Here is a 72,089-nt window from a genome sequence, read left to right on the forward strand (position 1 = left end):
GCACACGCAAGATCATGGTGATGCATAGCAACGAGAGGGGAGAGTGTTGTCTATGTACCCTCGTAGACCAGCAACGGAAGCATTGACACAACATAGAGGAAGTAGTCGTACGTCTTCTCGATCCGACCGATCCAAGTACCGAACGTACGGCACCTCCGAGTTCTGCACACGTTCAACTCGATGACGTCCCTCGAGCTCCGATCCAGCCGAGTGTTGAGGGAGAGTTTCGTCAGCATGACGGCGTGATGACGGTGATGATGTTCTACCGACGCAGGGCTTCGCCTAAGCACCGCTACGATATGACCGAGGTGGAATCTGGTGGAAGGGGGCACCGCACACGGCTAAGGAACGATCATGAAGATCAACTTGTGTGTCATGGGGTGCCCCCTACCCCCGTATATAAAGGAGGGAGGGGGAGGTGTGGCCGGCCCCTAGGGGTGCGCCTGGAGGAGTCCTACTCCCACCGGGAGTAGGATTCCCCCCTCTTGCCTTGTTGGAAAAGGAAAGGGGAAGGGGGAAAGAGGAAAGGGGGGTGCCCCCCCCTTCCTTGTCCTATTCGGACTAGGGGGGTGGGGGCACGCGGACTGCCCTAGCCGGCCCTCCTCTTCTCCCTAAGGGCCCATGTAGGCCCATTAACCCCCGGGGGGGTTCCGGTAACCCCCCGATACTCCGGTAAAATCCCGATTTCACCCGGAACGATTCCGATATCCAAATATAGGCTTCCAATATATCAATCTTTATGTCTTGACCATTTCGAGACTCCTCGTCATGTACGTGATCACATCCGGGACTCCGAACAACCTTCGGTACATCAAAACACAAAAACCCTAATTACGATCGTCACTGAACTTTAAGCGTGCGGACCCTACGGGTTCGAGAACTATGTAGACATGACCAAAGACACGTCTCCGGTCAATAACCAATAGCGGAACTTGGATGCTCATATTGGTTCCTACATATTCTATGAAGATCTTTATCGGTCAAACCGCATAACAACATACGTTGTTCCCTTTGTCATCGGTATGTTACTTGCCCGAGATTCGATCGTCGGTATTCCAATACCTAGTTCAATCTCGTTACCGGCAAGTTTCTTTACTCGTTCCGTAATACATCATTCCACAACTAACTCATTACTTGCAATGCTTGCAAGACTTAAGTGATGTGCATTAATGAGTGGGCCCAGAGATACCTCTCCGACAATCGGAGTGACAAATCCTAATCTCAAAATACGCCAACCCAACAAGTACCTTCGGAGACACTTGTAGAGCACCTTTATAATCACCCAGTTACGTTGTGACGTTTGGTAGCACACAAAGTGTTCCTCCGATAAACGGGAGTTGCATAATCTCATAGTCATAGGAACATGTATAAGTTATGAAGAAAGCAATAGCAACAAACTAAACGATCAAGTGCTAAGCTAACGGAAAGGGTCAAGTCAATCACATCATTCTCCTAATGATGTGATCCCGTTAATCAAATGACAACTCATGTCTATGGTTAGGAAACATAACCATCTTCGATCAACGAGCTAGTCAAGTAGAGGCATACTAGTGACACTTTGTTTGTCTATGTATTCACACATGTATTATGTTTCCGGTTAATACAATTCTAGCATGAATAATAAACATTTATCATGATATAAGGAAATAAATAATAACTTTATTATTGCCTCTAGGGCATATTTCCTTCAAATTGCACCAGTATTGTCACAAAAGATTTTCATTGGACCCGATGCACTAGGTATGACACCTAGATCGGATATGAACTCCTTCATCCAGACTCCTTCATTTGCTGCTTCTGAAGCAGCTATGTACTCTGCTTCACACGTAGATCCTGCCACGACGCTTTGTTTAGAACTACTCCAACTGACAGCTCCACCATTCAATATAAACACATATCCGGTTTGCGATTTAGAATCATCCGGAGTCAAAGCTTGCATCGACGTAACCATTTACGATGAGCTCTTTGTCACCTCCATAAACGAGAAACATATCCTTAGTCCTTTTCAGGTATTTCAAGATGTTCTTGACCACTGTCCAGTGATCCACTCCTGCATTACTTTGGTACCTCCCTGCTAAACTAATAGCAAGGCACACATCAGGTCCCGTGCACAGCATTGCATACATGATAGAGCCTATGGCTGAAGCATAGGGAAGACTTTTCATTTTCTCTCTATCTTCTGTAGTGGTCGGGCATTGACTCTTACTCAACTTCACACCTTGTAACACAGGCAAGAACCCTTTCTTAGCCTGATCCATTTTGAACTTCTTCAAAACTTTATCAAGGTATGTGCTTTGTGAAAGTCCAATTAAGCGTCTTGATCTATCTCTGTAAATCATGATGCCTAATATGTAAGCAGCTTCACCGAGGTCTTTCATTGAAAAACTCTTACTCAAGTATCCTTTTATGTTATCCAGAAATTCCATATCATTTCCAATCAACAATATGTCATCCACATATAATATTAGAAATGCTAAAGAGCTCCCATTCACTTTCTTGTAAATACAGGCTTCTCCAAAAGTCTGTATAAAACCATATGCTTTGATCACACTATCAAAACATTTATTCCAACTCCGAGAGGCTTGCACCAGTCCATAAATGGATAGCTGGAGCTTGCACACTTTGTTAGTACCCTTTGGATCGATAAAACCTTCAGGTTGCATCATATACAACTCTTCTTCTAGAAAATCATTCAGGAATGCAGTCTTTACATCCATTTGCCAAATTTCATAATCATAAAATGCGGCAATTGCTAACATGATTCAGACGGACTTAAGCATCACTACGGGTGAGAAGGTCTCATCGTAGTCAACTCCTTGAACTTGTCGAAAACCTTTCGCAACAAGTCGAGCTTTGTAGACAGTAACGTTACCGTCAGCGTCAGTCTTCTTCTTGAAGATCCATTTATTCTCGATGGCTTGCTGATCATCGGGCAATTCAACCAAAGTCCACACTTTGTTCTCATACATGGATCCCATCTCAGATTTCATGGCTTCTAGCCATTTTGCGGAATCTGGGCTCACCATCGCTTCTTCATAGTTCGTAGGTTCATCATGATCTAGTAGCATGACTTCCAGAACAGGATTACCGTACCACTCTGGTGCGGATCTTACTCTGGTTGATCTACGAGGTTCGGTAGTAACTTGATCTGAAGTTTCATGATCATTATCATTAGCTTCCTCACTAATTGGTATAGGTGTCACAAAAACCGGTTTCTGTGATGTACTACTTTCCAATAAGGGAGCAGGTACAGTTACCTCATCAAGTTATACTTTCCTCCCACTCACTTCTTTCGAGAGAAACTCCTTCTATAGAAAGGATCCATTCTTAGCAACGAATGTCTTGCCTTCGGATCTGTGATAGAAGGTGTACCCAACAGTCTCCTTTGGGTATCCTATGAAGACACATTTCTCCGATTTGGGTTCGAGCTTATCAGGTTGAAGCTTTTTCGCATAAGCATCACAGCCCCAAACTTTTAGAAATGACAACTTTGGTTTCTTGCCAAACCACAGTTCATAAGGCGTCGTTTCAACGGATTTCGATGGTGCCCTATTTAACGTGAATGCAACTGTCTCTAAAGCATAACCCCAAAACGATAGCGGTAAATCAGTAAGAGACATCATAGATCGCACCATATCTAATAAAGTACGATTACGATGTTCGGACACACCATTACGCTGTGGTGTTCCGGGTGGCGTGAGTTGCGAAACTATCCCACATTGTTTCAAATGTAGACCAAACTCATAACTCAAATATTCTCCTCCATGATCAGATCGTAGAAACTTTATTTTCTTGTTACGATGATTTTCAACTTCACTCTGAAATTCTTTGAACTTTTCAAATGTTTCAGACTTATGCTTCATTAAGTAGATATACCCATATCTGCTTAAATCATCTGTGAAGGTGAGAAAATAACGATACCCGCCGCGCGCCTCAACATTCATTGGAGCACATACATCAGTATGTAGGATTTCCAACAAGTCTGTTGCTTGCTCCATTGTTCCAGAGAACGGCGTTTTAGTCATCTTGCCCATGAGGCATGGTTCGCAAGTACCAAGTGATTCATAATCAAGTGATTCCTGAAGTCCATTAGTATGGAGTTTCTTCATGCGCTTTACACCAATATGACCCAAACGGCAGTGCCACAAATAAGTTGCACTATCATTATCAACTCTGCATCTTTTGGCTTCAACATTATGAATATGTGTATCACTACTATTGAGATTCAACACAAATAGACCACTCTTTAAGGGTGCATCTTTTGTTCACCTTGCCATCCTTCTTATCCGCCAAATACTTGGGGCAGTTCCGCTCCCAGTGTCCAGTCTGCTTGCAGTAGAAGCACTCAGTTTCAGGCTTAGGTCCAGATTTGGGTTTCTTCTCCTGAGCAGCAACTTGCTTGTTGTTCTTCGTGAAGTTCCCCTTCTTCTTCCCTTTACCCTTTTTCTTGAAACTGGTGGTCTTGTTGACCATCAACTCTTAATGCTCCTTCTTGATTTCTACCTCCGCAGCCTTTAGCATTGGGAAGACCTCGGGAATCGTCTTATCCATCCCTTGCATATTATAGTTCATCACGAAGCTCTTGTAGCTTGGTGGCAGTGATTGAAGAACTCTGCCAATGACACTATAAACCGGAAGATTAACTCCCAGCTGAGTCAAGTGATTATGGTACCCAGACATTCTGAGTATATGTTCACTGACAGAACTATTCTCCTCCATCTTACAGCTGTAGAACTTATTGGAGACTTCATATCTCTCAATCCGGGCATTTGCTTGAAATATTAACTTCAACTCCTGGAACATCTCATATGCTCCATGATGTTCAAAACGTCGTTGAAGTCCCGGTTCTAAGCCGTAAAGCATGGCACACTGAACTATTGAGTAGTCATCAACTTTGCTCTGCCAGACGTTCATAACATCTGGCGTTGCTCCTGCAGCGGGTTTGGCACTCAGCGGTGCTTCCAGGACGTAATTCTTCTATGCAGCAATGAGGATAATCCTCAAGTTACGGACCCAGTCCGTGTAATTGCTACCATCATCTTTCAACTTTGCTTTCTCAAGGAACGCATTAAAATTCAACGGAACAACATCACGGGCCATCTATATACAATAACATAGACAAGCAAAAATACTATCAGGTACTAAGTTCATGACAAATTTAAGTTCAATTAATCATATTACTAAAGAACTCTCACTTAGATAGACATCCCTCTAATCATCTAAGTGATCACGTGATCCGTATCAACTAAACCATAACCGATCATGACGTGAAATGGAGTAGTTTTCAATGGTGAACATCACTATGTTGATCATATCTACTATATGATTCACGCTTGACCTTTCGGTCTCAGTGTTCCGAGGCCATATCTGCATATGCTAGGCTCGTCAAGTTTAACCCGAGTATTCTGCGTGTGTAAAACTGTCTTACACCTGTTGTAGATGAACGTTGAGCTTATTGTCGGTGTCAAAACCGGCGGATCTCGGGTAGGGGATCCCGAACTGTGCGTCTAAGGCGGATGGTAACAGGAGGCGGGGGACACAATGTTTACCCAGGTTCGGGCCCTCTCGATGGAGGTAATACCCTACGTCCTGCCTGATTGATCTTGATGATATGAGTATTACAAGAGTTGATCTACCCCGAGATCGTAGAGGCTAAACCCTAGAAGCTAGCCTATGATTATGATTGTTCTTGTCCTACGGACTAAACCCTCCGATTTATATAGACACCGGAGGGGGCTAGGGTTACACAGAGTCGGTTACAAGGGAGGAGATCTACATATCCGAACTGCCAAGCTTGCCTTCCACGTAAAGGAGAGTCCCACCCGGACACGGGACAAAGTCTTCAATCTTGTATCTTCATAGTCCAACAGTCCAGCCGAAGGATATAGTCTGGCTGTCCGAGGACCCCCTAATCCAGGACTCCCTCAGTAGCCCCTGAACCTGGCTTCAATGACGATGAGTCCGGCGCGCAGATTGTCTTCGGCATTGCAAGGCGGGTTCCTCCTCCGAATACTCCACAGAAGATTTTTGAACACAAGGATCGTGTCCGGCTCTACAAAACAAATTCCACATACCACCGTAGAGAGTATAATATTTCCACAAATCTAATCTGCTGACAACTTTTCTTAACATGACATCACGCCATGGCCCGGTCATTATTCGAACCGTTTTTCTCAACCAGCTACTACACATATTGTGAGGCGGTTTTCGTGGCACGTCTTGTCGAAGCAGAGATCGTGTCCCCTTATCACGGGATTCTCATCAATATGGGTGTGGGTAACCCAACCGCACCATCAATTACGGCGCTTGGGGAATAAGCGAGTTTACCAGGCAAGTGGGGAGGCACATAGTTTCTTCCGCCCTTATAAAGGGACAAGGACTCCTCCTTTTCACCCATGTCTTCTTCTTCCCGATCCATTCCCCCTCGCCCGAGCTCCAGCGCCCGAGCATTCGTCTTCTCTGCCCACAAAGGCCTTCCGAAAATGTCTAGATCCAGAGCAGTAGGCAAGTGGATGGCCTCTACCGTCCAAGAGAAGAATATCAAAAAGCTTCGGGAGGCCGGGTATCTGGCCAAAAAAAATCGGCCACTGTCTCCCGACGGCGGGACAGATCGTTCCCACTCTGGAACCCCAAGAGAGGGTTGTATTCCTCCCTCACTTTGTCCACGGGCTAGGTTTTCCCCTCCACCCGTTCGTCAGCGGCATCATGTATTATTACGGGATCGATTATCAACATCTCGACATTCATCGTCGTGTGCGAGGCTTTTCTCCGCATCTCGCCACACTTCGGCTTATGGCTGAAGATCTTTAATGTGAAGCCCAAGGTGGTGAGTGGCGAGCACGCCGAGTGCGGGGGCGCCATGGTGAGCAAGATGCCCAATGTCACATGGCCAACGGGTGCCTTTAATGATTCCGTCAAAGAGTGGCAACAGCAGTGGTTTTACATTACTGAGTCGCGCGGCACGGAATGGGCCGCTGCTCCAGAGTTCCGATCCGAAGCCCCTCTGCGGCTTACGTCCTGGCCCAAGAAGGGCCTGAACTGGTCTTCGTCCGACGAACTGTCTATGCTCCAGACGCGCGTTAAAGATATGGAAGACAAGAAAATCGAACTTGTCAATGTAGTCCAGGTGGTGTTAGTTCGCCGGATCCTGCCTTGTCAGCACCGGACTTGCAATCTCTGGGAATTCGATCTGGCCAAGCACCAGACCCTACAAAAGCTCTTTGGCTCCTCGCACGAAGACATCTGGAAGGTGCTTTTCAAGTCCGGCAAATCATGGCCAGACTCGGGCGAGGACCGCGGGTATCAACTGTCCCGCCCTGCAAGCTCGGTAAGTTTTTACGCATTTTACCTGCATAACCCAAGGGAAATGCTCAATGTGTTTTCCTCAACTCCCCTAGGGCTAGATGAAGAAGGCGGGGCGGATCCACTGTCCGGCCCCGTTGCCCGAAGAACCGTCTGCCCCACTTCTGATGAAGATGCTGGTCCTAGCGCCGTACAAGGCGCCGAAGAAGAAGGCCGAGAAGGAGGCCAAAAAGACCCGGGGCGGCCTTCGTCGCCGCGACACTTTAGACACAATATCCGAAGGCTCCAACATCTGTTCTGCCTCCGAAGAGGAGGAGGAGGAGGAAGACGAATCCCCAGCAGGGGGAAGAAAGAAGAGGGCGGCCTCCATACACTTGAGGCCGAGTCGCCTAAAAGGGGAAAAGCTCCTCTTCTGGAAGAGTCCACTACCGCCGCCAACAGCAGCCCGGCGTGGGATCCCAGGGCCCAGCCCCTGGTGAATTCGTGAGTATAAGATCCGAACACGCTTATGCATCCAAACTCATCATGGCATAATATTTTAACCTGAACTATATTTTCTGTAGTCCGTCGAGGTCCCGCACTGAACGATCCTCATCAGAGGATTCACTGAGCTCGGATGTTGTACAGAGCGGGACGCCCCCGAAGGCCCCTTCCCCCAAATATGTGCATAACACTGAGGCTTCGTCCCAGAGGGAACCCAGCCAAGGAGGGGGGGAGAGATCGTGAAAGCGGCGCCTGGAGGTCATACTTCGGGGGCCGGAGACATGGGGGAGAAGATTCCCATGGAAGTCGACGGCGGGAGCCATCTTGAATTCGGCTCCTAGCTGGACGCAATTCCGGAGACCAATACGGCTCCCGAATCAAGCAGGCGGCCTCCCTCGGCTGGAGGGGGCGTGCCTGTTGCACCGGCAATCTCTGTCCAGCCAGAGGTGCCGGATGTTTTGTTGGCGGCACTGAAGAGCGCCTCCATCATCGATGAACACCGTGCCCTGATGGGTGCGGTGATTAAGGAGATTCAGTCTGCTGAGAGTGGACTGGATGAAACCTGTATCAGCCTTATAAGAGGCTTTGAGGTATGTTTTATGAGGTTTCGAAGAGTGTCATAGTATGGATAGTAGCCCCTGATACACTGTTCGGTCAAGAAAGGACCGAACAGAGGATCAATTTTATTTTCGCAGGAAGACTCACTTGATGACATCTATCTCGCTTCTTTTATAAGCAGGCGTCTGCAGCGGCTGCCGCCTCTCATGCTGCGGAGGTCTCCGGACTGAATCAAAGTCTAGAGCGGGCCGAAGAAAAACTTGGCCAGTTGAAAAGGCAGTTGGGGGAAAACAAGGTATGCGCGAGCCTTGTTCGCGTTCAGTGCGAACAAATTCTCAGTATGACAACATATGTTTCATTATTTGCGCCAGGGGCGATGACCGAAGTCGATGCTCTGAGGAGGGTTGTTGCCGAGGCCGAGGAAAAGGCAGCCCCAAAGCAGGCTCTTCGTGAGAAGCACAAGGCCAGGGTTATTGAAGCTGAGCAGGAGCTTCAAGAGTCCGTGAAGAAATGCGAGACCTTGGAGCAGAGTTTAGCGGAGAAAAAAATCCGAACTCGCCGGGGCTCATCAGGCCGCACGCGATGCCTAGGGGGAAACCCAAGGCGCCCTACAGGAGATCCAAGAGGCGAGGACAATCGCGACGGGTAAGGCTTTTTTCTATGTAAAGCAAGTATTTGAGGAGAAAGTCATGTTTCTAATTCTGAGTTTGGATTTCTCCAGGGGTATTTGCGGAACTGCCCCGCAGCATATCGGATGCCGCCCAATTCTGCCGAGCCGGAGAAGGGAACACTGCGGATAAGCTCTTATGGTCGCAGTATCTGGCACCGAATTATCTGGTGCCTTTTGCCGACCAACTGAAACAGCTGATCGAACTGCATAGGGCGGCCGAACTAGCCATGAAGGATTTGATTATCCAGCTATGGCCTGCCGAGCCGATTCCTGATAACTACTTCGGGCTCGTGAAGCGGCTTGTGGGTGCGTGCCCTCGACTTGACGTCATCAAGCGGTCGGTCTGTATAGAGGGTGCGCGAATGGCCTTCGCCCATGCAAAGGTGCACTAGGGGAAGATGGATGCTGAAAAGCTGATGATCGAGGGACCGCCAGAGGGGAAGGAGCACCGCAAGCCCGAATTATATTATGAAAGTGTCCTGAAAGGATCCTGCCTAGCGGCGGAGCAATGCACCAAGGACATTATATTTCCATGAGTACAATTATGTTGTCCTTTGTAATGTTGAACAAGGTCATTTCTATCATTTATTGCCTGTTATATAAAAGTTTATCCTCCTGCGCGGCCGTTTTATATATATTAATCCTGAGAGTTGGCCAGTCGTCGGCTTCTGCCCCCACGTAGGAAGTACGGGGGTGTTCGGGATAAACCTAATCACTCTTTATCCCATTTTTGGGTCCTTCGAAGGAGGTGTTCAGCACAACAAACCAGGCAATCGGACTATAGGGCTTTATCACTCTCACTTAGCCATAGGAGCTTTATAAAAGGAAGGTAGGCGCAGCCCTTGGTGTTCGGAAGACCGCACGAGGGGCTATATAAGCACCTGATCGGAAGAAAAGCCGATCCATCGCACGCTGCATTGGTTATGGCATTATGCGGGAGAAATCCTTAAAGATTTTACAACCTCTCGAACAGCTGACCAGCTCTCGCCGTATCATGACAGTTAGTTTTCGGCTTTCTCTACTGAGGTGCTCGTCCGGAAGAACCGAGACACAACCGTAGTAGTTCTCCCTGTGCCGCCTTAGCCGATATAGCGGAACGTGAGGCAGCAAAACATGGGAGCCAGGCAAACCCAACATTTGACCCAAGACATGATTCGGAGCTGATGCATATAATGCTATAAGTTCGGGGTGCCGAACTTCCATGAAGGTGTTCGGACTTTATTGCCGTATTACGGGTAAAACAAAGCCCCTGGCATATTTAAAGCATATCGCGGTGTACGGATGCCACTTGACAAAAGAATTTCAATAAGAAATAATAGCAGATAAGCGTTATATAAATCCACATGTTGTATTTGAACAGTACGTCGATGCGTGTGAGTACAGGTAATGTGATAAAAAAGAAATATGACTGTGGAACCTGCTGAGACCAGGGGAAAGAAGCTGTGTGCAGATCCGGAGTATAGTCGGATGGTCATCGCGGGGAATATCTAAGGATTCCCTTGCGCGTTCAAGCTGCTTCCATATCGCCAGTCCTAGTCTACGCAAAGTTGAACCTGCAAACAAAATGTAAGAAATGTTGTGTGCCGCAGAGCGGTTGAGTCGCGGTATGTGGCATGTCCTGGCTTTCGCCGGAGTGTTTAGTTGAGCTCTGGACGAGCTGGGTTATCTTGCCGCGAAGTAGTTCGAAATCCTTTGGCGGTGTCCGGGAGCCGGACCGTCGACCCGAGGTTTGGTTGGAAGGTGCCACTTGTGGCTTCTGCTGTTAAAGCAGCGGTATACTCCTTGGTGCCAAGGGAAAGTTTGGCCCTGCCATTAACCGTGATGACGCCGTGTGGACCGGGCATCTTGAGCTTACGGTGGGCATAATGTGGTACTGTGTTGCATCGAGCGAACGCGGTTCGTCCGAGCAGTGCCTGATAATCACCACGAAAGGGGACGATGTCGAAGATTAACTCTTCGGCGCGGTAATTGTTTGGTGATCCGAAGACTACCTCAAGGGCGATGGAGCCTGTACAGCTAGCCTCCACACCTGGTATAATACCGCTGAAGGTGGTTTTAGTGGGCTTTATCACCGAATGATCGATGCCCATCTTGCGCACTGTGTCCTGGTAAAGCTGGTTTAGACTGCTACCTCCATCCATAAGGACTCGTGTGAGGTGGAACCCGTCAATTATTGGGTCGAGGACTAGTGCAGCTGGATTACCCTGATTGTTGTTGCCCGGATGATCCGTGCGGTTGAAGGTGATCGGCCCTAGTTTATATCGTGGGACGGCTGGTTCCATTAAGTCGACATCCCTAAGGGTGTGCGTCCGGTCCGGGTTGGGAGTGTAGGTGCCGTTTACCACGTTCACTGTCTGGGTTTGCGGGGGAAATTTCTTTTGCCCTCCTGTACTCGGTGATCTGGGCTCCTCGTCGCCATCGTCGCTTTGAGACCCCTTATCTTTGTGTTTTGGCACCTGACCTGCCGGCTTGTTTGAAGACCTAGCATTCTCTGTTGGTATGATTGGCTGGTGTTCCTGGGGTGCCATGAATTTGGCATGGGCGGTCGAGTATGCGGTCCAGACTGGACGGACCCGAATTGTCATTTGTGAGTGGTCTGTTCCGCTGACTGCACGTAGAGCCCCTAAATCCGGCATTGACTGTCGTATCTTCGGCATTTCCACCATTTTTGCGGCACTTGTGTTTGTTGCGTCGGGGTTTGCCGTTGCTATCTGTGGCTTCTGATGTGCCAGGGTTGCTTGCTGCGTTGTTGCTACGGGCCAACCAGCTATCTTCGCCCGCGCAAAAGCGGGTCATTGATAACCCACAAGTATAGGGGATCGCAACAGTTTTCGATAAGTAAGAGTGTCGAACCCAACGAGGAGCTAAAGGTAGAACAAATATTCCCTCAAGTTCTATCGACCAGCGATACAACTCTACGCACGCTTGACGTTCGCTTTACCTAGAACAAGTATGAAACTAGAAGTACTTTGTATGTGTTGTTGGATAGGTTTGCAAGATAATAAAGATTACGTAAATAAAAAGTAGGGGCTGTTTAGATAAAGAAACAATAAAGTAAATATAGCGAGTGTGGAAAAGTGGTGGTAGGAGTTGTAAAATTGCCCCTAAGCAATTGACTACTTTACTAGACCGATAGCAAGTATTATGTGGGAGAGGCCACTGCTAGCATGTCATCCCTGACTTGGAATTCTATGCACTTATGATTGGAACTATTAGCAAGCATTCACAACTACTAATGTTCATTAAGGTAAAACCCAACCATAGCATTAAGGTATATTGGTCCCCCTTCAACCCCGTATGCATCAATTTCTATGCTAGGTTGAAGCTTATGTCACTCTTGCCCCCCCAATACATAGTCCTATCAACATACAACTAACCCTAGGGTGTGATCCACGCGCGCAATCATATGATGGGCACCAAAGGATAGCAACATAACCACAAGCAAATTAAATCAATCATAGCAATTCATCAACCACCGATAGGACAACGAAAATCTACTCAGACATCATAGGATGGCAACACATCATTGGATAATAATATGAAGCATAAAGCACCATGTTCAAGTAGAGGGTACAGCGGGTTGCGGGTTGCGGGAGAGTGGACCGCTGTAGATAGAGGGGGGAAGGTGATGGAGATGTTGGTGAAGATGGCAGAGGTGTTGGTGTAGATCGCGGTGATGATGATGGCCCCCGGCGGCGTTCCGGCGCCACCGGAAGCGAGGGGGAGAGAGAGCCTCTCCTTCTTCTTCTTCTTCCTTGACCTCCTCCCTAGATGGGAGAAGGGTTTCCCCTCTGGTCCATGGCCTCCATGGCACGGGAGGGGTGAGAGCCCCTCCGAGATTGGATCTATCTCTCTGTCTCTCTCTGTTTCCGCGTTCTCAGATTCTTCCCTTTCACCGTTTCTTATATTCCCGGAGATCCGTAACTCCGATTGGGCTGAAATTTTGACACGATCTCTATCCGGAAATTAGCTTTCTTGCGACGAAAGAAGGGCACCAACCGCCTTACGGGTGGCCCACGAGGGTCAGGGGCGCGCCCCCTGCCTCATGGCCACCTCGGGCACCGTCTCGCGTGGATTTTTCTTCCCAAAAATCATATATATTCCAAAAAAGTCTCCATCGGTTTTTATCCCGTTTGGACTCCATTTGATATGGATATTCCGCGAAACAAAAAACATGCAACAAACAGGAACTGGCACTGGGCACTGGATCAATATGTTAGTCCCAAAAATAGTATAAAAAGTTGCCAAAAGTATATGAAAGTTGTAGAATATTGGCATGGAACAATCAAAAATTATATATACGACGGAGACGTATCAGCATCCCCAAGCTTAATTCCTGCTCGTCCTCGAGTAGGTAAATGATAAAAAAGATAATTTTTGATGTGGAATGCTACCTAGCATAATCTTGATCACATATCTAATCATGGCATGAATATTAAGATAGAGTGATTCAAAGCAATAGTCTATCATTTGACATAAAAACAATAATACTTCAAGCCTACTAATAAAGCAATCATGTCTTTTCAAAATAACATGGCCAAAGAAAGTTATCCCTACAAAATCATATGATCTGGCTATGCTCCATCTTCACCACACAAAATATTCATATCATGCACAACCCCGATGACAAGCCAAGCATTTGGTTCATACTTTTTAATGCGCTTCAGCATTTTCAACCCTCACGCAATACATGAGCGTGAGCCATGGATATAGCACTATAGATGGAATAGAATATGATGGTGGAGAAGACAAAAAGGAGAAGATAGTCTCACATCAACTAGGCATATCAACGGGCTATGGAGATGCCCATCAATGGATATCAATGTGAGTGAGTAGGGATTGCCATGCAACGTATCCACTAGAGCTATAAGTGTATGAAAGCTCCAACTGAAACTAAGTGGGTGTGCATCCAACTTGCTTGCTCATGAAGACCTCGGGCATTTGAGGAAGCCCATCATCGGAATATACAAGCCAAGTTCTATAATGAAAATCCCACTAGTATATGAAAGTGATAACTTAAGAGACTCTCTATATGAAGAACATGGTGCTACTTTGAAGCACAAGTGTGGTAAAAGGATAGTAACATTGCCCCTTCTCTCTTTTTCTCTCATTTTTTTCTCTTTTTTTCTTTTCTTTTTCTTTTTTTGTAGGCTTCTTTAGCCTCTCTCTCCTTTGGGGGGGCCTTCTTTGGCCACTTTTATTTTGATAACCTCACATGGGACAATGTTCTAATAATGATGATCATCACACTTTTATTTACTTACAACTCAATATTACAACTCGATATCTTAGAACAAAGATATGACTCTATATGAATGCCTCCGGCGGTGTACCGGGATGTGCAATGGTCTAGCGTAGCAATGACATCAAAAAGGACAAGCCATGAAAACATCATGCTAGCTATCTTACGATCATGCAAAGCAATATGACAATGAATGCTCAAGTCATGTATATGATGATGATGGAAGTTGCATGGAAATATATCTAGGAATGGCTATGGAAATGCCATGATAGGTAGGTATGGTGGCTATTTTGAGGAGAATTTATATGGTGGGTTTATGGTACCGGTGAAAGTTGTGCGGTACTAGAGAGGCTAGCAATGGTGGAAGGGTGAGAGTGCGTATAATCCATGGACTCAACATTAGTCATAAAGAACTCACATACTTATTGCAAAAGTTTATTAGCCCTCGAAGCAAAGTACTACTATGCATGCCCCTAGGGGGATAGATTGGTAGGAAAATACCATCACTCATCCCCGACTGCCACTCATAAGGAAGACAATCAATAAATAAATCATGCTCCGACTTCGTTACATAACGGTTCACCATACGTGCATGCTACGGGAATCACAAACCTCAACACAAGTATTTCTACAATCCACAACTATCCACTAGCATGACTCTAATATCACCATCTTTATATCGCAAAACTATTGCAAGGAATCAAACATATCATATTCAGTGATCTACAAGTTTTATGTAGGATTTTATGACTAACCATGTGAATGACCAATTCCTGTCATCTCTCTAAATAGATATAAGTGAAGCAAGAGAGTTTAATTCTTTCTACAAAAGATATGCCCACGCTCTAACAAATATAAGTGAAGCAAAAGAGCATTCTACAAATGACGGTTTTCTATGTAAAGAGAAACAGGCAATCCAAACTTCAAATGATATAAGTGAAGCACATGAAGCATTCTATAAAGCCATACTCAAAAGATATAAGTGAAGTGCAAAGAGCATTCTATAAATCAACCAAGGACTATCTCATAACAGCATGGAGCATAAAAGAAAAATAAAAACTAAATGCAAAAGACGCTCCAAGATTGCACATATCGCATGAACGAAATGAATCCGAAAACATACCGATACTTGTTGAAGAAAGAGGGGATGCCTTCCGGGGCATCCCCAAGATTAGACGCTTGAGTCTCCTTGAATGTTTACTTGGGGTGCCTCAGGCATCCCCAAGCTTGAGCTCTTGCCTCTCTTCCTTCTTCTCACATCGAGACCTTCTCGGTCATCGAACACTTCATCCACACAAAACTTCAACAAAAAACTCGGTAAGATCCGTTAGTATAATAAAGCAAATCACTACTCTAAGTACTGTTGCAAACCAATTCATATTTTGTTTTTGCATTGTGTCTACTGTAGTATAACTTTTTCATGGCTTAATCCACTGATATAAATTGATAGTTTCATCAAAACAAGCAAACTATGCATCAAAAACAAAATCTGTCTAAAACAGAACAGTCTGTAATAATCTGAACATTCACCATACTTATGATACTTGAAAAATTCTACCAAAATTAGGAAAAATAAACAATTTGTATAGGAAGACAGTTCAAAAAAAATCAGAACCATTTGACGTTCCAGCAAAAAATGTAAAATCGCGCACTACAGCCAAAGTTTCTGTCCTGCACCGTACAAACCATCAAGCAAATGTAAACATCCTAAAGGCAAACCTTGGCACATTATTTTTATAATACAATGGAATTGTACAAGGGGATAATTATTTTTATTTAAAAGTTTCTGTAATCAAGATTCACAAAGTTTCCGTGAGCATGAGCAAAGTTCAAGGCTAGCTCCCACTTCAACAATGCTTGTCTTTCTCACTTTCGCTTTCCTTTTTGAAAAAGTTTTGGGTTTCCCTCTTTATTTTTGTTGCTTTTAAACTATATAAAAGCACTCAAAAGAAATAAATGACTCTCTAAAACTTCTGGGTTGTCTCCCTGGCAGCGCTTTCTTTAAAGCCATTAAGCTAGGCATATAGTGCTCAAGTAATGGATCCACCCGGATCCCAAGGTATATCAAAGCCAATTTTAATTAACAATGATTTGTAATTCAGTGGTGAGCACAAGGTAACATATATCATGTAATGACGAAGTCTAACTCTCTTCCTATGCATCGGCATGTCATAAAAGAACAATTCATGCACACAAAGTAAAGGCCAATGCATAGTATAAACAGTTTCTTGCAATTTTATCATATTGGAAACATAGAGAGGTGGATATATAGTTCCTCTCTCATAATAATTGCAAGTAGGAGCAGCAAGCACATGCATATTATATTCATCAAAATCATCATGTGCAACGGTAAAAGGCAACCCATCAATATATTCCTTAATAAGAGCAAACTTCTCCAATATAGTGTAGTTGGGAGAATTCAAAAAGATAATAGGACTATCATGCGTGGGTGCAATAGCAACAATTTCATGTTCAACATAAGGAACTATAGCAAGTTCATCTCCATAAGCATAATTCATATTGGCATCTTGGCCACAAGCATAGCAAGCATCATCGAAAAGGGATATTTCAAGAGAATCAACGGGATCATAACAATCATCATAGCAATCATCCTTCGGTAAGCACGAAGGGAAATTAAACAATGTATGAGTTGAAGAGTTACTCTCATTAGAAGGTGGGCACGGGTAGCTAATCCGCTCTTCCTCCATTTGTTCTTCGCTCTCCTCCTCATCTTTTTCATCCAATGAGCTCACAGTTTCATCAATTTCTTCTTCCATAGACTCCTGCAAAATATTAGTCTCTTCTTGGACAGCGGGGTAGTCCTCAATATATGGTTCAACATAGGCATTAGAAGCATAATTATCATAGCAATATTTAAGTATGTCAAAATTTTCAGATTTGTAAAGAGTGGCATCATACTTTTCAATCAAAGAAGCAATTTCGTAAGCACCCTTAAAAGCAACAAAATCTTCAATTTGTTGAACATCATAGTAATTATAAACACCCTTATCATATGAAGATACGATTCCATTATCACTAAACTCACATTGATAGGGAAGGTGTTTCTTAGGGTTTTCAAAACAACAAGTAAAATCATATATTTCACATAAATTCCAAGCATAGCATTGCAAACGATGAATTTGACCCAGTAAAATTTTCCCTTTTTTAGATATTCGGTGTCGCACATAACAAGCATGCTATTCTAAAGATTTGCCCTCGACTAAGCTAGTTCGGGTTTCAGCACGAGCACATAGGGATCGAAGATGATCCAAGTAATAAGCTTCAGAAGTGTGATAGATTTTGAGTGGTTCTTCAACCATTGGTTTAGTAGGTACAACTAATTTTTTTTTGGTATTTTGCGTTTCCTACCCATAACTATAGATAGAGAACAACTAAGAACAGCAAAAAAAAATTACTTAGTGATAAAGCAAACAAGCACACACGAGAATATTTACCCCACGCTATGACTCCCCGGCAACGGCGCTAGAAAAAGGTCTTGATAACCCATAAGTATAGGGGATCGCAACAGTTTTCGATAAGTAAGAGTGTCAAACCCAACGAGGAGCTAAAGGTAGAACAAATATTCCCTCAAGTTCTATCGACCACCAATACAACTCTACGCACGCTTGACGTTCGCTTTATCTTGAACAAGTATGAAACTAGAAGTACTTTGTAGGTGTTGTTGGATAGGTTTGCAAGATAATAAAGATTATGTAAATAAAAAGTAGGGGCTGTTTAGATAAAGAAACAATAAAGTAAATATAGCAAGTGTGGAAAAGTGGTGGTAGGAGTTGTGAAATTGCCCCTAAGCAATTGACTACTTTACTAGACCGATAGCAAGTATTATGTGGGAGAGGCCACTGCTAGCATGTCATCCCTGACTTTGAATTCTATGCACTTATGATTGGAACTATTAGCAAGCATCCGCAACTACTAATGTTCATTAAGGTAAAACCCAACCATAGCATTAAGGTATATTGGTCCCCCTTCAATCCCGTATGCATCAATTTCTATGCTAGGTTGAAACTTCTGTCACTCTTGCCCTCCAATACATAGTCCTATCAACATACAACTAACCCTAGGGTGTGATCCACGCGCGCAATCATATGATGGGCACCAAAGGATAGCAACATAACCACAAGCAAATTAAATCAATCATAGCAATTCATCAACCATCGGTAGGACAACGAAAATCTACTCAGACATCATAGGATGGCAACACATCATTGGATAATAATATGAAGCATAAAGCACCATGTTCAAGTAGAGGGTACAGCGGGTTGAGGGAGAGTGGACCGCTGTAGATAGAGGGGGGAAGGTGATGGAGATGTTGGTGAAGATGGCGGAGGTGTTGGTGTAGATCGCGGTGATGATGATGGCCCCCGGCGGCGTTCCGGCGCCACCAGAAGCGAGGGGGAGAGAGCCCCCCTCCTTCTTCTTCTTCCTTGACCTCCTCCCTGGATGGGAGAAGGGTTTCCCCTCTGGTCCATGGCCTCCATGGCACGGGAGGGCGAGAGACCCTCCGAGATTGGATCTGTCTCTCTGTCTCTCTCTGTTTCTGCGTTCTCAGATTCTTCCCTTTCACCATTTCTTATATTCCCGGAGATCCGTAAATCCGATTGGGCTGAAATTTTGACACGATCTCTATCCGGAAATTAGCTTTCTTGCGGCGGAAGAAGGGCACCAGCTGCCTTACGGGTGGCCCACGAGGGTCAGGGGCGCGCCCCCCTGCCCCATGGCCACCTCGGGCACCGTCTCGCGTGGATTTTTCTTCCCAAAAATCATATATATTCCAAAAAAATCTCCATCCGTTTTTATCCCGTTTGGACTCCGTTTGATATGGATATTTTGTGAAACAAAAAACATGCAACAAATAGGAACTAGTACTGGGCACTGGATCAATATGTTAGTCCCAAAAATAGTATAAAAAGTTGCCAGAAGTATATGAAAGTTGTAGAATATTGGCATGGAACAATCAAAAATTATAGATATGACGGAGACGTATCAGTCATGAGTGTCGTGAGGGCTGCCATGGATTTTGGCTTCTCTTGGCCGAGATGTCGAGCGAGCCACTCGTCACGGATGTTATGTTTAAAGGCCGCTAGGGCTTCGGCATCCGGACAGTCGATAATTTGGTTATTTTTAATTAGGAACCGAGTCCAGAATTTCCTGGCTGACTCTCCGGGTTGCTGTGTTATGTGACTTAAATCGTCAGCATCCGGTGGCCACACATAAGTGCCCTGAAAGTTGTCCAGGAATGCGTCTGCCAGGTTCTCCCAGCTTCCAATGGAGTTTGCCGGCAAGCTATTCAGTCAATGCCGAGCCGACCCTTTGAGATTTAGCGGGAGATACTTGATGGCGTGTAGATCATCCCCACGGGCCATGTGAATGTGGAGGAAGAAATCCTCTATCCATACCGCGGGGCCTGTGGTGCCGTCATATGATTCAATGTTTACAGGTTTAAACCCTTTTGGGAATTCATGATTCATTACTTCATCAGTGAAGCATAGGGGGTGTGCGGCGCCTCTGTGCCGGGCTATATCACGACGCAGTTCATACGAGTCTTGTCTGCTGTGTTCGGCCCGGCCAGATTTGCTTTTAGTATATCCGGCGTGACGGTTGTCGTCGCTCGCTGGGGCGCGGCCCCGTGATCCGTAGATCGATCTTTTACGTCCCGATTTGTTTTCCAATACTTCTCGCAGGTCCTGCGTGTTACCCCGGGCCTTGGTATTTTTGTTTGACTGGCGACGGGGTGCGGTCTGGACTTCGGGCTGATATGTCGCTTTGTCTCGGCCACGAGGTGGCTGGTCAGCCGCATCATACGCTGGTGGTGTAGGCTTTCATGCTTCCTCCTCAAGTTGGGGTAGCAACCTGCACTTTGGGTAACTTTTGGTTGGGCACTCGAGTCCGTATTCCTCGGCTGCCAGTACCTCTGTCCATCTATCCTCTAGAAAATCTTGATCAGCTTGACGCTGCTATTGCTTTTTCTTCAGGCTTTCTGTTGTGGCTATAAGCCGGCGCTTGAAGCGCTCCTGTTCGACGGGATCCTCAGGCACGGTAAATTCTTCGTCGCCGAGGTTTGCCTCGTCATCGGAGAGGGGCATGTAATTGTCATCCTCCGATTCTCCATCTGCGCATGTTCCTTGGGGCTAGCTTGCCCATCCTCCTGCTCGAAGTCTGGCTGGAGGGGATTGTCTTCGTCTTCGGCACTGTCCGCAGCGTTATTGTCTCTTGTGCCGGTATCGCTGCTTTTGCTATGGCGGGGCTTAGAGCGGCGTCGATGACGCCGGTGCTTAAATTGCTTCTCGAGGGGATTATCCTCCATTGCCTTATTGCCATCGCTTTCTTTGGGGGTGTCCACCATGTATATATCATATGATGAGGTGGCTGTCCAGCGCCCTGTGGGCGGTGGTTCCTATTCTTCTCCTGCATCGTCGTCCATAACGTCGATGTCTTTGGAGCCAAAATCAAGCATGTCGGTTAAGTCGTCGACAGTGGCTATTAAGTGGGTGGCGGGTGGGGAATGAATTTCTTCGTCGTCCGCTTCCCACCCAAGCCGGACATAGTTCGACCAAGGGTCTCCTGACAAGGAGAGAGACCTCAATGAATTTAGTACGCCGCCCAAGGGCGAGTACTGAAAGATATCCGCGGAGGTAAACTCCATGATCGGTGCCCAATCAGATTCGATATGCACGGATGCAGGCGGATCGGAGCCTGTGGCCGGGGACGAATCCAAGGGTCCGGCAACACAGGTCTCACAGGAGGTGAAGTTAGTATTCGTCTCTATCGCCGCTGGGTGTGCGGCCTCCATGGTGGGGTCCATCCACCCGTCCTCGGACGGCACGATCTACTCCGGTTTGAGGGCCAGAGTAGCCACAGGTGTGATCTCCCGAACACCGTCCGGCGGCAGAGCTAAGTCATACTCGTCGCGACTGTGCGGCGCACCTGACATGGGCTCGAATTCGTCGAAGATCAAGTCTCCGCGGGTGTCGGCAGTATAGTTCAAGCTTCCAAACCTGACCTGATGGCCAGGGGCATAGCTATCGATTTGCTCCAGATGGCCAAGCGAGTTGGCCCGTAGTACGAAGCCGCCGAATACGAAGATCTGTCCGGGGAGAAAAACCTCACCCTGGATCGCATCGTTGCCAATGATCGAAGGAGCCATCAAGCCTACACAGTGGAACTCTCAATGAAAGCACCAATGTCGGTGTCAAAACCGGCGGATCTCGGGTACGGGGTCCCGAACTGTGCGTCTAAGGCGGATGGTAATAGGAGGCGGGGGACACAATGTTTACCCAGGTTCGGGCCCTCTCGATGGAGGTAATACCCTACGTCTTGCTTGATTGATCTTGATGATATGAGTATTACAAGAGTTGATCTACCACGAGATCATAGAGGCTAAACCCTAGAAGTTAGCCTATGATTATGATTATTCTTATCCTACGGACTAAACCCTCCGGTTTATATAGACACCGGAGGGGGCTAGGGTTACACAGAGTCGGTTACAAGGGAGGAGATCTACATATCTGAACTGCCAAGCTTGCCTTCCACGCAAAGGAGAGTCCCACCCGGACACGGGACGAAGTCTTCAATCTTGTATCTTCATAGTCCAACAGCCGGCCGAAGGATATAGTCCGGCTATCCGAGGACCCCCTAATCTAGGACTCCCTCACTTATCACACCCGATCATCACATGGTGTCTTAGCACGACGAACTTTGGCATTGGTGCATACTCAGGGAGAACACTTTTACATTGAAATTTAGTGAGAGATCATCTTATAATGCTACCGTCAAACAAAGCAGAATAAGATGCATAATGGATAAACATCACATACAATCAATATAAGTGATATGATATGGTCGTCATCATCTTGTGCCTTTGATCTCCATATCCAAAGCATCGTCATGATCACCATCATCACCGGCGCGACACCTTGATCTCCATCGTAGCATCGTTGTTGTCTCGCCAACTATTGCTTCTACGACTATCGCTACCGCTTAGTGATAAAGTAAAGCAATTACAGGACGATTGCATTGCATACAATAAAGCGACAACCATATGGCTCCTGCCAGTTGCCGATAACTCTGTTACAAAACATGATATTCTCATACAATAAATATAGCATCATGTCTTGACCATATCACATCATAACATGCCCTGCAAAAACAAGTTAGACGTCCTCTACTTTGTTGTTGCAAGTTTTATGTGGCTGCTACGGGCTGAGCAAGAACCGTTCTTACCTATGCATCAAAACCACAACGATAGTTTGTCAAGTTAGTGTTGTTTTAACCTTCTCAAGGACCGGGCGTAGCCACACTTGGTTCAACTAAAGTTGGAGAAATTGATACCCGCCAGCCACCTGTGTGCAAAGCACGTCGGTAGAACTAGTCTCACGTAAGCGTACGCGTAATGTCGGTCTGGGCCGCTTCATCCAACAATGCCGCCAAACCAAAGTATGACATGCTGGTAAGCAGTATGACTTGTATCGCCCACAACTCACTTGTGTTCTACTCGTGCATATAACATCTACGCATAAACCTGGCTCGGATGCCATTGTTGGGGAACGTAGTATTTCAAAATTTTCCTACGCACACACAAGATCATGGTGATGCATAGCAACGAGAGGGGAGAGTGTCGTCCATGTACCCTCGTAGACCGTTAAGCGGAAGCATTATAACAACGCGGTTGATGTAGTCATACGTCTTCACGATCGACCGATCCTCAACACCGAACGTACGACACCTCTGTGTTCAGCACACGTTCAGCTCGGTGACGTCCCGCGAACTCACGATCCAGTAGAGCTCGGGGAAGAGTTTCATCAGCACGACAGCGTGGTGACGATGTTGATGAAGCTACCGACGCAGGACTTCGCCTAAGCACCGCTATGATATAACTAAGGTGGATTATGGTGGAGGGGGGCACCGCACACGGCTAAGAGATCAACAGATCAATTGTTGTGTCTTTGGGGTGCCCCTACCCCCGCATATAAAGGGGGGGAGGACGAGAGGGCCAGCCAGGGAAGAGGCGCGCCCAAGGGGGGGCAATCCTACTCCAAGTAGGTTTGCCCCCTCCCTTTCCTATTCCAAGAAGGAGAAGGGGAAAGGAGGAGGTGGAGAGAAGGAAGGAGAGGGGGGCCGCCGCACCTTCCCCTTGTCCAATTCAGATTGGGGCAAGGGGGGCCGTGCGCCACCTCCTGGCTGCCCTCTCTCTTCTCCACTAAGGCCCATAAGGCCCAATAGCTTCCCTGGGGGTTCCAGTAACCCCCGGTACTCTGGTATATGTCTGAAACCTCCCGGAACCCTTCCGGTGTCCGAACATAGTCATCCAATATATCGATCTTTATGTCTCGACCATTTCGAGACTCCTCGTCATGTCCGTGATCATATCCGGGACTCCGAATTACCTTTGGTACATCAAAACACAAAAACTCATAATATCGATCGTCACAAAACTTTAAGCGTGCGGACCCTACGGGTTCGAGAACTATGTAGACATGACCGAGACATGTCTCCGGTCAATAACCAATAGCGGAACCTGGATGCTCATGTTGGTTCCTACATATTTTACGAAGATCTTTATCGGTCAAACCGCATAACAACATACGTTGTTCCCTTTGTCATCGGTATGTTACTTGCTCGAGGTTCGATCGTCGGTATCTCAATACCTAGTTCAATCTCGTTATAGGCAAGTCTCTTTACTCGTTCCCTAATGCAACATCCCGCAACTAACTCATTAGTCACATTGCTTGCAAGGCTTATAGTGATGTGCATTACCGAGAGGGCCCAGAGATACCTTTCCGACAATCGGAGTGACAAATCCTATTCTTGATCTATGCCAAATCCACGAACACCATTGGAGACACCTTAAAGCACCTTTATAATCACCCAGTTATGTTGTGACGTTTGGTAGCACACAAAGTGTTCCTCCGGTATTCGGGAGTTGCATAATCTCATAGTCATAGGAACATGTATAAGTCATGAAGAAAGCAATAGCAGTAAACTTAAACGATCAAGTGCTAAGCTAACAAAATGGGTCAAGTCAATCACATCATTCTCCTAATGATGTGATCCCGTTGATCAAATAACAACTCATGTCTATGGTTAGGAAACTTAACCATCTTTGATCAATGAGCTAGTCAAGTAGAGGCATACTAGTGACACTATGTTTGTCTATGTATTCACACATGTATTATGTTTCCGGTTAATACAATTCTAGCATGAATAATAAACATTTATCATGAAATAAGGAAATAAATAATAACTTATTATTGCCTCTAGGGCATATTTCCTTCAGTATGCCAGCGCCTTGTGGAGTGTGCGGCCGAGGATGCCCCACCAGATGCGATGCCCGTCGCTATTCTTCACGCCGCCCACCACCGGCGCCCCTTTCGTGGACGCCAGCCGTTGCGCCTGCCGGCGCTGGAAGTACGCCGCCCATGACGCGTGGTTGTCGGCGGTGTACTGGGGGAGGGCGCGCTGCTCCTCCGCCAGAGACGCCCGCACGCGGTCAACCTTGGCGGCGAAGATGCCGGGGCGCGCGTCGACGTCGGGCACCGGGGGGATAGGGACACCCCCGTTGCTGAGCCTCCACCCCGTCGGCCCGACGCGCATGTCCGGCGGCGCCGGGATGTTGGCCTTGAACAGAAGGTACGCTTCCCACTCCTAGAGCGAGCGGCGGCCGAAGCCGTTGGCCGCTGCCGCGTCGCCGGGGAAGCGCTCAGCCATCGCTGAGGGAAGGGAAGGGGAGGAAGGGGAGATAGGCAGAGCTCGGCGGCGGACGGGAGAGAGGCAAAGATCGACGGCTGGTTTTGGGCTCGGGCTGGTGTGGCCAGCGGCGAGGGGAAGCCGCTGGTTTTATAGCTCTGCGTCGTGTGTACACGTGGCGAGAGGGAAGGCGTCGCCGCGCCATCCGTGAGGAATCAATGGCAAGGCTGACCGGCGGCAGCCTTGCCATTGATTCCCTGGGGGAAACCGAGGCGTTCTAGGGGAAGACGAGGCGCGGTGTCGCTGATGCTGCTGGCCCACGGCTTTTTCGTGCCAAAACCGCTCGCCCCGGCGCTCCCGAGCGCGCCGGGTTCGGCCTGGGTCCGCCGGCGCCAGTTTCGGCCCAAACCGGCGAAAAACAGGCTCCTGGGGACGCGACTGGGCCGATTTTTAGGCGTCGACATGGAAAAAACGCATGGGAAGGGCCTGTTAGGGGCGCGGCTGAAGATGCTCTAAGTGCATGTACAATGCATAGCCTCAAGGTGATGCCTCACATGCCATGTAGGATTGGATATGACGTAAAGTAGGTTCGGATAGGGAAGCGGGATCCTCTCCAAGAGGTGGGTGTTTGAAAAGAAAAAATGTGGTCCGATGATAGAAGCTGAAAAGGTTTGAGTGAAAAGTAGAGATGTATGAATACCAGAGTCTTTATTTTCTATTTCTTAATGAGACCCATTAGAGCATGTACAATGGGGCAGCACCACACCGCTGCCCCAACGTTTCACGTAAATAAAAGTAACTAAAGCCACTGTCTAATTCTACCTTCGTCCAATGAAAGCAGTGGTATTGTTCTCAGGGTTGGCAGCCTTTTCCTATTCACCATAGAGTAGGCTTGTCCTGTTAAAGTTAGCACGGTGATGTCCAACCCTCCCTCATTGGCAGCGTCTGCACTTTTGTCAGGGGAGAGCCGGCCTCTTCTGCAGGATCCCACTTATCTCTGCAAGCTACACCTTTTGCTAAGCTCGGCTATCCGAACCTACGTGACGTGCTAGAGCATCTGTCCATGTTGGAGCATTGGCCATGCCCTTAGTGAATATTTGCATTGGAGAGAAAAAATTAATGTAGATATCTCAAATTACTTTTTATCATGAGGCATATGTATCTATATGTCATCATTGTACGTGCTCTAAGCACAACACCCTTGTAGTGTCAACGTGTAGGCAAAGCTGCGATGACGCAGAATGAACTTGTCCGTATGCGCAAGTTGACAAGTGACACGCCATCGGCCCATTCTTTACTCTCTCTCTCTCTCTCTCTCTGATGCACCAGCAGGTCACTCACACCATATCGCCACTGCCCACTGTTGGGTAGCCCTCGTCTAATCTCCTCATCGGATCAGAAGAATCCCAGCGAACCCAGGGAAAGAAGACTCCCTCCGAGTCCCGTCCGAGACGCAGAGTGCCAGCTCCGACTCCGAGCGGATGGCGTCGCCGCCGGAGGGGGTGGAGCCGGCGGTGATCCACGCGTGGTCGGCGCCGCGCTCCCTCAGCACCAGCCTCATGTATTCCTTCTCCGAGGTGAGAGAGCCTCGCCTCCGCCCCAATCCTCCTCCGCACGCGCGAATCGACCTCTCGCCACTTCCTTATTAGCTCCGCCTGCGAATTCCGAGGGAGAACACGTACGGGAGAGGAGATTAGGGGCGTCCAAACCCAATGCTCGTGTGTTTATTAATGCAACCCGTTTCGCCCTGAATAACACTGCAACTTGTGGCTTATTAATGCAACAAGTAGATTAAGCCGCTTACAGCTAAAAATCGTCACGCCCGCTCTCCCTGTTGGTACACGACATGTCGATTTTTTTTAACTCTCTATCTTTCCTTTTGCCTTGCTCCAGAGGGATGACATGGATGTGCTTGACGAGCCTCTCTACGCTAATTTCCTGCGTGTCACTGGTGTTGACAGGCCCTACCGCCAGGAGCTTCTCTCTAAAATGGTAAGACTTGAACCATGCTTGAGTTGTCTGTTGTTATAGCCATAAATGATTTGCTGCTGTTATTCACCCAAAGCCACAGTGACCTCATGATTTATGTGAGCATACGAATAAGGTCGATTGATCCGGAATCAGAGTTTGGTTTGAGCCAATGAGTTGGTTGAGAAATGGGAAACTGGTTTTTGGTTATACGTACTCCCTCCGTTCCAAATTACTCGTCGCAGAAATGGATGTATCTAGAACTAAAATACATCTAGATACATCCATACCTGCGACAAGTAATTCGGAACGGAGGGAGTACTTTATATAGACTGCACTATCTTTATATGGATTTTCATCCTTCTTTTTCCCTGAAAGACGGCAGGAGCTCTTTATGTAGATGCTACTAATTGAACATATATTAATTTGGTGTCGAGTTATTGTCTGGCTTTAGGACCATTTAAGAGGAAAATTCTCATTGTCTTATTAATCCATTTCCATTTAATGTGGAAAATGCTGTGGTGCACCATATTCCTGTTTACATCTCTTGCATACCGTCAATTCTGATAATACTATGTGAATGCTGCCTTGTGTATAGTTCAGACATTTGAGCATTTCCAGTGCAGGATCCAGATGGCAACAAAGTTGTCAAAGAAGTGATTTTTGGACCAGGAGAGAAAGCATATCGTTACTGCAAGGTGCAACTTCAATTCTTAAAGTGTCAGCGCATACCTCTATAGATTAATTATTACGCCATTATTCATTGCTCTCTTGATTATTTTTCATGTGTAGCACATTGCGAAGCAGCGCCTCCCTAATCTCACAGGTGACCTGATGAAGAAGGGAAAACATTTCATATTAATACGTAACCCTATGAATATCCTGGTATGTGCCCCCCATTTCTCTGTGTAACACTCATGCATGTTCCTAATTTCTTGCTAATTCAGCACGAGCTACTCTTTCCCTATGCTTTGCATATTCGAAACATATAACCTCCTGATAATAGCATTCCATATACCTCAGCCATCATTTGATAAAGTTGTTCCACCATCCTTCCTGGAGCTCGGTGTAGCAGAACTTGTTGCAATATACAGTGAGTTGTGTGAGCTTGGGAGCCCTCCACCTGTGATAGATGCAGATGATCTCCGAAGAGATCCTGAGGTAAATCTGTTATTGGTTGTCTGAATGGTTTTATCTTTGTGGTGATTATCCATCGCACCAAATAATAATATAAATGTATGCATATGATCTGCGGTTACTGTTTGGTAGGTTGCTTGGAAGAATCTGGCATTGAAATCCTCAAGCTATTAGGATATTTACCAAATGGAAAATTTTGAGTTTGTTCATAAATCATCTATTATTATCGTGTAGCAGTGCCTTGAAGGGCCTGATAGTGCAGCTTCAAACTATTAGGATTACTAAACACCGAACTGGTAAATTTGAATTCACTTCAGTTTTTATGGTTTGCAATCATGATGTATGCAGTAGTTTCCATGTTTATTACATTTAAACATTTTAATGCATGAAGGCATTTTAATGGTAATAACATTGCTTCACTGTATAATAACTACATTTGCAAAATGCAATCCAATTCAATGCAGTTTGTTTACCCGTCCAATGCAGGCCGTCTTGAGTGGACTCTGTGAGGACCTGGGTATTCCTTTCCAGCCACAAATGCTCAAGTATGCGGGTTGTGCATAAGAATTAAATAGGTTTCATTGTCCTAGTTTTTCGCTTAGAGCACACATAGTAAGAAGGTGGTGTGCTTTCTTAAACCATTTGGATTGCTTCTAACTTGTAGATGGAAAGCTGGCCCAAGGGACTTTGATGGTATTTGGGCCCCCTGGTGGTATGAAAGTGTACATACATCTACGGGCTTCTCGAAATCCCGTCGTTACCCTATGGTAAGCATGCATCAAACGTCTCTCTCTTGATTTCCAGTAATTTATTAGTACTTCTATGCTAGCTAACTTTGCATATTTAGTCAGTCATACTTGTATCAGAAAGGACATACTAAAAAACATGGACACAAAGGCTGCGTTTGACATTGCGATGGATTCTCATAATCACGTTTATCCCACCCGCTTTTCCTATTTGAGAGTTTGTTTGACCTGCTTTCGCCTATTTCCATGTCAAGTTTTCCACAGCAGATTATAAATAAGCACAACACAGAACAGTTCAGCAACCAAAAACTAAGCCTAATAATTATTACCTCTGGCCATAAAGCCTTATTGTAGTTCCTTCAGGTGTACAGAGTAGCCGGTGTATTTATGAGAAGGTTAGGTATTGCATTTAACCCTTTTAATGAATCTCATTCCTTTTAAAAGAAGTTGTCTCTAAGAGCAAGTCCGACAGTCCCCCTATCATGTCTCCTAGACCCAACAAAGGGAAGAAGGTGAGAAAAACGGTGCTTCAGCAGTTCTCCTATCACCTTCCTCATTTCAGGGGCGCCCCTATATCTTGCTCAGGATCGCGTTTGCTGGCTTTCTCGGTGTCCCCTATATTTTTTCTCATCTTTATGATAGATAGGACCAACATATATAATACTCCCTCCATTCCATATTATTTGACGTCCTGGCCTCAAACTCTCTTTTTTTTAATTAATTGACGTCCTAGCGCACTACACTTAGCATTTTCCGCAAGTTTCCAAATTTGCCCCTCACTCTCTCTGGTCACCCCACTTCTCACACATTTCCCCTCCTCTGTTTCCAATTTTGGTGTGCTGGATTCGTTTTTAGGATTAGTAAGGGACAGCAAAGGGATTTTACCACTTTCCTAAATCTGTTCGATGTTTTCCAAAACGTCAATTAATACGGAACGAAGGACGTATATTTATCTAATTAGAGAGTAACATAGGGGATGATATTAGTTGGTTCTCCTGAAACTTGGGCAAAATTTACTGGAGGAATCTTTTTAGAGGAGCGCCTATATGGAGATATAGGGGTGTATTTTAGAAGAGCTGTTGGACTTGCTCTAGTTATCAAGATACAATTGACTTCATCTTGCTTCGATGTGCTTGGCAATTAAAACATGTCTTATTGTTAACATTGACCTTATTTGATTGCAGACTTTTCCATTTGCATTGTATGACCTACTTGAGCAAAGCTTGCCCTTCTACAATATGCTGAAGCGCCAGGTACGGAGAACAACAGGATCCCTGCTGCCACCACCGCCTGATCCTCCTCTTCCTGTACCAGAAAATAAAAAAATTCTTGTTTGGGTTGGAGATGAACTTTTGCCACGTGATAGTGCAAGGGTATGCACTCGTAACTTTTGCTATTTAATCAGCATTGCAACATTAAACTGGTCACACTTGATCAGTTCTCCCAATTCTTTTTTCTAATCATCTGTGATGTAAAGGTTTCAGTGTTTGATTCAGTTGTACAAGGAGGGGATGCTGTGTGGGAAGGATTGCGTATATATGATGGGAAAGTATTCAAACTTGAAGAACACTTGGATAGGTACAGTACTTCTATATTTTATTTGGCTTGCCATATCTTTTCTGCTTATGATCTATGCAGTAACCCTCTTTATTATTCTCTTCTAGATTGTTTGATTCTACAAAAGCTATGGCCTTCAGCAATGTGCCCAGTCGTGATTGGGTAACTACTTCTACTTACATGCTTCCCACTTGTTATTTATAGTATTGCAAGAAAGAACCATGTAGCTGCTTGTTTGGTAGGCATCTTTTTGTTTAGGTTTAAAATACTAATGTGTTTCCCAATTTTCATTTAAGAGGATTGCTGAAGGCTCACTTTGAAGTTTGAACTACTGAACTGAGTGTTTGGTATGCACGTGTTTTAATGCAGATTAAGGATGCAATATTTAAGACTCTTAACGCAAATGGGATGTTCAATAATGCACATATAAGGCTCACTCTCACCCGTGGGAAGAAGGTATTACTATAGATATAGATTCATTACTCATCAGTATTGTCACTTCCACTTTTCTACAGTGTGAGTTTGCAATCTTCTTCCCATGACCTACTTACCCATTTTGTGCACTGCCTGCCTTAACTGTAGGTGACATCTGGAATGAGTCCAACTTTCAATCTATATGGGTGTGTCTTGATTGGTATTCACATTTTGATCCCACTTTTTTTTACTTGATTGTGTTTTTTGTGCTTAAATCTGTACATCATGTTTGTTATTTTCTGGTTTCTGACTAAATTATACTCCCTCCGTTCCTGAATATAAACCTTTTTAGAGATTCCAGTATGGACTACATTCATAGCAAAATGAGTGAATCCACATTCTAAAATATGTCTATATACATCCGCACGTAGTCTGCATTAGAATCTCCAAAAGGTCTTATATTTAGAAGCGGATGGAGTATTATCCTGTTCTGTAATCATCTCTTGTGACTAGCAATCAGTGTTGGCGTGTAAGACCATACGAGTCGATTCACTGAGTTTCATCCAAAATATAATGACTCGTAAATGGTGACTGCCTGGTTGTGGTTTACTGTCGGCATGTTTGCTGTACTTTATTGTTTGAAATGATGTGGGCCGTTATGACTATTTGGTCCAGTCAATTGTCATTGGAAGACTAGGTTGACTTAATAATGGTAAGACCTTATATTTGGTCTTTTTCAGTACTTGCAGAGTGGAAACCACCAGTTTATGATAACTCACATGGGATAAAGTTGGTAACTGCCACCACACGTCGTAATTCTCCAAATGTAAGACTCAGTACCTACTTCTTTACAATTTGGCTTTTGGTTTCTCATCTGTTCTATTTTTGTATGAAGCTTCTTTTATTATCTCTTTATTGTACAAATGTTGACCTTGGTTGTTTCCATGACTTGTTTCAGAGCGTAGATTCGAAGATACATCACAACAATCTTATTAACAACATTCTGGCAAAGGTCATTTATCTTAAGATTTGAAGCTCTAATCTAGCAAGCTCCTTGAATCTTATCTAAAATGAAGGCATTGGAAATTGCAATGGGCCTCAAACACTATTGCTTCTATGCAGATAGAAGGTAATCTTGCACAGGCTGAGGATGCTATCATGCTAGATCAAGATGGTTTTGTATCAGAAACAAATGCAACAAACATAGTACGTGCAATTAGGATCAGTTCAAATAGCTCAATATTCGCCATATGGTTTTCTTAAAGTGCTTGTGCATTAACTGCAGTTTATGGTTAAGAAGGGCATTGTATTGACACCTCATGCGGACTACTGCCTTCCAGGAATTACCCGTGCAACTGTAAGCCTATTCATCTTCCACCTGGAAATAATTGGAGCCAATCTACAGAAGTGGTTCCCACCAATTTGAAATGGCATGTTTTGTTCTGTGCCAATACTGTTTAGCAGTACCCAACTCATATCATGAACCAGTACTTCATACAACTAGATATTCACTGGAAGATTCACATACAAGCAACAAATACATAGTTCGATCCTTTTGATTCTTATCGGTCTAGTAAATGGCGTTCTGGTGCAATATGTCGAATTACTATATAAAGAACACATTTAAGCAAAAGCAAATCTTGAATTCTTGATTAAAAATACCTATATTTACCCAGCCCAGTGGATACGATCTGCTCATGGTAAGACAACATATGGGTTTGATATACTCTTATGAATTATGGCAATCAGATAAACAGTCTTTTCTCACTTTGGTAAACAGAACCCAGTACAATTTGGAGAGGGACCAGTTTCCTCTTTATGGAGACAATGAGATTCTTGAATTATGGACATGCTCTAAACTATCTTTGAAACAAAAAGTAGAATATTCGAAATACTGAAGCGGAAAGTCATCACAATTTTTGTAGCCTTAGCATCTTCCTCTATATGTTCTGCAGCTTCTGCCCAGTTGCCTTATTTGATAGTGGTTTCTGTTCTTTTTTTTTCCGTTTGACATGAATATGCATAAATATTCTTTGCTTGTCTATCGCTAGAAGATGGTTGTCTATTGCTATATTTTGTAGAAGATATGATGAATATGCTTTGCTAAATCATGACATGTATAAAATATGATAAGTTTGCCTACATGCATGGAAGAGGAAATTTATTAGTCGATAGTGCCCATTGCTAGGGTGAACAACTGAACTTACATGGTTCCACAGAAAACTCAATCTTCCTGTTTATTGAAGTTACTAATTAATATTCTGCATATTGAATGAAAATATCAGGTCATGGATCTTGTTGTGAAAGAAAACCTGGTATTACATGAACGGCGAATTAGTCTATCTGAATTTCATGCTGCAGATGAGGTTAGATATTTTATGTCATGGACATTTTCATCTTGTCCTTCTACTGAGGTTTTTTGCTTCGCAACTGTATAATATCCTTTATACTGAAATGTGCACTTATCTACTAAACTAAACAAGATAAATAGCAGAAGTATGTTTTAAACTACTAAGCATTTTTCTTTTGAGAAAACGCAAAGGTTTGCGTCTCTATGCATTGATAGAAAAAGAATGTTAGGGCATCTCCAACGCGGACAGCGGGTGGGGTGGAGGCCATCCAAGAGGAGTCACCTAATATAAAGCGGATACAGATTTTTCATTGATTTCAGGGTTACAGTTTACATAGCAAAAGATCCCTAGAACAACTAAAAAAACAACTATTCTAATCTACCCCCTGTAAGAGGTGAGGTTGAGGAACCCCGTGCCGGATGGTCTGGTCTCGTCGTCGTTGGCGGCCAGCGCGGACGAGGCGGAGCTGACGACGATGTCAAAGAGGCCATCCAAATTTGTGTGGCCTTGTTGACGACGATGCCAAAGAGGCGGAGCACGGACAGCGGGCAGGGCGGAGGCCATCTATGGAGGCATCGTCATCATGCTGCTCCGGCATGAACGAGGCAGGCATCGTTGCCGTCTTGTTCTGGTGCGTTCTTGTCCTCCGTCTCCAGCTCCTCGAAGAGGCAGTCGTGCTCCGCCTTGTTGACGCGAAAAGAATTTAGCGAAGGCCGCCATGAAGTCAGCCTTCACCGTCCCCCAACATGATTGGAGGGACTCCGCAGTGAAACCATTGGGCCCTGGTGCCTTCTCCCAAGAGAGCTGCGCACAACCTCCCAAGTCTCTTCCTCGGTAAGTGGCGCCTCAAGGTCAGCAAAGTCCTCCACCCGAGAACCAAAGAAATCAAGATCCCGGGACAACTCACGCTCCTCTGAGGAACCCAGAGGGAGAGGAAGCGATCAAACGCAGCTTGAGCCATGGCTGCATGGTCAAAAACCACCGCACCATCAACCTGTAGATTGTGGATCACGTTCTTCCGCTTCCGATACGAGGCATGCAGGTGGAAGAACACCGTGTTGGCGTCACCCTCCCTAACCCAGGCGATCTTGGCCCACTGGCAAGCCATGGTGTGCTCGAGGGAAGCCAAGCCCAAGTAGGCATGCTTGAGGCAGGCTTGAAGCTGGCACTCCGTAGCGGAGAGAAACGGGACTCTGCTGCCACATCAAACCGAAAAATGAGCTCGCAAGCCATCATGAGCTGCACCCGGACGCAGCCCACCTTCTTAGGCTGGTCATAGTGGGAGTAACTTAGCTTGTAACATAACGTACCCCAAGGCAAAATGAGTCTACATCTAAATAAATGAAGGCTTGCATGATACCACATATATGTTACTACCCACTATGAAGGTAGTAACACAGACTAGTAACATATTACTAGTCTAAGTTACTTCCCACTATGACTAGCCTTATAGCTCCAACTCATCAGCTGGCAAGCCGTGGATTTGAGTCTAGCCGTAATGCGATGATAGGGGTCCGGCTCCCCGAGAGCCACAGTCCAGGCTGTGGCCACCATCTCCCCTAATCCATCCATCTTAGTCCAGAACCGCTTGAACTAGAATCGGCGGTGGCCCACAGGCGGTGCCGAAAAGTCGAGGAGTAAAGGACAGTGGTCGGATATCACAGTGGGGAGACACTACAACCAGCAGTTTGGGAGGAGGTCCTCCCAATCTATTGTGTAGAACACCTTGTCGAGCTTCACCAAGGTGGGGGCACCACACTCATTCAACCAAGTGTAGCTCCTTGAGCTTGCAGTATTTAGGAAGCGTCTAAACCTTCCCATCATGTGACTGTGCAGGTAGTCATTGCTCTTGTCTTCGTCATGGTAAATCATGTTGATATCACCGCAAACAACCTAGGGACCTGGCCGGGTAAATCACCCATCTCGCAGCTCGGCAAGGAAAACAATCCTCTCTGTGTCCTCCTGTGGTCCGTAGACACAAGTCAACCACCAAGAACCTCCCCTCGAAGGGGGAGACCAAAACCGAGACGCTTTGTCGCCCAGGTGGACATTGCACAGCTTAACTGTGCGACCTATCCACGCAACTATAATAATCCCCCATGAGTGTCAGTAGCCAGCAAGCAGAATAATCATCAAAATCCGCGCCAAAGTCTTCCATAACTATAGTAGGGGTTACAACTGCCAACTTAGTCTCCTGCAAACAGACAATGGAAGTGCCTGTTGAACTGACGAGGCTCCAAACACCCATACACCGAGCTCGATTATTGAGCCTGCGCACATTCCACACTAACATCTTAGGTTCGTGTAACATTGGGACGATGTGGACACACGAGAGATGAGGTTAGTATGGTCAGACCTCAATGACAATGAGGCTACCGCCCACCAGCCAAACATGTCGAACGAGAACTTTGAGGCGGCAGACATTTGTTATCAAGTTTTGAAGTTCGACCACTTCTAAGTTAGCAATTACTAAGCATTTTAAGATTTTGAAATTGCTTATTTTCCTTTTTGTGCAGGTTTTACTTTCCTCTTTAATGTTAATAAATCTAAATGATGCTATAGCTATAGTTATAGTTATAAGTTTCAGTTACATGACATATGCGTGTGTAGAATAAATCGTGCAAATTTGGCTGTTTCTTTTAGAAGAACTTCAAAATTAACACCTCTCCTTTTTTATGAACTAACATAATAAGGCAGGCTGCATACTTTCAACTACTACAGTAAGTTAAAATACACTATTTATTGCCCTGGTAATGTGGTTTTTCACATGCAGGTGTGGACAACCGGAACAATGGGTGAAATTACACCGGTGAGCTGACTTTTTTGCACTATATGGTCATGTTTTTCTATCCATTTCTGTACTGCCACCATGTTGGAGTTAATATTGTTATGGCTTGGACAAGAAGATGCAAGACATCTCTAGTATGGCAGTGAGCGTAGTCAAAAAGAAAATTGACTGCTACTCCCCCCGTTCCTAAATATTTGTCTTTTTAGAGGTTTCAAATGGACTACCACATATGGATGTATATAGACATATTTTAGAGTGTAGATTCACTCATTTTGCTCCGTATGTAGTCACTTGTTGAAATCTCTAGAAAGACAAATATTTAGGAACGGAGGGAGTAGTTGTTTAGTGAGTAAGAAAGAGCTGCAGCAAGTAGTAGTAAAAGCAAAGTTTAATACGCAAGGAAGCTACTCCATCCGTCTCGGTGCATAGGGCATGCGCGTAGTTGTAGGTCATCAATTTGACTAACTAATAATGTGCTATATGTCATCAAAAGCATATCACTGGATACATATGCGAATGTAGTTTCTAAATATATTTTTTGTTACATATAATACAAATATAGCTAGTTAAATTGATGATACATGCCCTATGCACAGGGAGTAGCTAGGCATGAGTAGTGTCCAGTTCGATACTGTAGCATGGTGGTGTCTGAACAACGCTGTATAAACCTCTATATAAGGAGGGGCACCCCATATGGAGAGAATCTAAGTAGCAAGCCAAGATAGAGTGCAGCGTTTTATAGGACGGGCTCCAGGGAGCTCTCTTTTTTTAACAAAATATATTTAAAAGTTTCAGAAAAAAATCTTTTTTTTTCTACAAATGCGTATACATGTTCTCTAAGTATATGTATATTTTCATAAAATAATACGGTTATTTGCAAGTTACGCAAGACACAAAAATCTGGCCCAAATACAACAAAGCAAAAGCCCATTTCAATCTATGTATTTGTCTTTTTTGTGTACATCACATATGAACATATGTGTTCATGAAAATTTTGTATGTATACACTACACATATATTTGTGTATAATTTTTTTCAGATTTCTTTGAGGTGTAGAAAATGTTTTTAAGCTGAAAAAAAGGGACTCCCTAAACCCCGGCCACCAAATGCACTTTTCGGCCAAGATGTAGTAGCAAGCCTTTGTGTCAGGATGTAGCACATATGTACGTGTGTCATGCATGTGCGTATAAGAGAAGTGCGTGTAAGGATGTAGCCTCACAGCATGTGTTGCTGATGAGCATCATGTGAGACAATGCATTTGTTGCTCAGGCAGGTCTCTTCCCTGCCTTCCCATCTGTTCTACCTGGTCATGTGGGTGTGTGGGTGTGTCCACCAACAATAAGCTGAGAGATTGAGGAAGGGCCGCGCCCAACATTTGGTATAGGTTGTGACCAATACCCCAGTGATTTGTTTAATTTTGAAATGAGTACAGATTAGGCAACATTTCAATGCGACTTCTATGAACAGATCAAATGATCAAAATTTCCCCGTGATGTGTTATGCAACTCATGGTTTGGGCATCCTAGTTTGTTTTACAGGAACTGTCCTGTTCAAGGAAAAGTATTTTATGATTCTAATTAGATGGCCACTATTCTGATTTGCAATAGGTTGTGATGATTGACGGGCGTGAAATTGGTGATGGGAAAATCGGTCTGGTCACAAGACAAATCCAGAGCGCATACAAAGTCCTGACAGCAGGGTTGGGAGTACCAATTCCCAGGAATGCGGAGGCATAATCATTTGCGCAGACATTCTTCTCTTCCTTTTGAAAAGGAGAAGGCACCTATTATCTATGGACAAACTTTCAGGGTTCAGTTTCGAGTAATGATAATAAATACCCCTCCATCCGGAATTACTTGTCGTAGAAATGGGTAAAAATGAATGTATCTAGAACTAAAAATACGTTTAGATACATCTATTTCTCCGACAGGTATTTCCGGATGGAGGGAGTAGTAGCTAGCGTTCAAAGAAGCACCCAGTGAAAGTGGCACACCGGACAGAAAACTGAGTATTCGAAAAATACTGGCTGGGTCTGTAAATTCATGATTTACTGTGTGCCTGTGTGCGCCGAACCTGTGGCTGATCCTGGACACAGAACAGAAAATAGAATATTATATGCGGTTTTATTTTCTGCTTGATTTTCTTCGATCCATCGATCAATTTACTGGAACTATGATGATGTTGTGAAGTCCGTGCACATCCATGGTACCAACATATACCAACTATCACATGCTTCTCCCTGTCTCCCAGCTTTCCAAGTAATGCTGGGAAATGGCAAAAGGGAAAAACACAAGGAGGTGTTTGGATTAGATGATGGTAACGCAAACGGTAAGGGAGTTAGATCACGCTGGAAACAGGGAGGGGAGGTAATGGGCAAATACCTGTTTTGTTTCGTTCGTGCCTGTAAAGGAATCGAGTTACGGTGAGGAAAGAGAGCACACAAGGGACGGGAAAATGGTGGTCGCCTCAATTTCTCACCTTTTCTCCCATGTCGTTTCCAGCTGCGCATGCGCTCACAGAGCTGGGAGGCACCTTTGGCCGCTCCACCATTGCCGACCACATCGCTGGCTGCTTCACCGGCCTCCCAGTCAGCTACTACACACTTCTGTCCGGCCTCCACCGCCTCATCTAGGCCATGGATGCCAGCGGAATACGCAACGAGAGAATCAAAGCCGCAGCCACCGCCGCCGATGTCAGGCACGCTCACATTCGGTTAAGACAGACTGAGGTTCCGTTAACGGACAGACCAGATCAAGTGCAGCCATGAAGATCCAACAGCTCGCATTCGCTCGCCTAGTTACTGTAACGTTTCACCATCACTTTCTACTGTTCATCTTCTACCATTGTCGGGCTATACAATAGCCTCCGCCGAGCGCCGCTAACTCATTCCCCATTTCGTATTGTTTCCCTTATCTAGATCTGAACCCTAGCTCGAGTTCATCCCCAAATCCCTTGATCCACTACTTTGGGGCATGACAGTCTATTCGACTATACGGAGAGGACCGACGTCGTCGCTGGTCCGGTGACGTGACTTGTTTACGGCGATGATGGGTAATATTGCTTGAACCAAACACATCCTCAAGTGATCTGACACGAACACGGGTTGGAAATGGTACGACGAACCACAAGTTACATCACAGAGATCCAGAGTTCCCGACATAGCAAAGCCACTTCGATAGAAACCTGAGTTCCTGATACCAAGCTAAGCTAATCACGGAAACATACGGATAGTGGATGCCTTACTCAACGTCATTCCAACAAGCATCCTAGCGATGGCCCAAAAACATGTCATACACAGCGCCACATAACCAGCAGTCCCTTCACTTCCACCACCATAGACGATGAAACCTGCCGATAAATTAAGCTCAGTTCAGTGTAACACTCTGGAGGAGCACTTCTGCCAAAATATGGGATAGCAAGATTGCTAGAAGAACAGCGAATTACTCGATCCAATTGTACCAGATTTTGTGGCAAAGGGCCCGAGTACATTTAGATAATATTTCAGCTGGTCTTGGACAAGGTAATTGAGCACTTCAAATGAATGAAGTAAACAAAATATTTCCCTAAGTAATTAGCACACTTACTGGCATATACAATAGTATCTTCCCAGCTAGTACGGCAAGCCTTGAAGATGAATTGCAATGTTCCAAATATGTTTAAAGGAGATGGGACCTTGCAGATTTGCAATAGTTACATGACTATAAGAACTTCCATAAATATTAAGTGGTGTTTATTCGTGCATTCCTGGATAAGACATGCCTCATCCACGCCCTAAAGGGTAACATGATGATGGCTAATTAGACACTTTATTAGTTGCTGTAACTCTTAAAGCTCTTTTTAACACTTGAGGGATATCCATGCCACATGGTTTGATGCAGCAAGGATGAAAATTAAGGACGATATCCCACAATGTCATTTTACACATAGTATAAACTGAAAGAAAAAAATACCTCATGTTACGATGGGTGAGAATCTTCTCATCAAACCTTTCTGTGCTTCTTGCGCTTTTCCGAGCCAGATACAGCTTGTGCACATGGATCATCTTCAGGAACGTTGGTCGCTCCTTGATCCGCAGTTAGACCAGCAGCTTCACCAGCAGGCACAAATTTTATAGGAGTAATTGCATTTGTTGGAGCATTGCAGTTTTCCTGGCTTACAACTCCTCTTTCTTTGTTGAACCCAGAAGATGTGATGGCAATGATAAGCTCTTTCTTTGATCTGACAATTTGATGCATACAAGTGTTCTTTGTAGCTGCAACAACATAGTGAATAGTTAGTTCTACTCCTAAAAGCCTGCTACTAATTCCAAATACAATAAATGACTGGGTATGCAATATCATTCTTGTGTTACAAAGTTCATTTGTAAAAGCTGGGCTGGGGGGGGGGGGGGGGGGGGGGGGGGGGGGGGGGGGGGGGGGGGGGGGTAATGGATGAGGAGATGGCTCCCGCGACGGTGTGCTCGGACGACCCGCCCGCGCCTTCGCTGGCCGAGGCCACCTCCGCCGCCGCCCCCCTCGCCGCCGACCCTTGGTCCCGTGCCGGCCCCTGAGCTCTCCCGTCGGAGCCCTTCCCCGCCGCCGCTCCGGTGGTCAGATCTCGCGGACGACGTTTTGGACCCCGAGCCGCCCCGCTCCCTGCCCCGCCGTCCCCACCCCGCTGCCTAGCCCTCGCAGCCGTAGCCGCACCGCCCAGCGTGGCCCCCTGTCCAACCTCCCTCGTGCGAGGCTCCGACTCGGGCTCGCGGAGGTTGCCGCCGCGGTGGCCGGGGTCCAGTGCAAAAGCTCGGGCCTTGGGCACTGTGGGGCTCGCCGGAGCCGGCGCCGCTCGTGGGGCGTCGCCAGACGGTCCAACCTTGGACCTGCCCGTGCCTCGTGGAGGTCCTCCCCGGCCTCCTCCTCCCCATCTCCTCCGGCCACTGGCTCGTTGACTGCCTGCCCCTGCCCGAGCTCCTCGCCCGTGGTCCTCGGCCCTGTTCTCCCCGCCCGCAGCTCCCTGTTCCGGCCATTTATTGCGCGATTTGGGTCTTCCGGCCTTCAGTTCCAGGCCTCGTGGCCGCTCCGTCGCGTCCGGCCGTTCGCGCCATGCTCCCCAGCGGCGGCGGCGGCGCCTGCTCGTCGAGGGGAAACCCTCCGAGTGGGTACCCCGCCCCGCTCCTTGGGCCCTGGCGTCCTGGGCCGTGGCCCGGTGGCCAGCCTGGCCCGTCGCGTCCTAGATCCGGTCCCGGCTGGGGATGCCCTTGTGGGCCGGCCCCCCATTGCTGGGCCGCTTCCTTGCCCTAGGCCCACCCCTTCCGCATCCAACATTTGGCTGCCCTACGGTTTTCCCCTTCGTCCCCAATCCCCTCCAGCCGCCTCCAGCACTCCCTCGACCGAACCCTTGCTCCCGCTCGTGCCTGCGTCCTCTTCCCTCCTCCCTGCTCGCGCCCCTCGGCCATGCCGAGGGATTGGGAGGATGGGGAGGCCAGGCGCAAACGCCGGTTCGACGACCTCCGAGACGCCCCCGCCCCTCCCCGGACGCCCTCCGCCGCGAGCTGCGGGGCCGGGACCGCGATGCCCCCCGCCCGTCCGGCCGGGATGACCGCCGCGAGGCGCTCCGCTCGCCTGGCCGGTCCGATTGGCGCGGCCGGTCACGTTCCCCTCCTCCTCGCCGCCACTCCCCCTCCCCCCGCGTCATCGGGCGCGCTCTCCCTCGCCCCGGCACTAGCGCCCCCCCTATCTATGTCCCGCGGCTCCGGTGAACGCGGCTCCGTCCCGCAAGTACGTCCCCCCTCACGCCACCTCGGCTGCTCCGCCAACTTCGGGGGTTGTGGGTGGGGGGCAGCAACAGCGCGGCCGCCAGGGCCCATCTAAGAAGAAGCGACTTGGCCAGGGGCGTGCCGCGCTGAACCAAGCCGGCCGCGTGAACCCCCCGCCTACGGCTCCTGTGTCCGACGCCACCCGGCCCACCTGCTTCAACTGTGGCACTGTTGGCCACTCTCAGGTTGATTGCTCCAACTCCGCCTGCTGCTACATTTGCAAGGATCCCGGCCACCCCGCCCTGCTCTGCCCTGACAAGCCGGTCCCCGACAAGCTGCGGATGTACGGGGATGGGATTGAGGGGTTGGGGTTCTTCCATATCGAGGTCCCCGATGACTCGCCCCCGCCCCCTTCCCTCCAGGCCGTGGTCACGGTGATTGATGGTGTGGCCTCCCCCGAGATGATCGAGGCGGAGCTCAACCATCTGTACCGACGGCAGTGGGAGTGGGCGGTCACCCCGATCTCCGGTTCCGAGTTCTCTGTGGTCTTCCCCGACGCTCTCAGCCACGGATACGCCACCCGCAGCGACCAGATCACTCTCGCCCTCAACAAGCTTGTCGTCGACATCTCCGAGCCGATTCTCGACCTGAAGGCCGTGGCCGTCCTTGACACGGCTTGGATCCTCATCTCCGGGCTCCCGGACATTGCGAGGTCTGAGCGTACCATCCGTCGCATGTCCCGGATCCTGGGGAAGGTGGTGGTGGTCGATGAGCTTTCCCTCCGCAAGGAGGAGGTTCGGGTCAAGGTCAAATGCCTCGACTCTACCAAGCTTCGTGCCACGGTCCAGGTATTCTTCAATGATCAAGGGTTCGACCTTCGCATCGCCCCCGAGCCGCCCAACCATGTGGGGCGTCCCCGCTTCTCCGACGACGGTCCTCCTGGTGGCCACCCAGGCCCGCAGGACGACTACAATGGACGCCGTCACCCCCGCCCCGACCACTCTGATGATGATGACGGATCGGAGGACAGCCCCTCCCGCTCTCCCTCGACCCTGGGTGGGCGGCAGACCGGGAGATCCCTCGCCGCTCTGCCGGAGGGGCTGCTTCCGGTGCCTCCGTCGCCCCCCCGCCGGGGAGACTGAGCCTAGCGACACATCCAGTGTGGGTCTCGTGGTCATCCCGGCCTCCTCCCCGCGCTCAGCCGGCGCCCTCCTCTGCCCTGCTGCCGACATCGCCGCCTGGGGACCCTCCTGCCTCCCTCTGCGCCTCAAGGTCAGCCCTACCCCTCGCGCTCCTCGACACGCAGGCCGCTTCTCCACCTCCCGGGACGCCCCCGGCCCCTCCGTCCATGGTCTTGCCTTCGCCGCTGCCCGAGGTGGCTACCTTGCTACCCTCCAAGCCGGTGTCGTCGGCCACCACGGCCGCACCGCTGGAGGCAGCTTCCCCGCCGGCCTCGCCCCGGCGTGCCTCCCCTCCCACCCCCCAGGTGCTGGCTGGGTGCGGGCTGGACGCCGCCCTGGCGACTCCGCTGGCCGCTCCGCCTCTCCGGCCTCGCTCCTCGACCTACGCCAGGCGGGGCCGCTCGACGTCGACCCCTGTGACGTCGTCTCGGCGCAGCGCCCGCATCGACGCCTCGCGACCCGCGGGCTCCCCGGCTCTGCCCATCTTCGAGCAGGCTGAGCTCCGCGCCGCGGCGCGCAACCTCGAGCCAGGTACTCCAGTCATTCCTGCCTGTTCTGCTACATGTTTGTTCTCTGCTTTGGAGTCTATCCCTCTCGGGCATCTCGCCAAAGTCGCGGCAGACTCCGATATAGTGTTTAGGGGGGAGGTCGATCCCCCCTTAGTCCAAATCGCGGCAATCCAGGCACGGGAGGTCCTCGATGGGCGGTTGGCCGAAACCCGTGCCCGCTTTGCTACTCCCGCATCGGGGGCGGGCGGCCCTACCCCCCTGCCGTCCGGCCAGGCCGCGCCCGCTCCCCTGGAGATCCGCAGTCGCACCCGGTCTCGCACCGCCGCTCTTCGCGCCCAAAGCGCCTCCCATGTCCTGGGGTCAAGCAGCCCCTGCATGGTGGTTTAATGCGGACCCTTTTTTGGAACATCCGCGGTTTTGGCCAGGATGGCCGACGCCGCCAGCTCATCGAGTACATGCGAGATGAGCGGATCGACATTGTAGCAATTCAAGAAACCATGCGAACTGAGTTCACCTTGTCCGAGCTTGACCGCCTTAGTCCCCACCTGTTTGCCTGGCATTGGCTCCCTTCTAGTGGGATCGCCGGACACTCTGGTGGCATCCTCTTAGGTGTCAAGGATGCCACCTTTGAGGTGGGCAGCATGGACCGGGGGGAGTTCTTTGTCAGCATGGAGCTTTTCGAGAGGGCACTGAACTTCAAATGGGAGATCATCATAGTCTATGGCGCTGCCGACCACCGTCGTTCAGCGACATTTCTTGATGAGCTCAAAAATAAGGTGTCTGCCGCCCGCCTCCCGGTTGTCGTGGGCGGCGACTTCAACCTCCTCCGATTTGCGGAGGATAAAAGCAACGACCGGGTGAACTTCCCGCGGATGCAGGTGTTCAACGACTGCATCGCTGACCTCGGTCTGCGGGAATTAGATAGGATTGGTGCCAGATTCACCTGGACCAATCGCCAGGCCGACCCGACCCGCTCCGTCCTGGACCGCGTCTTGGTCGCGCCTGAGTGGGAGTTGCGGTGTCCCCTTGCCTCCCTTCGTGCCATTACTCGTATTGGCTCGGACCACGTTCCCCTGCTGCTCTCTTCTCAGGACGAACGCCCTCCCGTCGCCCCCAGGTTCCGCTTCGAGACGTTCTGGCTCAACCAGAACGGCTTCTCGGAGGCTGTCTGTGCCCGTTGGCTGGAGGCCCGCAGCTCTCCCCACCGGTCCATCTCTGCGGTGGATGATTGGCATTTCTGCGCCAAGCGTTCTCGCCAATTCATGAAGGGCTGGGGTGCCAACTTAGGGCGGGATCTCCGGGACCGCAAGCAGGCTCTCCTCACCTCTATCCAGGCGCTTGACCTCCAGGCTGACTCGATCGGTCTATCCGCTGATGAGTGGATGCAGCGGTACGACCTCGAGGACCAGCTCACGGTCATCTATACGGACGAGGAGGCCTACTGGCGTCTCAGGGGAACCCAAAAGTGGGTTCTCAAGGGGGATGCTAACACCGCATACTTCCAGGCCATCGCCAATGGTCGTCGTCGCCGCAATACCATCCCACTTTTGTGGGATGGCGAGACCCTCCTGCAGCGCCCGGCCAAGCTTCGCGGCCATGTTGACGGCTTTTATAAAGCCCTTTTTACGCCCCCTCCCTCCCCCGCATGGGGGCTTGGCTCTTGCTCCCACCTTCTGGGTGGGCGCCCAATGTGTGTCGGACGCGGAGAATGCGGCCCTCACAACTCCGTTCTCGAAGGAGGAAGTTTGGCTTGCGATTAAAGGCATGAACTCAGCATCCGCCCCGGGGCCTGATGGCTTGCCAGTTAAGTTCTTTCAGACCTTCTGGCACACTATCAAGCCGGAGGTCATGGCCCTCTTTGAGGAATTCTATGTGGGCACCATTGACCTCCACCGCCTTAATTACGGGGTTATTACCTTGATCCCCAAGGTCCCGGGCGCCGCCGACATTCGCCAGTTCCGCCCCATTACGGTGATCAATGTGATCTTCCGCATCCTTGCAAAGGGGTACGCCAATAGGGTGGCCCCTTTGGCTGACCGCATCACTCACCCGAACCAATCCGCCTTCATTCAAGGTCGCTATATCCTTGATGGAGTCTTGGTCCTCCACGAAGTCCTTCACGAGGTCAAATCCAAGAACCTCAAAGCAATGTTCCTGAAGATTGACTTCCATAAGGCATACGACACGGTTAGCTGGCCCTTCCTTCGGGAAGTATTGCTTCGAAAAGGCTTCGATGATCGTTGGGTCTGCCGGGTCATGCAGTTGGTGTCATCCGGCCACACTGGGGTGAACATTAATGGAGAGATCGGCCCATACTTCCCCACCTTTTGTGGGGTTAGACAGGGTGACCCCTTCTCTCCATTCCTATTCAACATGGTGGTTGATGCCCTGGCTTCTATCCTAGATAAAGCCAAGGCCACCGGCCACATCCGCGGCATCACCCCGCACCTGGTGGAGGGAGGAGGTGTCTCCCTCCTCCAATATGCCGATGACACCATCATTATGTTGCAGGGCTCAGAGGCTGAGATCGCGAACATCAAATTTCTCCTGCTCCGCTTCCAACATTTGTCGGGCCTCAAAATTAACTTCGCTAAAAGCGAGGTGATGGTCTTGGGCTACTCCCCCTCTGAGCGCCAGAGTATTGCTAACCGCTTGAACTGTCGGCTGGGGACCTTCCCCACTTCTTATTTGGGGATCCCCATTAGTGACTCGCGCCTTACTGTGGCCGACCTCTGTCCCTCGGTCCACAAGCTGCAACACCGCATTGAGCCGTGGCAGGGCAGGTGGCTCTCTAAGGCTGCCCGCACGATCCTCATCAACTCGTCCCTCTCCAGTCTTCTCCTATTCATCATGAGCTTCTACAGCCTCCCCGAAACGCTCCACCACGAGATTGGCTCGGTCCAAGCTAGGTTCTTCTGGGCTGGCGAGGGTGGTAAGCAGAAATACCACATGGTCCGCTGGCCGGACATCTGCAAGCCCCGTGAACAGGGCGGTCTCGGCATCATGTCCTCCAAACGCATGAACCTGGCCCTCCTCACTCGCTGGCTGTGGCGCATTGCAAACGGCGATGGTGGCTTGTGGTTGCAAATCATCCGCCGCAAGTACCTGCGCAACCAGCCCCTCGCTTTCTGCGTTAGGACGGGTGGTTCTCAGTTTTGGCAGTCTGTTGTTCAGCTCCTCCCGGTCCTTCGCATTGGGACATCCATCGCGGTTGGCACTGGTTCGGCCACGCTATTTTGGTTCGACCGCTGGGCCGGTGATCTCCCTTTCGCGGCCCGGCTCCCTGACCTCTTCTCCATAGCGGTCGAACCTAGGATCTCCGTCGAGTCCGCCCTTATTGACTTAGGGCGTCTCGCGTTCCGGCGGCCATTTGGGCCGCCAGAGGTTGCCGCTTGGCATGAGCTCCTTGACTCGGTGGCCCTCCATGAGCCTGACTTATCGCAGCACCTCGACGACCGCCTATCTTGGCGTCTCGAGCCCTCTGGCCGCTTTTCCACGAAGTATCTCTACTGCGCCATCGCGCACTCTCCCGGACCAAGCGTCCTTGACTCTATATGGTCTATTCGCGTCCCCCTCAAGATTAGAATCTTCATGTGGCAATGGATCCGTGGCCGGCTTCCCTCGGGCGTGGAGGTCCTGAAGCGCCAGGGTCCCGATGATGGTACCTGCCCCCTATGTGGGACGGCGGAAACCTCGAATCACATCTTCTCGTGCGTGTCCGCCCAGTTTCTTTGGGGCTGCCTCCGAGAGGTCATCGGTGGCAACTGGTGTCACACTAATTTCCCTGATCTCCTCTCTGAGGTTCAGTCCTCCCCCTTGTCCAGCCGCCACATTAGGTGGTTGCTCATTGGGGTGCTCGCCTGGACGCTGTGGACCGTTCGAAATAAGCTTGTCATTCAACGGGTCCCCCTTCGACGTGCTACTGACGCTGTGTTCAAATTGTGTGGCTTCTTGCAGCTTTGGCGGCCGCTTAGCCGTCACCAGGATCGCGACGCCATCACCTCCATCATCGCCGACCTTCGCTCGATGGCTCTCCGCTTTGCTCCGCCGCTCCCCCCACCACCCCCCGAGCCGGATTAGATCCTTCGTGCTGTATCGAACGCTGCGGTTGTACCGCCCCCTTTGTTTATTTTCAAGGCTTGTTGAGTTGTGCCCTCAGCAGAACCCCTTGTACTTCGTGTTGTGTTTCTTTGTGTGTGTGGGTGAACCTTGTTGTACTGTATGGCTCTGGTGGTTTGCTTTATCTATAAAGCGGGGCGAAAGCCTTTTTCAGTAAATACAATAAATACAAAAAAGGTTTTGGAGCTTTTTTCCTAATCATGAACAATGAAATATAAGTTACCTAAAATAGATTTGACTGCAACACGAGCAGCCTTCTGCTCTGCGTCCTTCTTACATGTTGCAGCTTCACCAGTATAAGTGTTCCCAGCAAACAACACAGATGAAACAAACAGAGTCATGGGTGATACCCCTTCTGGATGATCTGCGGAGTAAGTGGGCTGATCAACTTTTGTCTTAACAGCAAATTCATGGAGAATTGATTTGCAGAACACCACGCCCTGAATAGAATAAAAGAGAACATCTATGTTAGACTGAAATCAATTCCTTCATTTCAGGCATGATTATTAAAATGCTAGCATGAAAGGATGCTACTACGCACATCCACATGTAATAATAAAATGGTAAGATTAGCTGATTCATCATTCAATAACATCTGAAACATAAAGAACACAAAGGAGATTATCTGTTCTTGGGACATATCAATTAGCAGTTATGTTTAACACAAACATGAGTTACAAAACCCGGAAAATCTGAAGATGACAAAAAGTGCTATTATGTTACAAGAGTACAGTATATGGAAAAGATGAACCAGAAGAATGCATTTGCAGTGATCAGGAAAACTTTGAATTCTGCAGTGATAAATGTCATCACTTCCAATACCCTGAAATCACGGGTTCTTGTGGCAATATCATTTATACCTATGACTAGAAAATATAAGACAAGTAGGCAAAAGAGGGAAAAATGATAAACACACCAAATTGTGTGGCGCCGTCTATTGTACGGCAAATTAAAAAAGGAGAATGATGAGGAGACATGAATTAGGATGTGATATAGCACAATTCACAGGACAAATTTAAACATGAAATTGATGGATGGTAAACACGAAAAGGACTGTACCAAAAAAAATACCTGATCAATCAGCCCAAGCGCGTCTGTATGATCATCATCATTTACTGTCTTTGTCACCAGGATTTCATAGGCCACTCTGGCAGCATCCTGCTCTGCATCCTTGCGGCGGCTATGATTGCGAGCTGATTGAAACCGCTCGCCACCCACCTCAACGGTGCTTCTGAACTCAAGTCGATGATGGTCACGTTTTGACTCAGTATTATAAGCTGGCAACTTCTGATCATTCCTTTGAGTCCACTCTTGCAAATGGTTTTTATAATTCGTACATTTGTCTGCATAACAAAGCACACAAATAAGTACAATAGAGCATCCATTAATTGTTATCATTCTATCACAAGATCCTCGACTCGAGAATATTTTGCCAGGAAAGATATACAAACAGACCAGATCTAGTATAACTAAGTCGTTGATCCCCACTAACATATCCACCTCAACATGCCACTATGCCACCTCAACTAGCAACTACGCATGGGAAAAGGCCCACCTCAACGTGCAACCATGCATGAAAAAAGTCTTAAATGTTTTAATTACACTATGCTAAACTTATATTAAAAAAAAAATTATAATTATACAATAATCATATGTATTTTCAGTTTTAGTTCTTATATTCTTAATCCAAATATTCATGTTCATATAATCAATCTCATTGAAGTATATTGCAAGCAATTCCCGCAGCAACATACGGGGTATCCTCTAGCAACTGAAATGCTTGATCTTATACAATACAAATACTTGTTTATTCATCTTACAAAGAGAAGCAGATGCGACAATATTACAGTGTTGACTCCAAGAACTTGAAACAAACACCATTTGGGCTAGAAAATGTTAAGAAGACAACAAACAGAATTTGGTTCTGCATGCAAATGGTAACAGGCTAACGACCCGAGACTCACATGCAGGAGCCCTCCATGCAATGTAGTGATGGACCAATAATCATTTGCCAGCTGTACCCTGGCCAGTTCATTCTGGCACGCTTAACACACGATGAGCTAGGTTAAATAGCCTCATGTCGTAGTTGTACTAACATAATACTTGTGATACCAGGTTAAAGATTACAATGTAGTTTTGATAGCTGCAATAACCAGGTGCTACAGAGAGCGGGGCAACATATAATACGGAAAGGGAAAGGGAAACAACAACCCTGGTAGTCAGAAAATAAACATTTCTCTACAAAAACCAAAGGAGTACACTTATTGCACTTTTGTAAATTAAAATGAAACAATTTGGACAAAATAGAAATGAAACAATTAAACTGATTAATAAGTCGCAAGCAAATCCCCAACCATATTCTCTATGGGTGCGTTTGGTTGGGGGACAAAATGGAATGGTTCCATCACTATGTTTGGTATGAATTGATATAAATAATGGAACAGTTCTAGAGTTTGTTGGTTGAAGGAATATTATGGAATGGAATGGTTCCATCTCAGTGTTTGTTGGAGAGATGGGATAAAATGGATATGGTTAAAATCACCTCTTACCTCTAGCATATGCATGTATATATTTCACAATAATAACTCATTTGCATTCCAACAATATGTTACTCGAAAATTGAACGCCATTTAATTTGTATTTCTAGTACTCCAACAGTGTAAACAAGATAAATCCAACAGTTCCTGTCAGCATTGTAGTAGCTCTAGCGTCGCTTCCGCTGCCGGCCTCTGCGCGCACTTTTTCTGCTGCTTAGGAGATATGCATCACCGTGGCTGCCGCCTGCCGCCTGAGAGATGTGAGCCGCCTGCACCGCTCGCTCTTTGGCCTCTGCCTAGGAGATGCACGCTGCAGCTGGCTACAGGCCCATGTTCACGATAGTTTGCATCGGTGACCAGATCATTAGGAGGCACTCACGTGAGGTCCCCTGACTAGTGGAAGCAGATCGGGATCAGTTGGTTCCATCGATTTTGAGTCATCACTTCGTTCCCCATATACGTGGAATATTCGATCAGGCGAAGCACATGGTTAAGTTCCACTTTGCAGGATTCTATTAACCAAACACTGGAATGAGGTTAGGCTCTAGAACGCTTCCACTACATTCTAGAGTGCTTCATTACCTCAACCATATCAATCTCGAAAAAGAAAAAATACATCAACCATATACACACCCTACAAGAATAGCAGGCAAAGAGCAAATATCTCCACACAATATTCCTCCATTGATATAGGCCCTGAGGAGTCCACCTAGATTGTGTGATTTACACACGAACCATAATCCTAGGGCTGTCCGTGCTCCAGGCATACGAATTTTCGACCAATCGGAGGATAACGCATGACTAATCGACGAACACAACTTAGCAAATCTTAGTCCGCGAGAGACGGCCAAAGAACCTAACATCGGAGAGCAAAACCAAGGAGTGCGGAAGAAACAAGGAGGGGGGCAAGGGGGAGGGGGAGCCTCACCTGGAACGGGATGCGGTTGCGCGGACGGGGCCGCGGGCGCCGCGGCTGGAATAGCGCCTGGCACCGGGGCGGCGGCGGCGGCCGTGGTGGCCATGCCGGTCTCGGACGGACTGGAGTCGCACTGATGTGGAGATGGAGGAAATCCAAGGGTTTACGGACCTCGGCTGTGAACTACGGACCTGCCTTGCTCGCTAATTCTGGGGGTGTATATGGTGGATGTATTTTTGTAGGGTGTGATTAGAAAAAGGAACTGGCCAAAGGATTTCTATTTTTTTTTTCGTATTGCTGGTTTACAGCGAGCTGATGGCTCGGTGTGTGCAAACGCAGATGAGGATAAAGATGAGTTTCAGAATTTCTATCAACAGCTATATGAGTCCCAAGGGGCATAAGACTGTAGCGTGTTGTTATCACATGTCCCGAGCAGGGTAACACCGGCCATGGGCGAGTTTCTGGATAGACCGTATGAAGCTGTTGAGATACGCACAGCATTATTTCAGATGTCTCCGTCTAAGGCACCGGGTGTCGACGGCTTCACAGCGGGTTTTTTCTGGCGGCATTGGGACTTGCTCCACGATGATGTAACACAAGCCGTCCTTGGATTTCTAAATAGGGGAGATCTTCCAACAGGTCTAAATGATACCTCTGTCACTTTGATACCTAAGGTACGACACCCCCAGTCCATCTCTCAATATCGACCCATCGCTCTCTGCCCCGTGCTTTATAAGATAGCAGCTAAGGTTATTACTAACCGTTTGCGGAGTTTGATGGATGAGCTGATTAGTGATGAACAGAGCGCTTTTGTCCCCGGCCGCCTAATAACGGACAATATATTGGTTGCTTATGAGAGTATTCATACAATGAAGCGGAGGAAGAGGGGGAAGAATTATATGTGCACTGTTAAACTAGACATGATGAAAGCCTACGATCGAGTGGAATGGCATTATCTGGAATCCATTCTACTGAAATTGGGCTTTAACGTCGTTTTTGTTCGACTGATAATGAAGTGTGTCACCTCGGTACGCTTCACAGTTCGAGTCAATGGAGAACTCCTACCATACTTCACCCCTTCACGGGGCCTGAGGCAGGGGTGCCCCGTGTCACCGTTTTTGTTTCTTCTTTGTGCAGAAGGACTGTCCTTGTTGCTCAACTCGTATGGTGGATACATTGATAGGGGCATTCGTGTGAGCTTCAGATCACCATGGGTTAATCACTTACTATTTGCTGACGATTGCCTGATTTTCATGAAAGCGGACAGTCAAAGTGCATCAAGGCTCAATGACATTCTTCACATCTATGGGGAGGCATTGGGACAGAGCGTAAACCATGGAGAGAGTTCAGTATTTTTCAGTCCTAATACTCCCCATCAGCTCCGTGAGGCAGTTAAGTTTTTGATGGGTGTTACTGTCGAGGCTTTTGGCGAGCGCTATCTTGGCCTACCCACAGCAATAGGCAGGATCACCAGTGGCACTTTCGTTTATATGGCTGAAAGGGCGCGCGCGCACATGCAGGGGTGGTCGGAGCGACTACTAGCTTGTGCTGCGAGAGAAGCGCTCCTAAAATCCGTGATCCAAGCAATTCCTACCTTCAGCATGTCGTGTTTTCTCCTGACCAAGAAAGTATGTAAGACTCTGACATCAGGTATGGCGAAGTTCTTTTGGAGCAGTTCTATTGATCGGCAGTCTATGCATTGGATATCATGGGATAAACTAGCTACACCGAAATGCAAAGGTGGAATGGGCTTTCGTGATCTCCGCCTGTTTAACCTAGCTCTTTTGGGGAAGCACGGATGGCGCTTTATGACTAACTCCAACACTCTATGTGCTCGGGTTTTGAAGGGTCGTTTGAAAGTGCGTTATATCGACTAGAGGGGGGGTGAATAGGCGATTTTTATGAAAGTCTTCAAAACGTGAGAGTTATGAAGACAAACAGTGAAGATTATGCCTATTACTATGCAGCGGAAGTTAGATTACACTAGGCCAGCCATGGTCATGTATTCAATAGAGTGAAAGCGCAATGACAAACAGCTTCAGTGCAATAAGGATCAGGTAGGAAGAAGTTATGAAGCCGAACAGATCATACATTCATGTTGTGAAGACAAAAGATAAAGCAAGCATGCAATGGCTTCACAATGAATAACTGTAAGTGAAAGGAAGTGAAGATGAAACCAGTGACACGTTGAAGACAATGATTTGTTGGACCAGTTCCAGTTGCTGTGACAACTGTACGTCTGGGTTGGAGCGGCTAGGTATTTAAACCAAAGGACACACAGTCCCGGACACCCAGTCAAGGACACTTAGTCCAAGACACCCAGTCCTCACCGTTTTCTCCTTGAGCTAAGGTCACACAGACCTCGCCAATCACTCAGGTAAGTCTTCAAGGTAGACTCCCAAACCTTCACAGACTTCGTTCACTGGCAATCCACAATTTCTCTTGGATGCTCAGAACGCGACGCCTAACCGTCTGGAGGATGCACAGTCCTCAAGTGTAATAAGTCTTCAAATCACACAGACACGAAGACTTAAGTGATGCCCAATTTACTCTGGCTCTGGGTGGTTAGGGCTTTTCTTCTCGCTAGGAATTTTCTTTCAAAGGCTTCGAGGTGGGTTGCTCTCAAACGACAAAAGCCGTGCACTGAAATCTGAGCAGCCAACCGTTTATGGTTGTGGGGGGTGGACTATTGATAGCCACTTGGCAACCCGACCTGATCTGTCCGAAATGACCCTGGGTCACTAAGGAACTGACACGTGTACCAACGGTCGAATTTTGAACTCACACGGCAACTTTACTTGGGCTACAAGTAAAGCTGACTTGTCTGACTCTGGACAAGATTTTCTCTCAAAGTCTTCGCTCGAAGACATAGGATTTGAATTAGGCATCACTTCAGTCATTCTGACTGGTTCTCTTGGACCCCACTTAACAGTACGGTGGTTCCTATGACACAACATGAAAGAAATAAAACTACGAAGGATCTAAGTCTTCGAGTTCCATAAGCTTCATAGGGAGTCTTCTCATGTCATTGTCTTCAATATGAATATCTTCATAAACCACCATTGTCTTCAATGTCTTCGTACATTTTTAGGGGTCATCTCTGGTAATGAAACCGAATCAATGAGGGACTTCTACCTGTGTTTTCCTGCAATTCTCACAAACACGTTAGTCCCTCAACTAGGTTTGTCGTCAATACTCTAAAACCAACTAGGGGTGGCACTAGATGCACTTACAATCTCCCCCTTTTTGGTGATTGATGACAAACTAGTTGAAGTTTTCAACGGGGAACATAATTTGTGAAATAGTAAAGGAATTTGTCTTCATAAGTTGCAAGGGCTCCCCCTGAAGATGTGCATATAAGTAATTTGCCTTTTGAATGCAAATGCACATGGCAGGTTGTACTTGTGGAGATCCACTTCAACTTATGATGACAATCCACTATGCATGTGAAAGTATATGAAGATAATGACATGCATAATGGAAAATGGACGTCTGCAGTAAGAGATGAGTGCGGAATTTATCGTCGCACATGCGGAATTTATCTTCGCATAACAGAGTGACAAGCAGGTAGCAGACGGCCATCAAGGCTAAGTGTTACAACTCAAAGAAGCAAATGTAGCAAAAACAGAAGTTGTAAGCACGAAGCAAAATGTAGCAAAATATAGAGGCACCCGCCCAAAGTGACCCGCTTGAAGACTATAAACACCATGCTTCTCCCCCTTTTGTCAGTGATGACCAAAAAGGTTTGAAGACATAGAGTTTCCTACGCGTTCCCAGGCGCAGCAGGGTCGGTGGAGTTGTTTGGTGGCGGTGCAGATGAGCTTGGTGCAGATTCGACGTGTGTTGAAGCAGGTGGAGATGATGTCGCGTCGTCATCTTCTTCAATAATCCGGGCAGACACGGTGGTAGCAGAAGAAGAGAATTCTGACTCTTCAAGTGATGGTGTGCTTCGCATCACAGCTCTTCTTGGAGGCGTGGAGTCAAATTGGAATCTCTCTCTGAAGCCATCTTCTTGCAGTTCAGCTTCATTGCTCATCATGGTGAGGCCTTTCCAAGTGCGGTGACAGGTCTCGTGTGCGACAAACGCATTCTTGGTTGCCAGATTTCTGATGCGATTGACGTCTTGCATGATGCTTCTCATCTGCCGTTTGAGCCAGTCGTGATGCCTATCTTGCTTTTGGTGAAGAGCCACAAGAAGCTCTCGGTCATTGAGTGCTCGAGCGCGCTTCTTGGGTCTCTTGGCAGCTGTGCTGTCAGTGGCTTCAGTTGATGCAGGGACACGTGTGGTGCCAGCCATTGGATACACTCGGGAGAGAGCTTCAATACCTTCAATATTTTGAGTGAAGCTCTGGTGTTCTACATTTTGAAGACTAAATGGTTGCTTGCCAGGCTCTGGATATATTGCTTCAGCAGATGTGTCCACATCTGGCAAAAATATCCTATGGTTGCGGGCTGAGGGTTGATAGGAGATTGCAGAGTGAAGCTTGATCAGCCTCATAACCCAAGGAGCATAGAACTTTAATCCAAACAGTTCTGAGGCAGACGCTGCAAAGTGACGGATGAAGAGATCCTGTGCATTGAAGCATTTGCCATGTAGAATGCAGAAGATGAGAGTCTTCATTGCACCATCAATTGTCGCATATCGAGAGTGTCCCTTTACAGGCCATAGAGTCCGCCTTATGATATGATATATTGTTCTGGGCAGGTACTCTAAGTCTTCAACGAAGAACCTAGTTGGATAGGGTGCATTAGGAGGCAGTGGCTTCATCATTGAGAGCGTCTGACTCATATCTGGCTCAGGATGCTGAAATATGCTCGCAGTTGCTTCAGCATGGAGTTGGCACCCTTCTTCAAAGAATTCGCCAGGAGTGGGAAGGCCGGTAAGCTCAATTAGGTCGAAAGCATTGGCTTCATGATGGATATTGCCTGTCATCCACTCCAGAATCCATGTCTTCGGATCTCTGTTATAGCCTTTGATATGCAAAGTGGCATAGAACTGGAGCAGAAGCTCTTCGTTCCAGTGCTCTTCATCAGTGATAAATGGCAGCAAACCCACTTGCTTGAAGCAATCCAGTGCTTCTTCCAGACCAGGCAGACCAGCAACAGCTTCAACCTCAAGGCGCTTGTGAGGAAAGATGCGGCCTTGGTTGTATAGGATGCATGAATAATAGCTGCGCTGTTGATGGCTCCAAAACCTATCTGATACAATCCGTTCCCTTGAATAAGGGTTCTTGGAGCGGTCGAAAAACGTGTTATCTGCCCTGAAGCCGTTGATGTTGAAGGAACCAGGAGCTGATGCAGGACCTGGGAACCTTGGCAGTCGTGGGATCGGCTTCTGGACCTGGGGTCTGTACGCAATATGATAGTTGAATTGTGGTCCTGCAGCAGACTCAGGCACAGAATGTTCAGGAGCAGTAGCTTCATTGTCTTCTGAAGCTATTGTTGGGTTGGGCTCCACATTTGCTTCGGCGTTGTTTGTGGCAGCCTCAACATTTGCAGACTCAGGCATGTTCTCCTGGAGAACTGCTTCTTATTGGTGTGGGGGAGTTGGAGCTTGTGGTGTCTCTGCATGCTCTTCGGCTGATGCAGCCGGAATGTCGTCAGCAGCCTGAGCCCTTGGCCCTTTGCGAAGCCTACGGAATTTGGGCGACGCTTGTGGAGTTGCAGTGGGCTGTGGCTCATCTTCCTCCTGTGGGCGATCTGCCCACGATGCATCTTGTGTGATTGGCGTCAATGGACGACCAATACTGATCAGTTCGCTTGTCTCAAGCTGAGGAAGGGCTGCATCACCTTGCACATTGTCTTGGAGACCAATGTCTTCAGCAGCGTAGGGTTCGTCTGCTGGAATGTCTTCAGTGTTGGGTTCATGCACAGTCAACTGACGATCTGCGTCAGGATAGCGGACGGAGAGGGGTTCAACTGTCAAGGGCTTTGTGGGAGCAGCCCGAGATTTCTTGGTCTTGCGCTTCTTGATGATGGGTTCAGAAGGAGAGGCTTCAGAATGTTTTCTCTTCTTAGCTTCAGCCTCTGCAGTCCGTGTCTTCTTGTGCTGTGAGGCGGTTGATCGACTCTTTGGCTTCGAGCCAGTCGTTGCAGCGGGGAAGACAATCGGAGCAGTTTCTGACCTTGGCGCTTCAGGTTCAGGCACAGCAGCCTTCTTTTTCTTCTTCGCGGCCATCCTGGGGTCAATGCCGGGACGCCCAAGTGCCTTGCGTTTCTCTGCCTCATTGTAGGCCTGCACGCAGCGATCAGCCAAAGTCTTCATGCGTTCTCGCGAGCCTTGAGCTTCGGCACGCGTCTTCAGGAAGTTCTCTTTCAGCTCGTGCAACTTGATCTTGAAGTTTCTCACTTCTTGCACACTGAGCTTGGCCACGTGCTTCTTGAACTGATCCTTTTCATAATCAATTTTCTGCTTCAGTTCTACAATGCGCTGGGCTATTGCAAGTTCTGAAGCAATTGCGCCTTGAAAAGCAACGCTGAGGCCTATGGGCAGCTGCAGATCGTTGAAGCTGATGTCCGGTGAGGCAAACCATTCATCGATGAAGTTGTGGATGATGGCGACATCAAACAGAGGCAGATTGTTGAAGATTTCAGCCTCCTCCTTGCTCTTGATGAGCTGCTCAAGAGTATCATCTCCAAGATCTTCATCGCTTGAGAGATCAATGGCTTCGCAGCGCAGAATGTCAGCAGCTGTGAGCTCTTTGCCTGTGTGTGGCTGAGGCTTCTTGGCTTCTTGGGGCTTGGACACTCGTGATAAGCCTTCTGACTGCATACTGGCTTCAGGAGGTGCAGTTGCTAAAGGCTTCACTCTTGCGATCTTGGGAGAAGCGGCTGGCTTTGAAGCTTTTGGCTTCTTCTGCTTCGGCTTCGGCGCAGCAGGGGCGTCATCTGACTCAGTATCTGCTGGAGGGTCATTCACAGCAGTCCCTTGGACTAGGATGCGAGTGATGAGGCCTGCAAGATTGGCATACGGCCCGATGATATTGGGATTGGCGTTGCGTGTGCCATCTGCCCTTGGTGAGGAGGGACCAGGGTTGAAGTCAAGCCCAAATTTCTTCTTGTTTATCTTTGCTGACTGTTGTGCAAACTGAAAGTTGCGCTTGAAGAGATTATCATCGCGGCACCAGAGAAGTGATGACGGATGTGCCTCAGCTGGCTGTGGTCCTCTCACCATGCATGGATAGAAGCCTTGAGCAATGGCTTCGACTCTGGACCTGGGTACGAGATTTTTGTATAGTACGTCTCCCCACGGTCTCTTGATGGCGCACTTCTCCGCATATTCCTGAGTGACGAAGCGGTAGTGGAACCATTGCTCTGCCCAATATCTTCGAATCCATTGGATTCGTGTCTTGCGCTGACCATAGCTTTCTTCAGGATCAGTTTTGTACATCTCTGCCAATTCATCAGGCAGATCTTTGGACGTTTCACCACGTCGCTGTCTGCCTCCCTTCCTTGCTGCTGTTTCTGAAGCCATGAATAACTTGGAAGGCTTCAAGATGTTCAAAGGCTTCAAAGGCTTCCTTTTGCAAGAACTGGCTTCAGGAGAGTTGATGTGATGCTGCAAGTACTCTGCAAATGAATGCAGACTATGAGAATCAAAGGATTCTCCCACGGACATGTACCTGTGACAGCATTAAGGTGCGAGGGAAGGGGAAGAGGTCATATGCATTCTCAGAAGATTTTGAAGATAAATCGGTTTAGAAGACATAGACCTCATTGTGCGAAGACATTCACTCACAGATAAGAAGTTGGTTCCAGATTTGTACGAACCCACAGATCAGTACAAGTGAGGAATCTAACTACCTTATGAAGCACAAGTGAATATACTAGGCATGTCATGAGATGTAGCAAGATAACTAACTGATGTGAAGAGAAACTCCTTATGACAGAAAGTGACTGAACTATGGGATCAAAAGAGGCTGTAAAAAGAGGTTTTATTTACCACACTTGGAACTGCTAGACGAAGTGAGAGTTGAGGTCGAGCAGTTCGATCCTCCGTGCCCTAACTTGGCAACGGAAGACACCTACGGCGACGGCGGAGAGAGCGATGTCCGCTGTCGGCGTGAAAACGGCGTCGGAGAGGTTGCGGCAGTGAAGCGCTTCGTCGCCGGCGTCGTCGAGTGCTAGCGGTGGCGCTAGGGTTCGTGCGAGGGTGGAAGAAGGAGATAATGACCGCAGTGAATCGTGTATTTATAGGGATAGAGGCGGCACTGCGCTATTACGCAGGTACCCCTGGCGGTTCGCATTTGAGACACGCGTGGCCAGTTAGAGGAAGATTGGAATTTGTTCCATGTCCCACGCACGCCTAAATTGTCGGGCGGTCGTTCCTGCTTCTCCGGATCTTATGTGGAGGAATGAGCATTAAAAACGGACTTTTATGGTTGTCACTATGTCTTCAGCTGACAAGGACACAGTGAAGACATTTGACAGTTTCAACAGAATGCATATGACTTGGAGAGATAGAGTTTGAGATAGAAAGCATAGAGAGGTTAGGGTCCGATCACATTCACTTAGTTCAAAAGATTCAACCAAGAAGACATAGCTATAAGTGAATGCTGTAGAGGACAGAACATCAGTACATATATATCCATATAATCAACGCAGTGAAGATAATCATGAAGACATACTGAGAATGAAGCCAAACCAATTGTGAAGACATTGAGAGGTAACGCCATGAGAGAAACACTTCAAAATGGAACGTTTGGTGGTGGCGTTACCCACCGTATAGGAAGTATTAGACCCAGACACGGCGCACAATTATCGTGGCGCTCCGAAGTCAAATTCCACATTAATGTATTCACACTTAGAATGTATGTCTTCATTGTTTGAAGATATACGCTACTTCGTGTGTTGCACATCTAAGTCATCAATATGCTTAAGTGTTAGGATGTGTGCCTGATCACAGGACATTTGAGGATTCCAAGATATTTAGCTCACACCGTAACTTGCAAAATCTCTTCTCATCCAAGGGCTTAGTGAAGATATCTGCCAATTGATCTTCAGTGTTGACGTGTATGATATCAATGTCTTCCTTCACAACATGATCTCTGAGAAAGTGATGACGAATTTCAATGTGCTTTGTCTTCGAGTGCTGAACTGGGTTGTTGGCAATCTTGATGGCGCTTTCGTTGTCGCAGTAAAGTGGCACTTGCTTCAGATGAATGCCATAATCCTTGAGTGTTTGCTTCATCCACAGAAGCTGAGCGCAGCAAGATCCAGCAGCAATGTATTCAGATTCAGCAGTGGAGAGTGATACACAGTTCTGCTTCTTTGAAGACCAACATACAAGTGATCGTCCCAGAAAGTGACATGTGCCTGATGTAGACTTGCGATCAACTTTGTCACCAGCATAATCAGCATCCAAAAATCCAACCAAATCAAACTCTGAGCCCTTTGGATACCATAATCCTAGAGTTGGGGTGTGAGCCAAATATCGAAGAATTCGCTTCACAGCTAAGTGATGCGACTCCTTTGGTGTCGCTTGAAATCGAGCACACATGCAAACACTAAGCATGATATCTGGCCTAGATGCACATAAATAAAGCAAAGACCCAATCATGGAGCGGTATACCTTTTGATCGAACTCTTTACCATTGTCGTCGGGACCCAGATGATGCTTGGCTGGCATTGGTGTTGTGAAGCCTTTGCAATCTTGCATACCGAACTTCTTCAGGCACTCTTTAAGATATTTCTCTTGAGATATGAAGATGTCGTTGCGTTGTTGCCGTATTTGAAGACCGAGGAAGAACTTCAGCTCCCCCATCATGGACATCTGATATTGCTCTTGCATCATATATCCAAACTCTTCACTATACTTCTGATTGGTGCAGTCGAAGATAATGTCATCCACATATATTTGGCACACAAACAGTTCACCATCATATGTCTTCGTGAAAAGAGTGGGATCCAGGGAACCAGGTATGAAGCCTTTGCTTTTCAGAAAGTACTTGAGTGTATCATACCAGGCCCTAGGGGCTTGTTTGAGGCCATACAGTGCCTTGTTGAGCTTGTATACCATATCAGGATGTTTTGGATTTTCAAAGCCAGGTGGTTGTGCAACATACACTTCTTCTTCAATCTTGCCATTGAGAAAGGCACTTTTCACATCCATCTGATAGAGAAGTATGTTATGATGATTTGCATAGGCCAGCAGTATGCGTATGGCTTCAAGCCTAGCCACAGGAGCAAATGTTTCATCGAAGTCAATGCCCTCCACTTGAGTATATCCTTGAGCAATGAGACGAGCTTTGTTTCTGACAACTTGACCATGCTCATCTTGCTTGTTGCGGTATATCCATTTGGTGCCTATTATGTTGTGCTTCCGTGGATCAGGACGCTTAACCAGTTCCCATACATTATTCAGCTCAAACTGTTGAAGCTCTTCTTGCATAGCTTGAATCCATTCAGATTCCGTGAAGGCTTCTTCAACTTTCTTGGGTTCTGATATTGAGACGAATGCGAAATGCCCACAGAAGTTTGTTAGCTGAGTTGCCCTTGAACGAGTGAGTGGACCAGGTGCATTGATGCTGTCAAGTATTTTGTCAATTTGTACTTCATTTGCAACACGAGGGTGTGTGGGGCGAAGACTTTGCTCTTGCTGATCTATGTGGTCATTTGAAGGTATATCTTCAGGCTGAGCATTGTCTTCATGTGGATCAAGTGCTGAGATGATAAGTTCTTCTTCAGGATGAGCTTCAGAAGGTACAATTTCTCCAGTTCCCATAAGCTTGATTGATTCATTTGCTGGAACTTCATCTAGCACATTTGGCAATTGCTCTCTTTGTGATCCATTGGTTTCATCAAATCGCACATCCACTGTTTCAACCACTTTGTAGTGGAAGAGATTGAAGACTCTGTAGGAGTGCGAATCCTTTCCATATCCAAGCATGAAGCCTTCATGTGCTTTTGGTGCAAACTTTGAGGTGTGGTGTGGGTCCTTGATCCAGCATTTTGCGCCAAATACTCTGAAGTAACTGACATTTGGCTTCTTGCCAGTTAGGAGCTCATAAGATGTCTTGTTCAGAAGCTTGTGAAGATAAACACGATTGATTGTATGGCATGCAGTATCAATGGCTTCAGTCTAGAATTTTCTTGGAGTCTTGTATTCATCTAGCATTGTTCTGGCCATCTCAATGAGTGTTCTGTTCTTGCGTTCGACGACGCCGTTCTGCTGTGGCGTGTATGGAGCTGAGAATTCATGTGTGATGCCCAAGGTATCCAGATATGTATCAAGGCCAGTGTTCTTGAATTCAGTGCCATTGTCACTTTTGATGTGCTTTATCTTGGCGCCAAAATTGTTCATAGCTCGATTTGCGAAGCGTCTGAAGACATCCTGCACTTCAGTCTTGTAAAGGATTATGTGCACCCAAGTATATCTAGAATAATCATCAACAATTACGAAGCCATAGAGGCATGCAGAAGTAGTAAAAGTTGAGTAGTGGTCATGATTGTCTTCGAAGGATGTTTTGCCCTTGTCATCTTCCCTGCTTCACAGGCACCGTATAAGTGATCTTTCTTGAACTTGACGCCCTCGATGCCTATGACGTGCTTTTTCTTCGCAAGGGTGTGGAGGTTCCTCATGCCAGCATGCCCAAGCCTTCGATGCCAAAGCCAGCATTCTGAAGCTTTTGCAAGAAGACATACTGCAAGTTGTGGTCCTGCTGAGAAATCTACCACATACAAATCACCTTTCCTATACCCTTCAAACACTAGAGATTTGTCAGATTCTATTAGCACCAGGCAGCGATATTTGCCAAACATTACAATCATATTCAAATCGCAAAGCATTGAGACAGACATTAAGTTGAAGCCAAGGGATTCAACAAGCATGACTTTATCCATGTGTTGATCCTTTGAGATTGCAACTCTACCTAGACCCAATACCTTACTTTTACCAGTGTCAGCGAATGTAATGTGGCTCTTGTCGGATGGATGTAAAGTTGAGTCCATAAGAAGGCTTCTTCTGCCAGTCATGTGATTTGTACACCCACTGTCAATAATCCATTCTGAAGACTTTGAAGTCGCTGGTGTCGTACCCTACAGTGCAGTTAGGGGGATAGGCTTCACGAAGAGTGTTGTGAAGCATAAACATTTGACGAACCAGTGGGTTATGAAAACTTAGATCCAGATTAGGACTAATGGGGAGAGTAACATGCGATTCAGGAACGAAGTACATAATGATGCCATTTGGGCAGTTTATCTTGCGCCCCACAAGATTTTTATGGTCCCCAGCAATAGCATCAGAAGATTTTGTTTTTGTGCTGGAGACCTTTCCCTGCAAAAAAAGAGTTAAGCTTTCTTAACCACCCACATCTTCAAGGGTGGCTTAGAAGCTATGAGTCTAAGAGCAGCATCTGAGAATTTTGGCTTTAAAGCCTTAGCAAACAGTCTAGCAGGGGGACAATAATACTCATAGGCATAAGCAGAATAATTTTTGGTCATATGAATATGACGGTTCGATGAACCGCTCTCATATTCATATGCCTGAGTATGGTTTCCCTGCAAAACATTTGCGTTAGTGTGACTCAGGTGAGTCCTCTGTCTGTATGAAGCCTTTGGACCGAGGTTTGTCTTCTTCAAGTGAGGTGTCATGAAGACATTCACAGGAAGATTTTCTAGACATGTTTTCGGAACCCAGATCTTCTTCATAGGCGGTCCATTCCTGCAGTTAGTACCAATGTACCTGGCAAACACTTCACCATTCTGATTCTTAAACAGTTTATAGTTTGCATCAAAGGATTCATCAATGATAATTGGGTTAGCACAAGTGAAGCCAGATAAATTGGATGGATCTGCTGAAAGTTCCTTTGCAGCAACCCATGTAGTTTTGGGGTACTGCTCAGGTTTCCAGTAAGAGCCATCTGCATTGATTTTCCTCACGAACCCAACACCCTCTTTCCTAGGGTTTCGGTTCAGAATCTGCTTCTTAAGGACATCACATAATGTTTGATGCCCTTTCAGACTTTTGTACAATCCCTGTTTCAAGCAATGTCTTCAACCTAGCATTCTCATCAGCAATAGCAGTGGTATCCTCAGCAGAGGGGTTAGTTACCACATCAACAGTTGAAGATATTGAAACAGTAGTAGCAGTGGAACATTCAGCAACAGAAGTAGCATTATCACGCTCAATGCATTTAAGACATGGTGGTTCAAATCCTTCCTGAGCGGGACTGATCTGTTCGGCGCGAAGTGACTCGTTTTCCTTTTGAAGATCTTCATGAGCCACCCTCAATTTCTCAAGTTCTTGCTTCCTTTGAAGATAATCATAGGAAAGCTTTTCATGAGTTGTTGAGAGAGTATCATGACGATCTTCAAGTTCCTGATACTTAACGTGAAGGTTTTTTATGTCTTCAATTAAGGATTCAGATCGAGTCATTTCAGCACCCAACAGATCATCGCTTCTGTCTAACAGTTTTTGAATATGTTCCATAGCTTTCTGTTGTTCAGTTGCAATTTTAGCAAGTGTTTTGTAGCTAGGTTTTGAATCACATTCAGAGTCATCGTCACTGGATGTTTCATAGCGAGTGGTGCGTGTGTTTACCTTGGCACGCGTGCCATGAAGCAGGTAGGGGGAGTGTCGTCTTGTCATTTGTCAGGTGTCGGGTGATGCAGTTTGTGCTTCAGTGTTGAAGATGGACTTGGCGACGTATGCCTGTAGCCAGGACTCGCAATGCCCAGAATCAGACTTCTCCTCAGACTCCACCTGCCTCCTCAGATGCGGACTCCTTCTTCTGAATCCATCTCCTTTCCAACAAACGCACGTGCCTTGCCAGATGAGCTCTTCTTGTGTGATGAAGACTTGTGGAAGAAGACTTTGAGACTTCTTGTCGTCAGAATCATATTCCTTGCTCTTCTTCTTCCTTCTGTTCTCATTGTCCCACTGTGGACTCCAGTTTTCTTGCACTTGTGACATGTTTTCTTCTTGTAGTCATGAGCAGAAACTTCATCATTCCTTGAGCTTGATCGTGAAGATTTTCTGAAGCCTTTCTTCTTGGTGAATTTTTGAAACTTCTTCACTAGCATTGCAAGTTCTCTTCCAATGTCTTCAGGATCATCAGAACTGCTGTCAGATTCTTCTTCAGATGAGGAAACAACTTTTGCCTTCAAGGCACAAGTTCGCCAATAGTTTGGACCGTAGATATCTCTTTTCTCAAAAAGCTGAAACTCATGTGTGTTGAGCCTCTCAAGTATGTTCAGATGGATCGAGTGTCTTGAAATCAGGACGTTCTTGAATCATCAGGGCTAGGATGTCAAACGAACTATCAAGTGATCTCAGCAGCGTCTTGACGACTTCATGTTTGGTGATCTCAGTGGCGCCGAGGGCTTGAAGCTCATTTGTGATGTCAGTGAGCCTCAAAGGTGTGCTGGACATTCTCATTGTCATTTCGTTTGAAGCGGTTGAAGAGATTGCGAAGGACACTGATTCTTTGATCTCTCTGGGTTGATATGCCTTCATTAACTTTGGAGAGCCAAGTCCCAGACCAGTTTGGATGTCTTCAAGGCACTCACACGGCCATACTGTCCTTTGGTCAGATGACCACAGATGATATTCTTGGCAGTAGAGTCCAGTTGAACGAACTTCTTGACATCAGCAGCAGTGACACCTTCTCCAGCCTTGGGAACGCCGTTTTCGACGACATACCATAGGTCGACGTCAATGGCTTCAAGATGCATGCGCATCTTATTCTTCCAGTAGGGATATTCAGTTCCATCGAAGACGGGGCAAGCAGCGGAGACTTTGATTATCCCTGCAGTCGACATAGCTAAAACTCCAGGTGGTTAAACCGAATCACACAGAACAAGGGAGCACCTTGCTCTGATACCAATTGAAAGTGCGTTATATCGACTAGAGGGGGGGTGAATAGGCGATTTTTATGAAAGTCTTCAAAACGTGAGATTATGAAGACAAACAGTGAAGATTATGCCTATTACTATGCAGCGGAAGTTAGATTACACTAGGCCAGCCATGGTCATAGTATTCAATAGAGTGAAAGCGCAATGACAAACAGCTTCAGTGCATAAGGATCAGGTAGGAAGAAGTTATGAAGCCGAACAGATCATACATTCATGTTGTGAAGACAAAAGATAAAGCAAGCATGCAATGGCTTCACAATGAATAACTGTAAGTGAAAGGAAGTGATGAAGATGAAACCAGTGACACGTTGAAGACAATGATTTGTTGGACCAGTTCCAGTTGCTGTGACAACTGTACGTCTGGTTGGAGCGGCTAGGTATTTAAACCAAGGACACACAGTTCCGGACACCCAGTCAAGGACACTTAGTCCAAGACACCAGTCCTCACCGTTTTCTCCTTGAGCTAAGGTCACACAGACCTCGCTCAATCACTCAGTGGTAAGTCTTCAAGGTAGACTCCCAAACCTTCACAGACTTCGTTCACTGGCAATCCACAATTTCTCTTGGATGCTCAGAACGCGACGCCTAACTGTCTGGAGGATGCACAGTCCTCAAGTGTAATAAGTCTTCAAATCACACAGACACGAAGACTTAAGTGATGCCCAATTTACTCTGGCTCTGGGTGGTTAGGGCTTTTCTCCTCACTAGGAATTTTTCTCTCAAAGGCTTCGAGGTGGGTTGCTCTCAAACGACAAAAGCCGTGCACTAAAATCTAAGCAACCAACCGTTTATGGTTGTGGGGGGTGGACTATTTATAGCCACTTGGCAACCCGACCTGATCTGTCCGAAATGACCCTGGGTCACTAAGGAACTGACACGTGTACCAACGGTCGAATTTTGAACTCACACGGCAACTTTACTTGGGCTACAAGTAAAGCTGACTTGTCTGACTCTGGACAAGATTTTCTCTCAAAGTCTTCGCTCGAAGACATAGGATTTGAATTAGGCATCACTTCAGTCATTCTGACTGGTTCTCTTGGACCCCACTTAACAGTACGGTGGTTCCTATGACACAACATGAAAGAAATAAAACTACGAAGGATCTAAGTCTTCGAGTTCCATAAGCTTCATAGGGAGTCTTCTCATGTCATTGTCTTCAATATGAATATCTTCATAAACCACCATTGTCTTCAATGTCTTCGTACATTTTTAGGGGTCATCTCTGGTAATGAAACCGAATCAATGAGGGACTTCTACCTGTGTTTTCCTGCAATTCTCACAAACACGTTAGTCCCTCAACTAGGTTTGTCGTCAATACTCCAAAACCAACTAGGGGTGGCACTAGATGCACTTACATCGTTACTTCCCAGATTGTGAGTTTCAACTCGTCACAGTACCAAAAGCCGCATCTGCTACTTGGCGAGCCATCGTTGTCGGTCAAGAGGTGCTCGATGCTGGCCTTATCAAACGCGTGGGCACCGGTTCAACCATATCCATATGGGAGGACCGATGGATTCCTTCGACAGTATCTATGACTCCCATGCTAAGACCTCAAAATGCTTCTGTTCAGGTGGTTAGTGAGTTGATCGACACTGACAACTGGACATGGAAGATGGAGTTAGTACATGAGCTGTTTATCGGCCCCGATGCACAAGCTATTCTGAACATACCTTTGCGCCAGGGGGGTGGTGATGATTTCATGGCATGGGCACATGAAAAATCCGGCATCTACACAGTCAAATCGGCATACCGGTCTCTAGTGAACAAAAAAGAGCGTTTTGCTCTCGAAGAAGGGACTGGTATCGGGTCTTCAACTGACAACACAGAGCTGTGGCGTGCCTTATGGAAACTCAATGTGATCCCTAAAGTTCGGGTCTTCTACTGGCGAGTCTTGAGAGGCATTATTCCGGTGGAATGTACCTTGAAGCAGCGCCATATTCAGGAGCTTGGAAGATGCAAAATCTGCATGGCCATGGATGAGGATTTAGCTCACGCACTCATTCACTGTTCGCATGCAAAGCAATTCTGGGTGCAAGCTCAACAGCTACTTGATTTCTCTCTACCGAAGCTACACCCAAGCACTTGGTCTCATGACATTTTATGTGACCAGCTTTTCTCAGAGAAGAAGCGAGCGTTCATAGTCACAGTGATGTGGGCGATCTAGCACTCTCGGAATCGTCTCACACATGATCAGGAGAAACTTGACCCGTCTACTTCTGTGAGACGCATTAAAGAAGATCTAGCGATCTTGGATATACCTCGGCCAGACCTAAAAATATTGCCAGGTTATGGGTGGCGGCCCCCTGATGGAACGATCATCAAAATAAACACCGACACAGCAATTCATCTGGATGGCGGCAATGGTGGAGCAGGGGGTGGCGCGATCAGCTGGTCGCCTCTTGGGAGCATGGAGCAAACCCCTTGTCGGTGTCACGGACCCCCTTATAGCTGAAGCCATGTCTGTACGGGAAGGCGTGCGCTTTGCGAACCTCAGAGGATTTCAGGAGGTGAGCATCGAAACCGATTGTCTGGAGGTCGTGGAACTCTGGAAGAATCGTCACAACTCTTTCGCGATTGTGGCACCATTGTTTTATGAGATAGGAGAGCTAGCTACTGCTTTTTCTTATTTTGATATTCTTCATGTAATCCGGTCAGCAAACTACCCGGCTCATCTCTGTGCCAAGCGTGCTTGCACACTGAGTATGACTGAAAGTTGGCTGGAAGAGACCCCTAGCTTCCTGGTGAGCAGCCTGTTGGCTGACGATCCAGCGAATGCTTTTGTTTGAATAAAGCTCTCACTATTGCCTGCAAAAAAAGGATTTCTATTTTTTTGGGGGAAAACCAGCTTATTACCATTAAACAAATGTCATCTAGGGTGCCCTAGGCCCTGCCGTCATAGTTCAGTATGTTGACCTATGGCGTTTGCTTCTCATAACATACTCCGTGTCATCCACACAAGCTCATCTCGCGTTGGACTAGTTAAGGAGTCTACACCGTCGCCTCCTGCTACTCCGCCATATTCGTTGGCTTGTTGTCAGATCCATATTGACAGTTGACTTGAAAAACATGGGTGCCTTTTCGCGTCAAAGATCTTTGTGAGGCGGGCCTCCCAAGACCAATGTTGGACCGCAGAAATACTCGCTCGCCATGGTCTATCTCACGTGGATATGTGCCTCCCGCGCGACCAAGAATGATAGAGCAATACATCACCTCTTGGTCGGCTGCTCCTTCTCCGGCCAACTCTGGCACAAGGTGCTTGCGTGGTGTGGTTCAACGGTTGCTCTACCCCATCCCAACTTTCCTTTTCTGGAGTGGTGGCGAGATGCCCTAGCCATGTCCCATCATCCTGCTAAAAAGGGCCCTCATCCCTCCTCCTGACGGCTTGGCTTTTATGGAAGCATGGGAACGGCTGCACTGATTACAACCCTCCTTGAGCAATCTCCTACAACTCATCAAGGACGATGCTTGGCTTTCGGCGCGAGCGGGTGTGGGTGCTTTTGGCTTGGCCAACATCATTACCGAGTAATCTGCATGTGATTGTTTGTAAGCCCCGCATCTCTCTTGGCCTCCCATTGTGTGTTGGAGCCAGAGACCTCGTATTCTTGTTCAACTCTTTTATCAATGAAAAATACTCAAGTTTTGTGTATTCGTGGAAAAAAGCTAATCAAACAAGATTGTGCGCCGACCTATTCGCTTCCCTAGGTGTTGGGGATATAACTATTGGGTTAACCCGCTTAGGAGGGGCCGGGTTAAGCCATGACGGTCTATCAAGACAAAGCCCATAAAGATGCTGAAGGTGGCGGTTCACTATAAAGATTCGTTAAAAGGCCCAGAGCCCAATGGCGGCTTATGACCCATAAGTGTAAACCGCCATATATGTATGACTTGTATTGTAAGGCATGTGTATTTGGTCACCGAGCCGGACACGTTGTTATGGACCGGCTGGGACTCTATAAGCCGCTGGGCGTCAACCTGTGTATATAAAGGGATGACCCGGCGGCGGCTTAGGGCAAGAGACAACAGATCAAAAGCTAGGTCAAGCGTATTCGCTCCCTGGTAATCGAGACGCAAGTAATACCACCTCAAACTGTATTAGGCCTTTACCTTCACTGCAAGGGGCCGAACCAGTATAAACTCCTTGTGTTCTTTGTCCCGTTTAACCCTTTCAAGCTAACCTAGTTGCGATGGCTCCACAACTAAGTCCTCAAACTAGGACATCTGCCGTGACAATTCCACGACAGTTGGCTCCCACCGTGGGGCCAGCGCACGGTGGTTTTGAGTTCTTGAAGGGCAACTTCAAAGGTTCAAGGGATATGTTGTAGGCCGAATGACCAAGAGTCGTGGCGGAAAGCTCTACATCGACGATGCAGGCTGGGGCCTCGAGGCCGACTCGATCGAGTACGGGTACCGGGTCCCCTTCGGCGGAATCCACGTCTTCATCGGCAAGATCGGTGAACCGGGCCCTGAGCCGGACATCTGCACCGACATCATCGAGATGGCTCAGTGTGCATGACCCGCCCGGGTTCATCCCGCCGTGAAGCACACCTTCGTTGGATTCGTCCATGGGCGGAATTTGAGGAAGGATCCGTGTCTGGCGATGCGATGGCCATCTATTCTGATGGTGAGTCGTCCACATGCAAGACTACTTCATTGTATCAACCGCAAGACGGCAGGCTTGGGGCTGTTCCGATGGCGATAGTATTCCGGACCCCTATGAGCCGCCAAACTGATAACCCACAAGTATAGGGGATCGCAACAGTTTTCGAGGGTAGAGTATTCAACCCAAAATTATTGATTCGACACAAGGGGAGCCAAAGAATATTCTCAAGTATTAGCAGCCGAGTTGTCAATTCAACCACACCTGGAAACTTAATATCTGCAACAAAGTGTTTAGTAGCAAAGTAATATGATAGTAGTGGTAACGGTAGCAAAAGGTAACAATAGTAAAAGTAGTGTTTTTGGTATTTTGTAGTGATGATAGGAATAGCAACGGAAAAGTAAATAAGCGAAGAACAATATATGGAAAACTCGTAGGCAATGGATCGGTGATAGAGAATTATGCCGGATGCGTTTCATCATGTAACAGTCATAACCTAGGGTGACATAGAACTAGCTCCAGTTCATCAATATAATGTAGGCATGTATTCCGAATATAGTCATACGTGCTTATGGAAAAGAACTTGCATGGCATCTTTTGTCCTCCCCTCCCGTGACAGCGGGGTCCTTACGGAAACTAAGGGATATTAAGGCCTCCTTTTAATAAAGTATCGGAACAAAGCATTAACACATAGTGAATACATGAACTCCTCAAACTACGGCCATCACCGGTAAGTATTCCGATTATTGTCACTTCGGGGTTAACGGATCATACACATAATAGGTGACTATAGACTTGCAAAATAGGATCAAGAACTCTCATATACTGATGAAAACATAATAGGTTTAGATCTGAAATCATGGCACTCGGGCCCTAGTGACAAGCATTAAGCATAGCAAAGTCATAGCAACATCAATCTCAGAACATAGTTGATACTAGGGATCAAACCCTAACAAAACTAACTCGATTACATGATAAATCTCATCCAACCCATCACCGTCCAACAAGCCTACGATGGAATTACTCACGCACGGCGGTGAGCATCATGAAATTGGTGATGAAGGATGGTTGCTGATGACGATGGCGACGGATTCCCCTCTCCGAAGCCCCGAACAAACTCCAGATCAGCCCTCCCAAGAGGTTTTAGGGCTTGGCGGCGGCTTCGTATCGTAAAACGTGATGAATCCTTCTCTCTGATTTTTTTCTCCCTGAAACACAATATATAGAGTTGGAGTTGGAGGAGCACCAGGGGGCCCATGAGGTAGGGGGCGCGCCCTAGGGGGGCAGGCATGCCCCCACCCTCGTGGACAGGTGGTGGGCCCCCTAGCCTTCATCTTTTGCAGGTATTTTTTATATTTTCCAAAAAGTTGCTCCGTGAAGTTTCAGGTCATTCCGAGAACGTTTGTTTCTGCACATAAATAACACCATAGCAATTCTGCTGAAAACATCGTCAATCCGGGTTAGTTCCATTCAAATCATGCAAGTTAGAGTCCAAAACAAGGGCAAAAGTGTTTGGAAAAGTAGATACGACGGAGACGTATCAACTCCCCCAAGATTAAACCCTTGCTTGTCCTCAAGCAATTCAGTTGACAAACTAAAAGTGATAAAGAAAAACTTTTACAAACTCTGTTTGCTCTTTTTTTGACTATATACTGCAAGGCAGCAGCCTCACAGCTCTTTATTCAAAACAAAGCAAGAGGTTCTCTGTACAAAAGGTGCAAAG

General features: G+C 47.2%; 2 protein-coding genes across 3 annotated transcripts; one reads left to right on the top strand and one right to left on the bottom strand.

Moving 5' to 3' along the window:
* Positions 1–26,270: 26,270 nt before the first annotated feature.
* LOC125512129 (branched-chain-amino-acid aminotransferase-like protein 1) lies at positions 26,271–38,066 on the top strand. Of its 2 annotated transcripts, XM_048677204.1 has the most exons (19): positions 26,271–26,536; positions 26,853–26,951; positions 27,554–27,625; positions 27,720–27,812; positions 27,951–28,088; positions 28,551–28,609; positions 28,729–28,831; positions 29,995–30,183; positions 30,288–30,388; positions 30,475–30,529; positions 30,737–30,823; positions 30,950–31,001; positions 31,522–31,607; positions 31,740–31,793; positions 31,904–31,987; positions 32,067–32,138; positions 33,067–33,147; positions 35,906–35,941; positions 37,528–38,066. In XM_048677204.1, the coding sequence occupies exons 1-19, from the start codon at positions 26,441–26,443 to the stop codon at positions 37,654–37,656; spliced, it is 1,686 nt and encodes a 561-aa protein (XP_048533161.1). In that variant the 5' UTR covers positions 26,271–26,440; the 3' UTR covers positions 37,657–38,066. The 2 variants fall into 2 exon arrangements, with proteins under 2 accessions (XP_048533161.1, XP_048533163.1); XM_048677206.1 differs by lacking the exon at positions 26,271–26,536 and having other exon boundaries at positions 26,847–26,951; positions 27,549–27,625.
* Positions 38,067–39,003: 937 nt separating this feature from the next.
* Positions 39,004–51,131, bottom strand: LOC125512130 (double-stranded RNA-binding protein 4-like). Its single transcript, XM_048677207.1, has 5 exons — positions 50,929–51,131; positions 48,535–48,806; positions 47,687–47,903; positions 39,871–40,172; positions 39,004–39,268 (listed from the first exon to the last, which is right to left on the bottom strand). Exons 1-4 carry the CDS (start codon positions 51,020–51,022, stop codon positions 39,901–39,903), a joined length of 855 nt encoding a protein of 284 aa, XP_048533164.1. The 5' UTR covers positions 51,023–51,131; the 3' UTR covers positions 39,004–39,268; positions 39,871–39,900.
* Positions 51,132–72,089: the final 20,958 nt, after the last annotated feature.

This window comes from Triticum urartu, chromosome 6 (assembly GCF_003073215.2).
Source record: "Triticum urartu cultivar G1812 chromosome 6, Tu2.1, whole genome shotgun sequence".
In the NCBI taxonomy this organism is placed as follows: domain Eukaryota; kingdom Viridiplantae; phylum Streptophyta; class Magnoliopsida; order Poales; family Poaceae; genus Triticum; species Triticum urartu.

Excerpts from the sequence above, each read along its gene's own strand:
- LOC125512129 (XM_048677204.1), top strand. The coding sequence starts at position 26,441 with ATGGCGTCGCCGCCGGAGGGGGTGGAGCCGGCGGTGATCCACGCGTGG. Across the intron at positions 26,952-27,553 it reads AGGAGCTTCTCTCTAAAATG|GATCCAGATGGCAACAAAGT; the intron begins GTAAGACTTGAA and ends TTTCCAGTGCAG. Across the intron at positions 31,988-32,066 it reads AAACAAATGCAACAAACATA|TTTATGGTTAAGAAGGGCAT; the intron begins GTACGTGCAATT and ends CATTAACTGCAG.
- LOC125512130 (XM_048677207.1), bottom strand. The coding sequence starts at position 51,022 with ATGGCCACCACGGCCGCCGCCGCCGCCCCGGTGCCAGGCGCTATTCCA. Across the intron at positions 48,807-50,928 it reads GCAACCGCATCCCGTTCCAG|ACAAATGTACGAATTATAAA; the intron begins GTGAGGCTCCCC and ends TTTGTTATGCAG. Across the intron at positions 40,173-47,686 it reads TGCAGTCAAATCTATTTTAG|CTACAAAGAACACTTGTATG; the intron begins GTAACTTATATT and ends ATGTTGTTGCAG.